General features: G+C 41.6%; 3 protein-coding genes and 1 long non-coding RNA gene across 4 annotated transcripts; all 4 read left to right on the top strand.

The window, feature by feature from the left end:
- Positions 1 to 9142: 9142 nt before the first annotated feature.
- Positions 9143 to 10927, top strand: LOC311054763 (leukocyte immunoglobulin-like receptor subfamily B member 4; the record flags this gene model as incomplete). The annotated part of the gene is made up of 3 exons (XM_084070768.1): positions 9143 to 9221; positions 10144 to 10437; positions 10582 to 10927. The coding sequence occupies 3 exons, from the start codon at positions 9143 to 9145 to the stop codon at positions 10899 to 10901; spliced, it is 693 nt and encodes a 230-aa protein (XP_083926894.1). The 3' UTR covers positions 10902 to 10927.
- Positions 10928 to 17359: 6432 nt separating this feature from the next.
- LOC311054764 (immunoglobulin superfamily member 1-like) lies at positions 17360 to 19292 on the top strand (the record flags this gene model as incomplete). The annotated part of the gene is made up of 4 exons (XM_084070769.1): positions 17360 to 17616; positions 17962 to 18252; positions 18777 to 19096; positions 19257 to 19292. The coding sequence occupies exons 1-4, from the start codon at positions 17610 to 17612 to the stop codon at positions 19290 to 19292; spliced, it is 654 nt and encodes a 217-aa protein (XP_083926895.1). The 5' UTR covers positions 17360 to 17609.
- A 4965-nt stretch (positions 19293 to 24257) lies between these two features.
- On the top strand, positions 24258 to 25113 carry LOC311054765 (scavenger receptor cysteine-rich domain-containing group B protein-like; the record flags this gene model as incomplete). Its single annotated transcript, XM_084070770.1, has 3 exons — positions 24258 to 24284; positions 24365 to 24676; positions 24770 to 25113. The coding sequence occupies exons 2-3, from the start codon at positions 24565 to 24567 to the stop codon at positions 25111 to 25113; spliced, it is 456 nt and encodes a 151-aa protein (XP_083926896.1). The 5' UTR covers positions 24258 to 24284; positions 24365 to 24564.
- A 252-nt stretch (positions 25114 to 25365) lies between these two features.
- On the top strand, positions 25366 to 28188 carry LOC311055207. Its single transcript, XR_014601772.1, has 3 exons — positions 25366 to 25469; positions 27711 to 27834; positions 28065 to 28188. It is a non-coding gene; the product is annotated as an uncharacterized lncRNA (long non-coding RNA).
- The last annotated feature ends 43901 nt before the right edge of the window (positions 28189 to 72089 follow it).

The raw sequence follows: 72089 nt of genomic DNA on the forward strand, positions 1-72089 counted from the left end.
CTTTTGAACCAGATGGGCTAGAAATGCAAACCTGGTGTCTATTTCATGGTTTCAGAGCATGAGAAACTCAATGGAATACTTATTTTTATGATTACGTGTGTCTGGACCTTTACTTTGCATATTTCCAAGATGGACGCCACCCGAAAATGTGTTTTACTATGACTTTTACAGTGACAGCTAACTGTTATGGCAAAAAGTCTGCTTTTTAAGCAATATGAACACATTTGGTCAGTTTGAGCTTTCATTTCTATGTTGCCAATATGGCTGCAGTCATAAATAATGTATGGTATTACATTTTTGCTCAGATTCTATCTATAGTTGTGGGGATGATTGCAGTGAAATATCTGAGAAAAAGCCCACAATGTATCTTATGTATCATTTTAATAAACTAACTACAATATAAACAGACACATGCACACTCCAAGACTTGCCAAAAACTTCAAGGCTATACAAATTAACATAGTGGTATGCATTCAAGTAACATAACAAAATATAGACTACTTAGTGACAAACAGAGTAAAAGCGGATTTGAGGTTGCCTACAAAAGGTTCATTTTGACCTCTATGGTGCTGTCTTGCCTGCTTCTAAAGCCAATGATACTATGGTACAATGCTATTCACTGTCACTGTTGTCACGTGTTGCACTGATCCTGCTGCATCGTGTCTCCAGTCCCTGGCAACGGCATCCTAAGTAGCATGGAATTTCCTTCTTTGCACAGGAACAGTTTTTCTGGCAGCCTTTGATAAAGCTGCATGATATTGCCTTGTTCATTGACACAGGCCAGGCTGGCTCGGTAGATGCAAGGGGGACTGCATTGCTATCCAGGCGAGGCGTCCAGAGATGGCAGTCCTAGGAGAGCAGCTGCTGCTTTTTCAGGAATCATTGAATGGGCAACCAACTGCAGTCCTCTGGGCAACCTTCCTGGAGATGTCAGATATTCTCCAAAGGTTTATCTACTACGATCGGGAAGGTGACTGGACAGGACATCTCTGTGAATCAGCAAGAATGCTACCCTACCTCACTGCAGCAGGCCACTACAAGTACGGGCAGCAATCTTTACCTCTGTATTTGGCTGAGATGAAGAAACTACCAGAAACAGCTTCAGAGGTACATGAAGCACTGATGGCAGGTGTATTTGTTGGCAGACGAGCAGATGGCAGCCACAACAGTGTTGCTCTTGACATGCTACTGGAGCAGACCTATAATGCTGATGCCAAGGAAGCAAGCGGTCTGGATGGCGTTACACTCAGCCCTGCTGCCCGGACAAAATGGGTCTACACAAAACCACTCACTGCAGCTGTCTCTGCAGAGCTCAAGTCTATGCTCCACCTCCACTCCTCCAACCCACACCATGAGTCTGGTCAGAGTCGTGTAACCCGGGATGCAGAGATGGTAGTCAAGGTCATGGCAGCAGTGGAGACTAACCCATTTACAGTGAGCACATCATCCATGATCAACATATCTACAGGACAGTGTGCTGATTCCACAGTCAAGGACGACTTGATGAGTGTGAAAGAACTGGGTCTGAAGGCACTGTGTGAATCACTGTCCAGTGATCAGAAGAAGACAATCATAATGAAGCTTAACACTTTCCACACTCAAAACACAAAATCCAAAAAATCGAAGGGGAAAACCTCAGCACCTGGCAAGAGCAATGAAATTACTGCCCTCCTGCGCATGACCCAAATCATAGCCAGTGGTGGAGAACTCAACCTTGTTGACTTTATAGGCAACCACGAGTGCAGTGACTTCCCCCCCTTCCTTCTTCCAGGAAGATGGCAGGATGAGAACAGGTTCCAAGGCTAGCCTTGTGAAGGTCCTGAAAGAGGAGACCAAAGTTGCATGCATCCCTGACCTGCCTACAGAAGACAGAAAAACAGCAGTAGTCATTGATGCCATGTATGCCATACGCCATTGGTCGTTCCTGAAAGGTGAAGCATTTGGAACAATCGCTGAACGATACCAACGTCTGCTGTTGAATGATGTGCCTGCTGGCACAGAGATCATTCACTTCTGTTGTGACCGGTACAGTGGACCTAGTCTTAAGACAGCTGAGCAAGAACACAGATATGCTCGACCAAAACCTTCCAAAGAATATGAAGTCAGTATGCATTACACAGCTCCAGATCCTCGGGAGTGTTTTGCTGTGTCAGCTAACAAGGCAAACCTATTGAGTTTCCTTTGTGACGAATGGTGTGAAAATGAGAAACTTAAGTCGGCCCTTGGTCCAACACATCTTTACCTGGGTGGCGGGTTTAAAGAAGAGACAATGAGTGTGGTGATCAAGAAGGGGTCTATTGAAGATGTCCCTGCACTAGAATCCACACAACAGGAGGCTGATACAAGAATAATACTCCACACCCTGTACAGGGTCCAGAATGACAAAGTTGACAGAGTTGTCATCCATGCCAATGACACAGACATCATCATCATGTGCCTTTACTATAAAGCAACCCATCTCAGATGCCTTCCAGAGCTGTGGGTGAGAACAGAGCAAAATTCATACCTTAATTCCTATCCATCAAATGGTATCAGCACTGGGGCTCGCATGGTGTCGTGCCCTGCCCTTTATCCATAGTTTAAGTGGCAGAGATACCACCAGCTATCCCTTCTTCACTGGGAAGAAGGCATGGTTCAAGGCCAGCATGTGTCTGGATCTCCCTGCACTTGAGGAGTTTGGTGATACTCTTCTGATTCCCTCTCAGATGACGTCATCAATCAGGCACAAGACCTCACAATTGCTGTATATACATCCAAAGCGGACCACCCGGAGGATTTTGACCTGAGTAAGCTTAGAGTGTACAAGTTCCTCAATAATAGATCAACCCTCTTAAAGCTGCTGCCCCCGACAGAGCATGCCTTTGACCTGCACCTGAGAAGAGCTGCTCTAGCAACCATAATAGATAAATGTGCACACATCGCCAAGCCGGATATTCCCTCTTTCGCAGAGTATGGATGGTCTCTCAGTGCTAGCAATGCAGTCCCCCTTGCATCTACCGAGCCAGCCTGGCCTGTGTCAATGAACAAGGCAATATCATGCAGCTGTATCAAAGGCTGCCAGAAAAACTGTTCCTGTGGAAAGAAGGCAATTCCATGCTACTTAGGATGCCGTTGCCAGGGACTGGAGACACGATGCAGCAGGATCAGTGCAACACGTGACAACAGTGACAGTGAATAGCATTGTACCATAGTATCATTGGCTTTAGAAGCAGGCAAGACAGCACCATAGACGTCAAAATGAACCTTTTGTAGGCAACCTCAAATCCGCTTTTACTCTGTTTGTCACTAAGTAGTCTATATTTTGTTATGTTACTTGAATGCATACCACTATGTTAATTTGTATAGCCCTAAAGTTGAAGTTTTTGGCAGGTCTTGGAGTGTGCATGTGTCTGTTTATATTGTAGTTAGTTTATTAAAATGATACATAAGATACATTGTGGGCTTTTTTTCAGATTTTTCACTGCAATCATCCCCACAACTATAGATAGAATCTGAAAAAATGTAATACCATACATTATTTGTGACTGCAGCCATATTAACATAGAAATGAAAGCTCAAACTGACCAAATGTGTTCATATTGCTTAAAAAGCAGACTTTTTGCCATAACAGTTAGCTGTCACTGTAAAAGTCATAGTAAAACTCATTTTCGGGTGGCGGCCATCTTGGAAATATGCAAAGTAAAGGTCCAGACACACCCAATCATAAAGATAAGTATTCCATTGAGTTTCTCATGCTCTGAAACCATGAAATAGACACCAAGTTTGCATTTCTAGCCCATCTGGTTCAAAAGTTATCGCCAAAGCTATTTTCTGATAGGGGCCAATATTGAAGCGGCCATATTGGATTTCCAGCAAAAAATTGACCGGGTTGTCCATATAGATTGTGATCCTAGAGGGTCATAGATATTATTTCTGGTGGCCAACCTTTTATGGCAGGGCAAATGCAGCACCCTAAAAAAAGGTGGGTTTTGCCCCCTGGGTATACACACTGTTTTTCTGTTCGACATAGAGCCTTGGAAACTTGTCTTTTTACGGATATACATCTGATATTCTTCAAGTAAAGTTCAGGAAAAGTTACGCCTTGTCCTCTTTTTTGGAGATGTGGATTTCTCGTTTGCTATCTGTGTAGTACTGTACAGATTCATGGTATAAGCGCAGAATAGCTATAAATATAAATGTTGTCAAAGTGTACGCAAACTATCTATCCACACCAATAAAAGTACATAAGGAATATACAATGCAGTATTTAGCTTAATACTGTACATACATACGCATGCACGAGCACGTGCACACACACACACACACACTTGTTTGAGATGATGCACAATCTATCCATGGTAAAATACATTTACAGCTTGCTTTAGCTGTTAGTAAGATGATATTCATTATGAAAAATCTACAATATCACTTTTACACGTGTAGATAGATGGATACAAACAAGGTACTGGAAGGCACTTTACAAAAATCACAAAAGGTTATGTTTTGCTTCATTGTCCCTTTGCGATCATAAGTAATTTTTCAGTATGTAGACAATGTGTTTCAAAGTGCCACTGGTGATATGATTATGTTTACACCATTTGAAAAACATAAAAGTCACTCAGCATGTTCTGTTTTTCCACCTACAGTATCTGTTTTCCTGTACATACCTTCACATACAGGTCAGCATATTACCTCAAAGAAATTCATATTTTGGGGGTGGGGAGGTTGGGGGTGGTTAATTAAATGAAATGTTTAATGTTTTTTTGTTTGTTTGTTTCTTTTTTACTGATAGAAAGTGTCCAGATCAGATTAGTTGGGTCTTCTCGGTGCTCTGGCAGGGTGGAGGTCTATCACAACAGCAGCTGGGGAACAGTCTGTGATGACTCCTGGGACCTGAAAGATGCTGAGGTGGTTTGCCGAGAGCTGAGCTGTGGGACGGCACAGAGTGCTCCTGGAAGTGCCCATTTTGGCCAAGGGAATGGTTCAATCTGGATGGATAATGTTGACTGTTCAGGAAGTGAAATGTCTCTAACTCAGTGCCCGCACAGTGGATTCGGTGTACATGATTGTGGTCATGGTGAGGATGTTGGTGTCGTCTGCTCAGGTAAGAGCGGATGTCATGTCACTCGTCATAAATGAATGAAAATCACAAAGCTGCAACACTGTTACGACCCCCTGTCTAGGGTAGGGGAGGTGACATAAAAATGGAGGACGACAGCTGAATTCAAACTGAATATATATTTATTTTCTTCAGCAGAAATATTTTCTTAGTTTTTCTCTTAAGTGACAAGTGACTTCAGGGTGCTGGTTTACATGATGTAAAACACCTAACTACAGAAAAGAAAACCCTAACATAAACCCCTGACCAAAACAAATAACAATACTAAACCTACTTACCTAACTAAATATTAAACAGGAGAAAAGAGGGGATGGGATGAGCCCAAACAAAAAGTACCAAACACCCCTACAGAAAATGAATGAATAATATTTACCAGGATTAAATCAAACAATGTGCAAACAATGATAACTGAAGCTAAAGGAAACGAAGTATCTGGAAAGAACTCTTAACTGAGATCAACTATTACTGAAGGCAAATGTTTAACGAAGGCAACTAAGCAAAATGAATCAAAATAAAGGTTATGAAGGTTTGGTTGGAGGATGAGAGGAATCGAGTCTCTGTTGCTGTTCAGCAGCCAATCCTCCGAGCAGTCAGAGCAAACTGAGGCTTTTGAATAGTTGGAGCCAGAGCCACAGCCAATCACGGCTAGGGTGTCGACAGGAGAGACGAATGAGAGCAGGGGACAGGGCCAGAGGCTGGACCTGTCAATCTGTAGCACAGCCTGCATACAATCAGCCACTTCACACTCACACCAGCACCACACCCATCCGCACAGCATTCACACCACCTTATATGGGATACAGAAAAGCAACAATATAACACAAGCCACAAATACTACAATAATCCAACTCATCATAAATATTCCAAATTATAACCAAATACAAATATAATAATAAATACAAAATACGGCTGGCCGTAACACCCCCCTCCTTAAAGAAAACTTCCCCCCCAAAAGTTATCTCCAGAAGGGGCTAAATGAGAGACACATATGCACAGCCGAAACTCACCATCCTGAATTTCAAAATGAGGTCCCTCAACCTCCAAAAGTGAATATGCTCAAATCAGTGATTGGAATTAACTGCAAGACACATGAAGTACACCTGGCTGTTTTCTGTAACAATGGAGGATGCATTACAAAGCCCGAGTGGCATAATATAGCATAAATCCCATCGGAATACTAAAACAGGACTACACATGCATGTGAGGGTTAAAAGGGATCTGCCAATACACCTTTAACAAATGACCCAAACAGGAAGACGTCACAAAAAAATGTCTGTTGTGCATGTTCCCCCAAAGAAGGCTGTCTTTTTCTCTTTGCTAAAAAAAAAACACAAATTTAAGCCATTGCTTTTTTAGGGAATAAAGTGCAAGTGCACCAGACAAAATAGAAACAACTGGCAGGTTTTTCTTCCAAATTCACGCTATTTTTTTCTTGCATATTTACACACGAACGAAGACACAATCAACCACACGAATGGGAGGAAAAGGGGTACGAACGAAGACTACGCGAATGGGAAAAATCGAATACACGATTACTGAGTGGGTAAAAAGGGACAAAAGAGAAAACGAGTGGGTATGGGGCACGAAGGTTCTTCTGTCATGTGAGCCCTCCCAAGCACACATGACAGAAGTGCTCAATAACACAGAACAAAATTACCGGTACTAAGACACAATCAAAATCAAGTCACCAGACGAAAACAGATGGCCATCCCGACACTGCGCAGAGGGCACGAACTGCCTCCCCGCGCACAGTGAGGGATGGTCATTCTGCTGGGGCGCATGCATCCCCAAATGTGACAGTGTGTGTTAAAACGAATTCCTCGGCGCACACTGCAGCCTTGGACACACAATCAACTTTTTGCTCATTCACATAAATGGCAACATTCTCAGGGAGACATAACTTAAACTCCTCTAGTAAAACTAACTGACGAAGCTGTTCAACAGTTGATACTTTGCTCGCGGTACTCCATTTATCAAACAACAGTTTCTTTTCTCTAGCAAACTCCACATAAGTCTGGTTAGGAGATTTTTCACAAGATCTGAACCTTTGGCGATATGCCTCAGGGACCAACTCGTAAGCACGAAGGACTGTGGCCTTAACCACCTCATACTCTTGGCTCTGTTCTGTAGATAAAGTCAGGCAGACCGCCTGAGCCTTGCCCACCAATTTACATTGCACAAGCAAACTCCACATATTTCTAGGCCAATTCATAGTTATTGCAATGCGTTCAAAAATAGTGAAAAATGAATCAACTTCTGTCTCGTTAAAAGGCGGGACCAAATCAATATGCTTACTTACTTTGAACGTTTCAGGAGTGGTGGATGCACGTCCACCTCTAGAAGTCTCAACTTCAGGCTGAGGGGCAGGTGACCTGTCAAGCTTTAAGGCCCTAATGCGGAGATGCATCAACTCAACCTCCTTGGTCTTTGTTTCGAGCTCCACCTCTCGGAGGCGGAGGGCCAGCTTTAGACTCTCTGAGTCCCCCTCAGCAATTTTACGATCCATCAGCTGCTCAGTACTCGACCCATGAGGCAAGACGATGCCCGCTCCCCCCTCATGGTCGCTGTGCGCCAGGGAGAATGTGTCAGCGGCCGCCTCCACATTCTCACCTGAGCGCACAGTAGTACTCACCGTTGGCTCGATATTTGCCAACTCCAGGATACCTTTATCAGTAAGCTGCCGTGACACACAAGTCTTCAATTCGGCTTTGTTGGTACCCGCTGAGACAGAAAGTTTAAACACTTTAGCAATTAATAGCAACTCTGCTTTTGTGCAATTGTCCAATTTCTCTAATGTGGGAGACTGCGCAACCTCATCTACAGAAGCCATTTCACAAGACACAGTAGAATAACCTACCAACCTGGAGCAAAGTATCAACCTCTAAGTAAAAACAGAGACCACCAAACCAACAGTAACCTTAAATCAAAACCAATGAAAACCAGAAAAAACAATACCTACAGTTAACTAACCTGCACACGTCAAGAGGATTTACGTAATAGGGTAATTTAGATTGAGACGGACGAGCCCCCAATTTATGTTACGACCCCCTGTCTAGGGTAGGGGAGGTGACATAAAAATGGAGGACGACAGCTGAATTCAAACTGAATATATATTTATTTTCTTCAGCAGAAATATTTTCTTAGTTTTTCTCTTAAGTGACAAGTGACTTCAGGGTGCTGGTTTACATGATGTAAAACACCTAACTACAGAAAAGAAAACCCTAACATAAACCCCTGACCAAAACAAATAACAATACTAAACCTACTTACCTAACTAAATATTAAACAGGAGAAAAGAGGGGATGGGATGAGCCCAAACAAAAAGTACCAAACACCCCTACAGAAAATGAATGAATAATATTTACCAGGATTAAATCAAACAATGTGCAAACAATGATAACTGAAGCTAAAGGAAACGAAGTATCTGGAAAGAACTCTTAACTGAGATCAACTATTACTGAAGGCAAATGTTTAACGAAGGCAACTAAGCAAAATGAATCAAAATAAAGGTTATGAAGGTTTGGTTGGAGGATGAGAGGAATCGAGTCTCTGTTGCTGTTCAGCTGCCAATCCTCCGAGCAGTCAGAGCAAACTGAGGCTTTTGAATAGTTGGAGCCAGAGCCACAGCCAATCACGGCTAGGGTGTCGACAGGAGAGACGAATGAGAGCAGGGGACAGGGCCAGAGGCTGGACCTGTCAATCTGTAGCACAGCCTGCATACAATCAGCCACTTCACACTCACACCAGCACCACACCCATCCGCACAGCATTCACACCACCTTATATGGGATACAGAAAAGCAACAATATAACACAAGCCACAAATACTACAATAATCCAACTCATCATAAATATTCCAAATTATAACCAAATACAAATATAATAATAAATACAAAATACGGCTGGCCGTAACAAACACTAATTATTTTTATTTTTTCTTCCTAACTTTACAGTGGTGAGGCTAGTAGGTGGTGGACGGTGCTCTGGCAGGGTGGAGGTCTATCATAGTGGTCAGTGGGGAACGGTGTGTGACGACAGCTGGGACATGAATGACACTGAGGTGGTTTGCAGAGAGCTAGGCTGTGGGGCGGCTTCAAGCATTGAAAAGTATGGGCAAGGCAGTGGTGAGATCTGGTTGGATGATGTTGCTTGTTCTGGTAGTGAATGCTCTGTGACTCAGTGCTCACATCCAGGATTTGGGAGAAATAACTGCGGCCATTTGGAAGATGTTGGTGTTGTTTGTTCAGGTGAGATTTGTAAAATGTATTAGAATCTTGTTAAGATACAATTACTTTAGATGGAAAGTTAGTTGATTCTGATTCACTGGAAATTTGCAACAAAAAGAGATGTTTTCTTCTGCAGGACTGACATCTCCTAGACTGTCTGCATCCCAGTCAACACTGTCACCAGGAGAGCAGTTGATCCTCACTTGCTTAGCCCCACTCTGTGGAATTGTGATATTTTACAAGGATGAATCTTCCATTAAACATCAGGCATTTCTAGAATCCCAACAGACCAGTGTTGGGAGGTTAACACTGTCCAATGTTAACTCCTCCCACGAAGGAAGTTATACCTGTCAATACTCTACTCACAGCACCACAAGCTCCTACAGCAGCCCAGTAAACGTCACAGTTGGTGAGTCTGGAGCTTATATGAAACTTTTATTGAAGCCAGAGATCATGGGGGTTCAGTAGACAAATCTACAATCCTTAACTTTTCTGTAGTCTCCCTTTCCTGATGGAGCCTCTCTCCATGTGCAACAATGTCCGAACTACAATAAAGATGGTGGTGCATCTAGTAGAAGTCTGATCATAGTAGAATAGAGAGACCACCTCCAAAGACTATTGTATTAATATTAATATGCTCTAGTCTACCTAACCAAAGATTGGTTATAAAAATGTCCCGGATTATAGTTTTAACCATGGTGCTGAGGGTCCCACTCCAAGTAGACTCCAAATAGGATTCGAACTAGATCTTATGAAATAATATACAATGCTAATAATTGAAATGGTTTATTCTTTCCCATTTATTTACTACAATTTTCAGTGAGTCTCCCAAAGCCCAGCATCTCAGTGAATCCTGTCAGTGAGGTTACCTGGGGTAACACAGTTGACATCACCTGTTCCGTTTCAACTCAGCATTTGGGAGGAACCTTCACTTTGCAGCAGACCTCTGGTTCATTTAGAAAGAAACAAACCACCAGTGGCTCGTCATATACCTTCAACATCCCTAATGTGGACTTTGTTCACGAGGGGTCGTACCGATGTCAGTATGAAACGACTGTTTCAAGTAGACACTTCAACTCTCCTCAAAGTGACCCTGTTATTTTCTCTGTTACAGGTGAGGAAATAACTATTGCATTAATTACGTTATTTTAGATAACAATGCAGTCGTTTTACTCACTTAATATTTTCAATTACATACTATGCAATGCTAATAATTGAAATGGTTTATTCTTTCCCATTCATATCCTACTATTTTCAGTGAGTCTCCCAAAACCCAGCATCTCAGTGAATCCTGTCAGTGCGGTTACCTGGGGTAACACAGTTGACATCACCTGTTCCATCTCAGCTCAGCATTTGGGAGGAACCTTCACTTTGCAGCAGACCTCTGGTTCATTTATAAATATCCAAACTACCAGTGGCAGGTCGTACACCTTCACAATCCCTAATGTGGACTTTGTCCATGAGGGTTCGTACCAATGTCAGTACGAAATAACTGTTTCAAGTAGACACTTCAAATCACCTCAAAGCGACCCTGTTAGGTTCTCTGTTACAGGTGAGGTAATAACTTGCTTTAATTGAATTATTCTAATTAACATTTCACTCCAAAGCAGGGGTTTCAAACTGTCTGGCCATGGGCCAAATGCGGCTCGTGAAGATGTCCAATCCGGGTGGGAGCTGTGCGCTATGCTGGGCGGTAGCCTACTCCTAATCTTCATAAATGAAATTAGGTGCAATTATGTAACCTGCATTTACAATTTGATTCGACCTTTGTACATTTGTGTCTGTTAATGTTATTATTAAATGATTTATTAATGGAAAGAGTGGGGCCAAACAGCCAAATAGCACCGTGTTGTATTCTCTCATCACAATTTACTAGCCCATGACTTTAAGTTGTTATTAAAAGTAATGCTTTATACGCAAAACATTTTAAAACTGTAAAACTGTAACTGATGAGAGAAAGTTGAAAAAGAACAAAGGTGACCCGTTCACACACAATTCTTCCCAATCCGGCCCGTGAGCCAATACTAATCAGACAAGTAAATCATCTTCCACAATCTGTGTAAAAAATATTTTTCTTCCTTCATTCCTTTCTTCACCCCCTTCTGTACTTCCAGCCCCTTTTACAGCCTCTCCAGTCCCTCTGCTAGTGGGATGGACCGTAGGTGTGGTCCTGCTCTTACTGCTGCTGCTGATTGGTCTTTGGCTGATGTGGAGGTGGAGACACAGAAAGTGTACGGCTATCACAGTCACAGATCACACAGTTTGTGAGTAATTCCAATCATACCCTCTTCATCTTGATTCATCTTACAATCTTACAATAAATGCACAGAATCTCTGTGTGTACGTACACGTATCTCGAGAACCGTTCGACCGACCGTCTTCAAATTAGGCACGCGCGTCGCTGATGACCCGGGCGAGTGCAGTTCCCGGTGTCGAGTCAGTTGGATAGGCGGTCGTCCAGCACCGCCGGAAAAGGCTTTGGCCGTGGCCAAATGAGTCAATTGATTGCCATGGCAACCCCAGCCTAAGCTTGATTTGGCAAATTCCCCACACCTGTCGAATTCCCCACACCTGCCATTTGATTAGTTAGTCAGTCCACTTTCCAGTCAGTTTGCACCCTCCACACATTCTCCACAGGTGTTTACCACTGCACAAGGACTTTTCCATATGGGCACAAAAGGGACACATAGACAAACAGACTATTATGATTAGTCAGGCGGTTCTTGAGATTCATAAACTACAGACACACTCACATGCACGCAGAGATTTCGCACATTTATCGTAGGATACAACACGTTCTGCGTATTCTGTGACTTTTTGTTGAAATTATAACTCATCTTTGGGTTGTGCACTACAGGAAAACTGATGAGAAGTGATACGAGAACTGAGTAAATAACTCAAAGATGAGTTATTATAATGTTGACAAGAAATCACAGAATATGCAGAATGTGTATCCTACTATAAATGTCCAAAATCTCTGTGTGCGTGTGAGTGTGTCTGTAGTTAGTTTATGAGTTGTGTGATATAAAAAAAAGCTTCTTTGTGGATGTGGTCTCCTCCAACGTCATTACCTTGCCCAACAGCAATGCCTGGCAGGGTATTGTGATCAGTCTTGTTTGTTTGTTTGTAATATAATATCATCAGAACCGATGTTAACTTGGAGGGAGTGATTATTAGGTTTCCCTAAACAGATGCTTACGAATAAATCCTACAGGATAAAGTTAACATCGTGTTCAGGTTGTTTTAGCTGTCACTGTGGCTGACATTGGACTTGGGCACCGCACTGTGGCATACCAGAAGGAAGAACACACTCACTGCATTTACTAATGTGCAATTGCATGAGATCTGATGAAACATACTGTATCGTCGCTGTCGCGCAGAAACCTCTTATCTCCATATTTTAACTTTTTGTGTTTTTTCCCCGTAAATTAGCACCCTACTTGATCATACTACAGCGTCACACTAAAGTATCAAAAGTAGCAGATCTACAAGCTCGAAACGCGCCGCGAATCGATGTGCTTTATTGAGCTTGTCGATCTGCTACTTTTGCTGTTTTTGAATTTGAATCCTGAAAAGTAACTGTTTTGGACACTGTGTTTCCACCCAACAGAGACGACATACTATGTGACACCAACACTGATATACATTATATGTATGCATTTCTTCCAAGGTGCGATGAACATCTACACCACGGTGGGCAGAGATGAGGATGACGAAGAAGACTACGGCAATGCAGAGGCCTTCACCTGTCACCAAGGCACCGATCACAGTGATGTCTGTGATGCTATCTATGCTAACCCAGACATGTACCCCGAGAGCAACACCAAAGAACACCTCAGCCCTGGTAGGAGAGCAGTGGAAGGCCAGAGTGATGTCGATGAAGAAGGACATTACATGGCCATGGAACCCTTGCCATGAACACGAGCAGGACAATATCATGCTAACTAGTTTATAAAGACTAAAGATTAGGCTAAGATCATCAACTTAATTTGATTCATTCAGTCAGTCAGTTATTGAAGTGAGAATTCAGTTTAATTCCATATAAAGCAGTTTTAGTTTGGAAAGAAGAAAGTAGTTGTTTAATTAAACATTTTTTAATGATTTATTTTTGGCAGTTTGGGCTTTATTTCAGACAGATCAGTGTTGAAAGACCAAGGGCAGAGACTGTGGTGAGACATGTGACACATGACAAGGTTGGATTGGAATCGAGGCCCTCACGCTCACTATAGGACCAAATACCATGAATTGAATATAAAGTAATCTACAGCATTTAATGTATTGAATGAAATAGAATACAACATACACAGCATGTTTGCTATTTGAGTTGTGATAGAAGCAGACTTTATTATTAAGTGTGTGATATTTTAAACACCTGTAAGTATATCAATTGAAAGATAAACACATTATGATGTCAGGAGATGGGTCTCAGGTTTGTAGATTTTGAAACTGACCTTACAATGAGCAAGAAAATGTGAATTATTTTAAAGCTGACTAAAATAGGATAATCTAATGTATTTTATGCTGTAAATAGACTGCTTCTTTGTTATTATTTTGCATGACCTTTATAATCTATTATAAACAATCAGCATTTTAAAACACACAAAGGAATTGGTTTTGGTTGAAATTTTGCTTTTTGTTTTGCGGTTGCCATTGCTATTTCAAATTTTAACATGGAGATCAATCTTGGTCCAAAAAACAAGTTATTGTTTTATTTTATGTAGGCTACATTATGTGACCCAGTGCAGCGCTTTGATCCTCATGTATGCCATGGTCATGTTTCAGCTTTTTACAGATAATGAAAATACAGTGTGCTGCATTTCACTGCCCTCTAAAAAGACAGTACAGGGGCCCCCTTGTGACCAAAAATCTATCTTAAAATCTCTCATGTTCGCTTTTGTTATTTTTATTTCTGCACACACCAAAGTTATTGTTAGGATGTAAAAATATTTTGTGTTATTTTGAATAAAGATATATAGGCCACTACTGCAGAGAACATTTTTATATATTTACTTTATGTTGTCCGTCCGTCCGTCTGTCCGTCCTTCCGTCCAATTTTATCCGCTTATCCAGAAGTCAGGTCGCAGAGGTAGTAAAAGTACAAAAGTATGGGCATCAAAAAGTCCTGTTTCACAAGTTTTCAAATGTATAAAATATATAAAGATCCTTTGAAAATAGCAGATCTACAATTGCAGATCTCACAATGCGTCGCGTCGCAATACTAATCAATACTAATAATTTCTATAGAGTCTTTGTTTAGTAACAGGGATTTCCCCACCTCTCACACAAAATACATTTTCAAGTGGGTTATAATTATATTTAATCCAATCAGGAGATAGAACCCCACAAAGATCATTTATCAGCTTGTGTTTCCAATTTTGTCTGCTCATTTATTAGTTTCATCACTTACAATTTAACTTCTTTATCCTGTATCCTGTATGAGTTCTCTCTCCTGAATGGATTAAATTGGTATCCTGACCGGAAATTGTATTTTCTGTTTACTGAAGAGCTGGAGAGATGGGGAGACGATGATTACTATGGGAATATACTGAAGCACTATTTAACTTTTATTTTAACAAAAATCACTTTCACTATACCTTTAAACACTGGCAGTTACTAGGCAGTTGGCAGTTGGCACAAGACGCATCCACACAAAATGATACAGGTTTTTAGGGTTCACATGTCATGTTACCTTGAGGATGTCTTTAAGGAGAGGGGCCTTCATGGAAGAAAGGTTGTGAGAAGTCAATGAAAAATGTCCAACAAAAAGGGAAGGAATTTACAGGATTTACAAATGAATCTTACATTTCAGCTCTCATTCTCTTCACTCATTCTTTGTATCAAGAATTGTCTTTTTAGTGGAATTGTATAGCTGTTTTAGTTTAAGAACCTGTTTGATAGTTATTGTCATGAGTAACTTTAAGGCTTTTCTTCTAGTTTAATCAACTGAAAAAAGGCAAGAAAATAATCTATATTCCAATTTTGTTTGGTCTGACTGCTGTATTTATTGACGTATAGTGTTGATTGCTTCTTATTGTCAGAAAGAAGGAAGTCACACTAGTGACCATGATGTCGACGTGCACACATTCTAGATGACCACAGCACTCATTACATCTTCCTAGTTCAGTCTTCAACTCGAGACTGGCAGAGAAGACCCTATCAGTCTCTCCACCATGGGACTCGTATTATGGAGAAAAATCCTATATTTGAACATGAGTGAGTGCCATGTTTTATTATTATTTTTTCCTATATATTAATATATTGAAAACATGTTTACCCCCATTTACAGATCCTTAAAGTTTCTGTTTGAATCTTCCTGAAGTGAGAGAGTTTCTAAGTAACATTCTAGCTCAATTTATGATAGTATAGTGGTATTGAGTTGAAGGCGTCACTGTATGTATGAATATTACTGGTCACAGCCCAGCTTTTCTTCACAGTGTCTGTAAGATTTATCCCAGAAATGTATTGTGACATTGACATGGTGAGTTGTTAAAGATGCTAGACTGTCAGCCTTTTGACATCCAGAAGTCAAATTCACAGCGTGTACATTTCTCCACATGACCGTACTGCTGTGGGCCTACAGCAATGCGGACTGACATGTTACAAAAATGCTTACAGTGAATACTCAGCCAACTAACACAATGCATGCTTACAACAATGACAACAGTGATACACATGTTTATGTCAACTCAATACTTTTTGCATTTTTCCATGAATACAAAATGTGTTTACAGCTCACCTTAAAATGAACACTGAACGCTGGGTAAAATGAATAGGTATTATTAACTTGGACATATATTGTCCCATATTACTATCTGTCATGTGTTTATCTTTCATACTATGTAATGTATTGCGCTGTCAATCAGTCCAGCACATGTTTGATATAGTTACTGTACAGTACAGTATAATAAATATTAAGTTTCAATATATGCTGTATTTTATCACAGCTTACTTTTCTATACATTATAGAATAAAATAACATGATAGAGCAATTTTATACTTGTTTGTTTGCTGTTTAGACAGACACATAGCTCATCTTCTTCCTTAGTTTAAAGTAAAGATAAATAGGGCTTTGCTGGCTTGACCATGCAAACCACAACCACATTTTTTTTTTTTTATATTTGTTTTTACGAAGATGGACACAAACAAGATACAGGAATACACATTACAAAAATTTCACACGGTTCTGTTTTACTTTATTGTCCCTTTGCAATCATGGTGAAAGTAATTTTTGAGTCTCTGTCTACAGTATGTTGTATCCATGTGTTTCAAAGTGTAATGCCACTGGTGATTATGTGACATGCTAACACCATTAGAAAAACATGGAAGTAACTCAGCTTGCTCTGTTTCCCCCCTGCAGTGTCTGTTCTCTTGTACGTACCTTCACATACAGGTAAGAATGTTCTCTGGAAAAAGGGAATAAAAAAGAAACGTCTATATTCAGAAAAAAAGGAAACGTTAATGACATTTTCATTTTAATGTGGATGTGCTTTTATGTCTTTTTTCTTCTTATTTTTTATTACTGATAGAAGGTGCTCAGATCAGATTAGTAGGGTCTCGATGCTCTGGAAAACTCGAGATCTATTACAACGGCCTCTGGGGTACAGTATGTGATGACAGCTGGGACATGAAAGACACTCAAGTGGTTTGCAGAGAGCTGGATTGTGGGACAGCTTCAAACTACAGCAAGTATGGGGGTGGCAGTGGTGACATCTGGTTGGATGATGTTGCTTGTTCTGGTAGTGAATGCACTCTGACTGAATGCTCACATCCAGGATTTGGGACACATAACTGTGACCATTCAGAAGATGTTGGTGTTGTATGCTCAGGTAATATTTGTAATCTCTTCCTTCAAAATTGATCTCGTTAAGATAGAATTACCATTGAAGGACCTTTCTGAATATTTGATTCCGAATCACTGAAGTAGTGGAGTCCAATGTTCACAAACGCAGTAAGACCTAGTTCATCATAATAATTAGATAATAATTAAGATGAACAAAATGTATGTTTTCTTCTGCAGCAGGACAACCATCTCTGTCGACATCCAGTTTAGCTCTTTCACCAGGAGAGAAGTTGATCCTCACTTGCTCAATTTCAACCCTGCTCTGTGCATCTCTTGATGTGAATTTTTACAAGGATGGATCTGACATTGGACGTAAGGCTTTAATATCCAAACAGACCAGTGGGATATTAACACTGTACAATGTTGACTCTTCCCGCCAGGGAAGTTATACTTGTCGATACTCAACTCGTAGCATCACAAGCTCCTACAGCAGCCCAGTAAACATCATGGTTGGTGAGTAAGGTCCTTTTATTAACTTAATCATGGTACTGAGGGTCAAACTATGAGTAGACTCCAAATTAAGTGGACTCCAGGATTAATGGGATAAGAAGAAATATGTTTGGCCTTGGAGATATGGTTGGAGATTTGAGGAAAATAAAAACGGCTGAAGCAAATAGTCCCACTCTAACCCCATGTCATGTTTTTTAGAACTTCTGTCAAAGTACGTTATCACTTGCATGTCAAAATCTGTCATTTTTTTATTTATTTGTCAGCTAGTTCTTTGCTTCCAACCCTAACCTTAAAATAATATACTGTACAATGCTAATGATTAAAACAGTTAATTCTTTCTATTTTCAGTGAGTCTCCCAAAGCCCAGCATCTCAGTGAATCCTGTCAGTGAGGTTACTTGGGGTAACACAGTTGCCATCACTTGTTCCGTCTCAACACAGCATTTGGGTGGAACCCTCACTTTGCGGCAGACCTCTGGTTCAAGAAATATCCAAACCACCAGTGGCACGTCATATACCTTCAAAATCCCTAATGTGGACTTTTTTCACGAGGGGTCATACCAATGTCAGTATGACACAACAGTTTCAAGTAGACGCTTCAACTCTCCTCAAAGTAACCCTGTTAGGTTCTCTGTTACAGGTGAGGAAATAACTATTGAATTAATACAAATATTTTAAATTACAAGGTAGTCATACATTTTAAACTAATATACAATGCCAGTAATTTAAACTTTTATTTTATTTCCCACTCATATCCTACTATTTTAGTGAGTCTCCCAAAGCCCAGCATCTCAGTGAATCCTGTCAGTGAGGTTACCTGGGGTAACACAGTTGCCATCACCTGTTCTGTCTCAACTCAGCATTTGGGAGGAACCTTCACTTTGCAGCAGACCTCTGGTTCATTTACCAAGAAACAAACCACCAGTCGCTCGTCATCTACCTTCAACATCCCTAATGTGGACTTTGTCCATGAAGGGTCGTACCAATGTCAGTACGAAAAAACGTTTCAAGTTTCAAGTAGACGCTTCAACTCTACTCAAAGTGACCCTGTTAGGTTCTCTGTTACAGGTGAGGAAATTAATGAAAGAATACATTCAATTGGATGACTAAGACATTTCTTAAAGTTCCAGTATAAAAGTATGAAATATATCTCTGTGTGATCAGTGAGGCTGCTGCAGGCCAACATCTCCCTGACGACTCCATACGCAGTGCTGGTATGGGGTCCTGGGCATTCAGAGGTCACCAGGGGTTACAGCTTCTCCATCACCTGCTCCATTCTCCCCCAGTATCCTGGAGGCTTCTTCTCCCTCATCTTCTCTGGCTCCAACAGCAATATCAAGCAGCAGTCAGCAGTCAACCTCTCTGCCTCTTTCCAGTTCCCTGCAGCAGAGTATGAACACCAGGGCAACTACAGCTGTGTCTATGAAGTCACCGTCTCCACACGCAATTTCACTTCTAAATGCTCAGAGCTGCTCAGCGTCTCAGTCAACCGTGAGAAGATTTATATAAAGGATCAGCAAATACACACACTTTCACAAACTAGATCTCTGTTACTTGTGTTGTTACTTATACTTTTTCTTTCTTTCTTGCTTTCTTTCTTTCTTTCTTTCTTTCTTTCTTTCTTTCTTTCTTTCTTTCTTTCAGCCTCTCCAATCCCTCTGCTTGTGGGTGGAATTATAGGAGGTGTGGTCCTACTCTTACTTCTGCTGCTGATTGGTCTCTGGCTGATGTGGAGGCGGAGACACAGAAAGACAGCGACCAAAAAGACTGATGACACAGGCCGTGAGTAATTGTAAATGGTGCATCTACATAGTGCCTTTACAATGGCAACAATGCAACCTGCTCATAGGGAGCAGTTATGGGTTCAGTGTCTTGCTCAAGGACACTTCAACACTAACCCAGGGAGAGCTGGCGGGGATCGAACTGGGAACATTCCGATTCCCAAGTGGCCACCCTACCTCCTGAATCACTGCCACTGTTACAGAGGTGTCCTCTATACCGGCACCACCTAGGCACCCATACTTGGGTGATAAACGAAACGGCTATGCTCTAGGGTCGTCCTTATATGGCGAACGCGTAGGATGACATCATGAGACATGATACCTGCCAACCATATAGGGTTGAGTTGAGGCAGGGAAGATCAGATCAGTAATATTCCAGTTCAGTAACTACCAAGTATAAACTAACTAAGAAAGAGTGAAGGCCTTACGAACCATTTGCTCTCCTACCTGATCTCATCTACCCAGCCCCAATCACTCGGGCTCCCGAGAGGTACCGTTCTGGCCGACGGCGCTCTGGGCAACCTGCTACCAGCAATCTCACTACAAGAACTATCCCCTTATTTAGTTCCCTCCAACAGCCACCCTAATACCAAACATACCTAATCTTCATTGTGATATATCAATATATTCCAATTGGTCAAGTCTCTGGTCAAAACTAGCAGCAGTCTTGGCCCCCAAACCTGGATGAAGACTCTAATTCCGGTACAAAATGGTTAATGAAAATGGCATTTGAGTATACCATAATAAAAATAAACGTGGACTTACAGTAGATGCGACTGAATATGAACCTGTTCATTGACCCTAAATGCTCACGGAAAAAGCCAATGAAAATAATTTCCCACACTATAAAAAAAAAGTTGTAGGATAACAAATTATTTTACTTCCACTGTTATTTGTTTTAAAGAGTAAATGATGTTGAGGAATGAGGAAGTTCGTCGTTCTCCCTCTTATAATTATACACTGCACATTCTGTGGCTTCCTGTCAACATTAGAACTTGTCTTTGGGTTGCGAACAACAGGAAAGAGGATGAAGTGATATGAGTGAGTACTATTTGTGTACTGATGTAGCTGTATTCTTTTTAAAAGAAGTGTAGCGGTTAGAGCATAATGCCTTCCATGCGGAAGGTCGTGGTTTCGAGCCTTGCCGGTCGACGTCAGCAAGGGCATGCGGTCGCAACAGGTTCCTGTAACAGTTACACTTACAGGAAGGGTTAGAATCAAGCCAGAAAACACCATTCAAAACCAAATTGAAGATGGTGGCCGCGTCCATTGAGTTCTATGGAGAAGTGGCACCATGTTATATTCGGTTCGTCATGTATCTGTGCATTTCTTCCAAGGTGTGACGAACCCCAACAACACTGTGGGAGGACATGATGACCCTGTCTACGTCAATGCTGCCTTCACATGTCACCAAGGCAATGATGATGACAGCGATGACCCTGTCTACGTCAATGCGGCCTTCACATGTCACCAAGGCAACGATGATGACAGCGATGACTATGTCAATGGGTCAGTACACTGATATAGTTTTAAATGAACCCCAATTGAATAATGTCTTAAGATAACTAACCTCAGTGGAAACAATTGATACTAGTGTAATACTACCACTGGTAATAATCATCATAGCCATCATCATCCTTGTGCATGAGGTCTCATGTTTAGTTCAAGTTGGTTTTAGTGGAGGCTAAATGTGTTCCCATCTCCTGCTGTTTGTATTAACTTATAGACATTATACTCAACTTATATCTTCTCTTGCCAGCAACATGCACAAACACGTTGACAACCCGGGTGAGGAAGAGGAAGAGGAAGAGGAGGAGGAGGACTGTGACGACCTCGTTGAAAAAGAAGAAGATAACTATGTCACTGTTATTGGATGAGTTTTAGTTTGGAAATAATGCATTCAACTGCTTCAACAACAACAAGTGACTGTGTGTCTGTATGGCTCCTTGGGCATGAACACCTGCAACTGATTGCAACAAATCAATTTCAGGTGCGAACGCACACGCGTGCAAGACACACGCAAGGCCCTACCCAGGGTGGAACTGTATGAGACTTGGCAGGTACTTTGTGCCAGTAGCTCTGAGGATTTACAACGAGACACACAATGGTCGCTCTGCCAGGTCAACCGCAACATACAGTAACTTGGAATCATAGATGTATCAAGGACTCTGACCTCTAATGACACTTTTAGGGTACGGTTACTGTACTGATTGCAGTGTGAACACTGTCGCTTTTCTTCCGCATTGCACTGATTGTAATGGACACTTAAATTGTTCTGGGGTGGGATACGGTGAGGACACTGTAACCTTGTGTCGTAGTTTGACGGTGCTTCTTTTTGTTTTTCTCGCCTTGTATTGCTGTATACAACAGTACTTTCCATCTCTGTATAGGCCTACCTGTAATAGAATAGAATAAAACATACACAGCATGTTTGCTTTTTTGAGTTGTGATAGAAGCAGACTTTATTATTAAGTGTGTGATATTTTAAATACCTGTAAGTATTTTATGTTTACTAAACCCTTCATACATGTTTTTGAGTGGTGCCAACCACTCCTACATTTGACTTTGTCCGTGTGTCCGTATGTCCGTCCGTCCGTCCGTATAGCACGGCTGATTGGTCAAGCTTCACGTGTCACGTGACAACATATTGTTGCTGATTGCAACACAAGGATGCAACCAGTTACACTTTCAAAGGCACCACTCTCTTCACACTGGGTGTGATTTTTTGAATAACAATTGAAAGATAAACACATTGTGATGTCAGGAGATGGGTCTCAGGTTTGTAGATTTTGAAACTGTCCTTACAATGGGCAAGAAAATGTAAATAATTTTAACGCTGAAAATAGGCTAATATAATTTATTTTATGCTGTAAATGGCCTGCTTCTTTGTTATTATTTTGCATGATGTATTTTTTCAGGAAACCATTATAATCTATTCTAAACAGTTAGAATAGATTACAACTCACAAAGGAATTGGTTTTGGTTGTAATATTGCTTTTAGTTTTGCTGTTGCCGTTGCTATTGCAAACTTTAACATGGAGATCAATCTTGGTCCAAAAATCAAGTTATTGTTTTATTTTATGTACATTCTATGTGACCCAGTGCAGTGCTTTGATCCTCATGTAGGCCCTGGTCATGTTTCATCTTACAGATTATGAAAATACAGAATGTGTGCTGCGTTTCACTGCCCTCTAAAAAGAAAGCACAGGGGGCCCCCTTGTGACCAATCTTAAAAGTGTCTCATTGTCTTTTGTTCTTTTTATTTCTGCACACACCAAAGTAATTGTTAGGAGGTTAAAATATGTTGTGTTATTTTGAATAAAGATATATACTGCAGAGAACATTTTTATTTACTTTATATTAGTTGTCAGTCCGTCCATCATTATCTGGTCAGAGTCTGGTCAGAGTCAGAGTCTGGTCACGGAGGCAGATCTAGCAGATCTACAAGCTCACAACGAGTCACACTGCAACTTGTTGTGAGCTTGTAGATCTGCTATTTTTTGTAAGTTACACAATGCGCGCAACTAACAGTGTAAATTAAGCTTTACTAGATGACTGGACCACCTCAGCTGACTCCTTTCCATGCAAAGCAGCAATGTCTCTACACCTTTTGTCTCACAGATGACTGAGCTTCTCACTCTATCCTGTAATCCTGCATACCACTCCACTGATCAGTGTGACATGTCTTGTGCACACTGAGAGCAGGCCAGTCACCACAATTCTCGATCATCGATTATCAGTTAATCGACAATTGTTACTTTGATTGGAAAAAAAGTTACACAGCATGACTTTAAGCTACATCCCTGCAGAGAATGTAAATGGCAGAGAACTGCGTGTCAGTAAAGAGGAAGTCTCAGTTTCTTAGATGAGCTTTCACATTATAAAGAACTCATCACATCTTCCTAGTTCAGTCTTCAACTCCACTGGAGACTGACAGAGAGAACCTTTTCAGTCTCTCCACCATGGGACTCGTAATATGGAGAAAATTCCTGTATTTGAACACGAGTGAGTGCCAGGTTTTATTATATTATCAATTGATGTTTTAAGATATTGAAAATAGGGTTGTGACTATAGGTGTAACTTTTCCACTTACAGATCCTTAAAGTTGTATTTGAATTGCACGCCTCCGTCCATATAGCACGAGAGAGTTTATAACATTCTAGCTCAATTTATAATAGTATAGTATCTGGTATTGACTTGAAGGCATGTGTGTATGAATATTTACTGGTCATTACCCAGCTTTTCTGCACAGTGTTGTCTCCTCTAAGAGATTGGGAGAAAGAAGGAGGAGGTCCGCACACTGTTTAAAGCTCCAAGAAACTCTTTTTATAATGCAACGTTTCGACCCTTAGGTCTTCATCAGGCAAAATGTATCAATCTCATCTTAAATTTTGCCTGATGAAGACCTAAGGGTCGAAACGTTGCATTATAAAAAGAGTTTCTTGGAGCTTTAAACAGTGTGCGGACCTCCTCCTTCTTTCTCTTGATTCCTCCTTGATGTCCAGCACCTGGCCTAAATACGGGCGTGGGATGTGCACACACAACCTTCTCTTTGAACTCCTCTAAGAGATTCCCAGACATGTATTGTGACATACAGTAACGTTGACATTGTGAATAGCTAAAATGATGGTTTGAGTTTTCTTATATATCCCAGGAGTCAAATTCACAGAGTGTACATGAGTGGGTGGGAGGGGATCGGAGACATTTGGGGTGCATTTTCTTAAGCTAATTGGAGTGTGCGTGCAAAGTTTCACCCCAATTGGACAATGAGTTCATGATTTGTGGCATATTGTGTAAAATGGGCCCCTCCTGCAAACTTTGAAAGTAACTTGACATGCTCTGTTTTTTCCACCTACAGTGTCTTTTTTCCTGTACATACCTTCACATGGAGGTAAGCAAAAGTTTGTTAAATCAAAATGTAAATGAGGAATTCTTATTTATGTATTTATTAATTATAATTATAATTTATAGAAGCTGCCAAGATCAGATTAGTTGGATCTTCTCGGTGCTCTGGAAGAGTGGAGATCTATCATGAATACCGCTGGGGAACAGTCTGTGATGACCACTGGGACCTGAAAGATGCTGAGGTGGTTTGCAGAGAGCTGAACTGTGGGACGGCACAGAGTGCTCCTGGAGGAGCCTATTTTGGCCAAGGGAACGATCCAATCTGGATGGATGATGTGGGTTGTTCAGGAAGTGAAACGTCTCTAACTGAGTGCCTACACGGAGGATTTGGTGAACAGAATTGTGAACACGATGAGGATGCTGGTGTGGTCTGTTCGGGTAAGAATGGAGGTTGTGTGTCACTCATCTCAAATAATTGTTTGTATTATATAAAACATCACAATGGTGCAAACCCTTTTCTTTCATGCTCAGATTTAGTGAGGCTGGTGGATGGTAGTGGACAGTGCTCTGGCAGGGTGGAGGTCTATCACAACAACAGCTGGGGAACAGTCTGTGATGACGACTGGGACCTGAAAGATGCTGAGGTGGTTTGCAGAGAGCTGAGCTGTGGGACGGCACAGAGTGCTCCTGGAGGTGCCTATTTTGGCCAAGGGTATGGTTCAACCTCGCTGGATGATGTGGGTTGTTCAGGAAGTGAAACGTCTCTAACTGAGTGCCAACACAGAGGATTTGGTGTACATGATTGTGGTCATGAAGAGGATGCTGGTGTTTTCTGTTCAGGTAAGAATGGATGTTATATCTCTCATCTCAAATAAAAAAAGCAAGTTTAAAACATAACATAACAAAAGTGAATGCTCCAAATAACTCAAACAACAAAATAAACCAAAGCAACAATCACAAAAACTTACCAAACACATGGTATAGGAAATTAATGACAACAAGATACAAACGAAATAACCTAAAGGACAAACTTTTTTTTTTTTTTACTGCAAAACTAAATACAAATAATAAAAAATATCTTTCTTTCTTCCTCTCCTCCTTCCAGGCTCTCCAATCCCTATGATAGTGGGTAGGACTGTAGGAGGTGTGCTGCTCTTACTGCTGCTGCTGATTGGTCTCTGGCTGATACACAGAAGGACAGCGACCAAAAAGACTGATGATGACACAGCCTGTGAGTAATTGTAAATGGTGCATCTACATAGTGCCTTTATCCAAAGCGCTTTACAATGGCAACAATGCAAGGCACCCACCTGCTCATCGGGAGCAGGTATGGGTTCAGTGTCTTGCTCAAGGACACTTCAACACTAGTCTCATGGGGCCAGACTGTTGGCTCCCACAATTTTCAAATGTTTCCGGTCATACAGTCTGGGACACGGAAGCTCTGATCATGATTAAAATATAAAGCGGATGTGAAGCCTCCTCCCCACTTCTGTTTTGTCTTTACAGTTGCGCAAATTTATGATGTAAAGATATTTTAAAATATATTTTGAACGGAAGTGCCAGCTTCCTCTCTCGGATTGCGGGAAGTGTAGTTCCAAACTCTATATAGCTTTCGGAGATTGTGGAATAGTTGTCTGGCTACGCGAGACTACTTCAACACTAACCCAGGTCCCAGGGAGAGCTGGGGATTGAACTGGGAACATTCTGGATAACAAATTATTTTACTTCCACTGTTGTTTGTTTTAAAGAGTAGATGATGTTGAGAAATGAAGAAGTTTGTCATTCTCCCTCTCTATAAAATGGTGCACTGCACATTCTGTGGCTTCCTTTCCTTTCATTACAACATGTCTTCTTTGGGTTGTGAACAACATGAAAGATGATGAAGTGAGACAAGAAGTGAGTAGCCTACTGCATCCGCTGAGTTCAATGGAGAAGTGGCGCCATGTTATATTCGGTTCCTCAAGCAAGCTATATAGAGAGGGAGAGAATAGAGAAGAAAGGAACACATAGCACAGAACTAGTCAAATATGAAGGCACAGACAAATGAACAATTATACACAGACCAATATACATGAGATGGTTTTAAAAATAGCAGTCGACAGGTGGCACTACGGAAGGCAGAAGTGCTCCTCAGAGCACAGGTGTCCACCAGCCAGGTCATGTACTGTAGGTTAAATGCATCTGCCTCCTGGTGACGCTAAAACAGGCGTGCATGAACTTTAACGGCACTAGAGCGCTGCGTTCATGATTTGAGGCATTTTGTTCAAAACTATCCACTCCTGCAAACTTTAGATGCCAATCTTAGCCAATCAGGATGGAATATGACAAATCTGACAGATCCGTCTGGATCACATGACTGTAGAGATAACGTGTACCGGTTTGCGTGATGTTTGGACAAAATGGAGAGTATAATATGAAAAGAAATGTTATGCAAAAATAGGCCTACTGGTGGCGCTATAACAGGACAATTGGAAAGGGTGGCATTTCTTCCTCGGCCTAGTGGGAATATGCGCGCAATGTTTCACCGCAATCGCACGCTGCGTATATGATTTCATTCAGTCCGATCTGAAAATTTGGGGCAGAGGTTCTGCTCTGGCATGCAGGGAGTTTCACGTCGATCGGGCCAACGGTGCCAGAGATTAGCTGTTCACAGACCTACGGACGGACACACACACGGGCGGACGTACGGATAGACGTACGGATGGACAGGGGGCAAAACATACTCTACGCCTTCGGCCTGGCAGAGACAAAAATAGCAGCAGGTACTACAGTATACAAATCAAAGTTTCATGTGCATCACCACAGAAGAGGAAAGCAAGATTGGGTTTTGCTGACCATTCTACTGGAGACTGTACAGCCCCTGGACAATAAGTTATGCTAATAGGAAACAAGGGGCAATTGCATAATTTGCCTCAGAGAAACATGGATTTCTGATAGGACGTTTTGTAGCTTTTGTCGCTGTAGTGTGAACGCAGCATAAGGCAGCTTTTATTGTGGCAGGAGACGTGAACAGGGCTAACCTGATTAGCAACACTTAAGGTGAATGGGTCCTAGACATAGAGTTAACTACCTAATTCTGGATGGCTACAAGGCCCTCCTCCGTCCACCATTTGCCACATGTGATACACCACTCTGTTCAGCTATACTCCTTGCCTAATCAAGCCCCCAGAACCGCGGTGGATTAGTGAAGCTGCCGTTGCCTGGTGGTAAAATCTGGGATTGCAAGACTTCTGCATTTAGAATACTACTGCGCATGCTTCTATGGTCTGAAACGCCAGTACACCTGCTCTATGCAATGCAGGAAGTAGAGTTATTTCTGGGTGCTTCATGCGCTGGTGAGCTACTTTCATTGAAGTGAATAGTTGGTGGCGGGCCGTCCGTTCTCTAGATATTATAATGTATTATATATGTATGTATGTACAGTATATGTATCATGTATCATGTTTGTATGTATGTATGCATTTCTTACAAGATGTGATGAACGCGAACAACACAGTCGGAAGAGGAAATGATGAGAAGGATGAAGTCTATGTCAATGCAGAGGCCTCCACATGTCACCAAGGCAACGATGACGACAGCGATGACTATGTCAATGGGTCAGTAGCTCACTGATAATTTTTTATTTGAATAACCAATTGAATAACCTCAGTGAAAAAATGTATACTGCAATACTAGCACTGATATATAACAATAATCATCATAGCCATCATCGTCAATCCGCATGAGGTCTCATCTTTTCTTTTTGAAGTTCAAGTTGGTTTTAGTGGAAGTTAAATGGATTTCCATCTCCTGCTGTTTAAATTCAACTTATATCTTCTCTTGCCAGCAACATGCATGCTGACAACCCGCGTGAGGAAGAGGAAGAGGACGAGTATGATGACATCGATGAAAAAAAAGAAGATAACTATGTCACAGTTATTTGATGAGTTTTTGTTTGGAAATAATGAATTATAATGAATTACTTTAAGCGGTGCCAGTCGCTACAACAAGTGGTGTTCACTCTCCATTCCGACATCTCACCACTCCGACTAGTGGCTTCCGCGTGCGGTTAGGGTTAGGGTTAGGGTTAGGTATAGGGTTCGTCAACGTCGGAAAGGCGACATGTCGGAAAGGAGAAATGCACCCACAACAAGTGTGTGCATTTATGTCTGTATGTCTCCATGGGCATGAACACCTGCAACTGATTGCAATAAATCAGTTGCAGGTGCGAACAAAGTGCGAACAAAGTGCGAACGCACACGCGTGCATGACGCACGCAAGACCCAGCAGGCACACAACACACACTATAGCAGCAGCATGCCATTTTGATCTTCAATTTGCAGTATTTGCTTTCTTCAACACCTAGGTGTGTGTTGGTTTGGCTTGGTAATTGGGGAGCATTTAGTCTCTCATTTGTGTACAATTACAATAGATATTCTCTATGAGTATAACAACCAGTCCACCACTCGAGGGGCGAGTGACTGACAACTCTGCCATTACCTACTGTAAGTCCAACTCAAGCAAGAGGGCTGTAGGGCCATTTCATTGTGGAATAGTCTTCCAGGTGATATTCGTATTATAAAAGGAAAGGCTTGTTTCAAAAAGAAACTTAGACTTTACATACACTCAGTACAGTCAAAAAACATGTTCGCTTACATGATGGTTTTATGGTTGGTGAACCTTATTATGTCTACTTGATTGTATTGTGTTATTTCTGTTTATGTTATTATTTTCATATGTGGTACATAGCTTGTGAAATGCTTTTCAAGATATATTTTTTAAGTCTGTGAAATGCTCATATCTGAATGAAAGATACATCCTAAGATGCACTGGGACACATCGTCAGTGATGTTCCTGAATCCTGACATCATCGGACGTTTCGGGTCTTTCAACATCATACGTCCTCCCTCAGGTGACCCAGCCAGGGTTGATCAGACCCTGGCTTGTGTCCCAGTAGCATTGGCCCACAGATCGCTCCTCCTGATCCAAAGCCATCTGGAGGCTCTCTCTGCCGCCTTCGTGGTGGACTTGATGGCTTTGTACGATGCTGCTGAAAAACTTTGCTGGGAGCTGTAAAGCTTAATCACTTGTTGGTTCTGGGCTCTGTGGGGTGTCTCCCAGCCGGGCTCCTCTGTCGTCTCACCAGGACTGGGTTCTGTGTGTGCTGTGATGCACTCTCCTGCACCAAATATTTCATTCTACCCAGATGGATTTTTAGGCCGCGCTCGTTCTTGCAGATCTTGCTGCACAATGTTTTGCTTATTGTCTAATGTATATTATTGTCAACCCCAGGAAGACTAGCTGCCGTTTGGGGATCATTTTAAGTTAACAAATAAACTGTCATTGGGACTGAGACAAAATGTGTATATTTCATTTATTTAAACTCATCTTATGTGTCTCTAAGCGTCATTTACATTGATGCATGCAAGGGCTAAGTGAAGTCAGGTGCAAGCACCAGTCTCCATGATTCAGTTCACCTGGAAGAATCCACTCTGAGTGCAGGTTCTTATAAGTCCACAACAGAGGGCTTGTGGCTGGCTGTGTTCAGAGTTGAGCTCTAGTGGCGTGCACAGACATTTTGAGGGGCAGGTGCTCAAGTAAATTATACTTTTTTTTGTTTACTTGGTCTGCTCTTTTTTTTTTTCCCTCTACACCTATACCTCTTTGCCAAAAATAGCCGATCTACAAGCCCACAACACCTCGCAGCACGAGGCGTTGTGGGCTTGTAGATCTGCTATTTTTGGCTAAAGTTTTCCTCAGAAAAGGGATGCTAGGTTTCGAGTGGTTATGGTAAAAAGAAAAATCATATCACATAAAGATTTGGCGGACCCCCTGTAGTAACTCTGAGGACCCCCTAGGGGTCCCGGACCCCCTGTTGAAGACCCCTGCTGTAAACTAAAAAAAAACAAAACTTTTTTCTTCTTTTTTTCAAAAGGGCACTTCTGGTCAAGAGGGCAAAGGGTAGGTGCTCTAGCACCACCTAGAGTCTATCTGTGCACGTCCCTGTTGAGCTCATCACACACTGACACTGCGTTGGCACGTTGTCCCTCCGGGACAAGAAGAGTGGGCACTAAGGAAACGTGGGCACCTCAATGTAAAATGTGCTATTTTGTGCAAAATGTAATATTTGAAAAATGGTCTTTAGTAATGTAAAGTATACATGATTTGAACATGCACAGTACATCATTATCAGACTTTATCAAATTTACCCTTCAACTTATTGTTTATGTCCAAAATCCTAATCAACAGCCTATCTCTGCCTTTGACCAAAGTGCTTCAGCACATTAAACACTGTACACACCTAGCTCTGGTTCATAGTGGAGAACTCCTAAAGCTATGGACCAGAGCTAGGACACACCCAATATGCCACATTCCCACAGTCTCATACACTACTACAGTATGAGACAGACACATTCCTTCCCACCCTGAGAGAGATCAGGCACATGGACCCCTTAAGAAGTGCAGAAATGCCCTGTACGATGGATGGGCATATAAAAGTAGCATCTCCCAGGCAGGCCGATGGATGTGAATCGACCTGGAAATCTCCTGGTTAACTGGATTCCAGAAGATGTTGTATTGTGAGTGTGTGGAAGCTTGTTTCCTGGTATAAATGGGCTAACTGGGCTTAGCCCTCCATATTTTTTTGATAAAGATGAAAAATTATTATTATTGTTATTATTAATTACCTTAGAATATATTTTATTTTTTAAATGCTGATGAACCAGAGCAGCAGCAACACCGAATAGTCACAAGAATTACACAAAATATTTATATCTAAATGGGCTTTCTACAGCCCATATTGCTTCCATTCACTTTCATTGTGGTAAGTGACAGGTGTCATGGCATGCTGCAGCCTACTTGATTTACTCATTATTTGGCTAAGCTCATTCTCAGCCCACAGGCCTGTGGGCCAATTACCAGCGTTGCCAAGTCTGCTTATTATAAGCGACTTTTGGCTTGTTTTACTGTAAAGTCGCTTGTTAAATATATAGTTGCGGGTTGCAAACCAGTGGTTGTCAAAAAAAATCTTATCAGTGACCCCTGGCCCATATGTATTTGTGTAGGCTACACGGACCACCATCTGAAAATATTTTGTGCCAGGGACCCCGTCACCCCCATACAAGATTTGTGTAGGCTATATTTAAAATGTTTCAAAGATATATTCCAAATATTACACTTTTGTCCCCAAGATTTTTTGAAAGTAGCAGATGTACAAGCTCACAGTGCGTCACATCATGACGCGTTGTGAGCTTGTAGATCTGCTATTTTCAAATAGCTGTTGTATAGGTTAAAAGTGGTTAAACTGATAGTCGCTTCTTTTGGGCTTGCTTCTCTCGCAACATCTGGCAACACTCCAAATTACAAGTCCTGTACACCTGCGTGTGTGTGCTTTAAACAATGGCTGCCTCCTGCCTGCGTGCAGATAAACAAGGAGGATTGTTTACTTTCTCATCCATTGTCTTTTATGTCTTTGGAGTAAAAACATAAAAGTGAAGAGACTCCAGTGGGGAACACATAGTCCGAATGATATTATATCACAAAATGGTAAATCTTGTGTAACTTGGTCTCAACAAAAGGAGTGCAGCTATAAAGTCACTTTTTTGTCTCCAATGCTTGCTTTTTGGAGGAGACACATTTTTGACCCAACAAAAGACAGACAACAATAGCAAACATGAAGGCAGCATATGTCCTTGGAAATAGCAGTGGTGTAAAATAACTAAGTGTACTCAAGTACTGTACTTTGGAGTTTCCAATTTTCTATACTTTATACTTCTACTCCACTACATCTCAGAGGCAAATATTATACTTTTACTCCACTATAATTATTTGAAAACTTTAGTTGCTAGTTGCTTACTGATTATTATTACAAAACATACATTAACCACTTCAGGCCATACATTTCGGCCATTTGAATATAGCAGATCTACAACCTCACAATGCTTGTGACGCATTGTGAGTGAGCTTGGAGATTGGCTATTTTCAAAAGATTTCTATACATTTTATACATTTGAAAAACCTTTGAAATGGGAAATTCTGCACAATGAGTACTTTCTACTTTTGTTGCCAATACGTTTGTACTTTTACTGAAGTACATTTTTTATTCTGGACTTTTACTTAACAGAGTATTTCTACATTGCAGCATTGATACTTTTATATTAAGTAAACAAATTGAGTACTTTTATCACCACTGCAGGCACACATGGGGCTTGTAAAGAGGAACAGGTTTTGGAGTTTGCATGGATGTGAGCTTCTCTTAAATAAGGTAGGCTCAAGCAAACACATCTCTTAAAATATCACACATTCCCTTTCCTTTTCTGTATACATAGCCAATTGAATGATACACCTTTCTCTCATGATGACTGTCTTTTTGCTGTGGTTAACAGAGCGTTTTAATTGTGACATGTTTTGACACAAAATGTGTTGCAAAACAATGTCGTGATTCATCAGTTGCAGTAGGCTATGTATTGGCAGTCGTTACAGTTAGAACACCGTTTGTAATGCATCATATTTGGACCCTTTTAGAGGGCACGGTGGCACAGTCGGTATCGCTGTCGCCTCACAGCTAGAAGGTCCTGGGGTGTGGGGTCGATTCCCGCCGGGGACGCTGTGGGTGCCGGGGGCGTGTTCTCTCCTCTGTGTCATCAGTGCGCATACCCTTGGTGGGGATGGCGAAAGGGCCTTTTTGTGTGGAGTTTGCATGTTCTCCCCGTGTCCCCTAGGGTAGGTACCCTCACAAAACACATGCAGTAATCCTGGTCTCTATACTGCTTGCCTCCCCTGGGGCACTTGATGGAGGGGAAAGGAACTGGTTGGAAATAACATGTTCCTTTCACGCGCTACGTCCTACCGGGGAAACTTTCCCCTGTCAGGTGATAAGAAGCGGCCTGCTCACTCCTCATGCGTTGAAGGAGCATGAGCTCAGTTCGGGGCTGAGTGAGTGAGATTCTGTTTTGCATCAGGCCATTCTAGTGAGTGAGTATAGGCACCAGAACATAATGAGAACCAGGGCAGAGTTTACCATTGTCTGAAGCCATTTTAGGAATATGCCTCCCTTTTTTTGATTGATTGCCTTGCCTATTATAATAATCACCATATCCTTATATCCTCAAGTCTCAACATGTGACAGGCTTGTCATCATCAGGACAGTTTGCCATTGGCTGAACATAATTCCTAATTGGCCATAATATTCCTAATATAATGACCATAACTCCTTTTCTTTATTTCCCACTTTATTTGCCAATTTTGTCATTATTATGCCAATCCCCCCATGTGTATACTCCCAGTCACACTGGAAATCCCTACTGTTGATCTGGGGAGAGTGTAGACCAGTGGTTCTCAATCTCCAGATGACAGTGAAGTGACAATCTAAGGATTTTAAGTTTTTTTTTAATCTCCCCCCCCCCCCCCCCAACAAACTATACTATAAAAACTGCACAAACATTGGCTCAATTGTCAAATAATATAACAAATAGGCTATCGCCTATTTTCACAATATGTATCTGTGGAACGAGTCAAACTAAATCGAATGCCTCAACTCCTACAATTCCAAGTGCTTATCAGGGTGGGGGGTCCGCTGATACAATGATACAAGCTCATAGCCCGGCACTCACTATGAGCTTGTAGATCTGCTATTGTTGAATAGCCCAAAGTATAAAATAATGTTTACAGTGGTTACACAGATGCGTTCCCGGTCTATATGGGTTAATATGGAACAGGGTGCCGGTGCAAGGCAAGAGAACGACAACGTTTTGATTTCAGATTGCATTTTAGTCAGGTCATCACCTGAGGTTATCACCTGAGGTCATCACCTGACGAACATCACCTGACGAGGGGGCACGGTGGCGCAGTCGGTAGCGCTGTCGCCTCACAGCTAGAAGGTCCTGGGTTCGATTCCCGCCAGGGACGCTGTGGGTGCTGGGGGCGTGTTCTCTCCTCCACGTCATCGGCGCCCATACCCTAGGTGGGGTTGGTGAAAGGGCCTACTCTGTGTGGAGTTTGCATGTTCTCCCCGTGTCTCCTAGGGTAGTTAATACCCTCACAAAAACATGTAGTAATCCTGGTCAGTCACTATACTGCCTCCCCCTGGTCAGCCGGGGCGCCTGATGGAGGAGAAGGGAACTGGTTGGAATAACGTGTTCCTTCCACGCGCTATGTCCAACCAGGGAAACTCCCCCCTGGTCGGGTGATAAGAAGCGGCCTGCTTGCTCCTCATGCATTGAAGGAGGCATGAGCTTCAGCTTGGGCTCTCCCTAGGCTGGCAGAGGGTAGGTAGTGCCCAGGATTACATAGGCAATTGGCACTGGGTGAAAAAATGTGGGTTACAAAATCGTGGGATAAAAATTATAAAAGTAAAAAAAAAAAAAAAAAAAAAATCACCTGACGAAGATGTAATCTGACATGGAAACGTTGTCGTTCTTGCCTTGCACCTTGTTCCATATTAAAGAAAAAGGCTCCAATCATCCGAGTTGCTCCAGTGCATTCTTTATTCATGGCAATTGTGTTCGTTGGGAACGCCCGGCCAAGCCAGAGGCGCCGTGGAGGAATGGAGCCCCAGTGTACCCGATGGTGGGCAGGTACTTTACCCCTCCCCCGCCCACCCGGATGCCCCCCATATCCTTGGCTCCTCAAGTCGATTGGCTGAATAAATTAATAATCCCTGCACCCTATTGACTATATTTATAATGCTTATAATTGGATGTACACTGCATGTCATGTATGACGGATTACCATAATGGCTTAATTTTTAGATTTGGCGTTTCTTAACATTTTCTCCATACTCAATGTTGGCACATTAAGCAAGATGGACATTTGAATGTTGTTTGTAAATCAATCTCCAGGGACTATTTTCTGTGAGACTTTTCTAATCAACCCATGCATTAATGCAACAATAGGCTATGAACTTTGAAAAAAAAGAAAGAAATAATAAATGTCCACCTACAGGACATGCCCAGTTGTAGATAGATGGGCATGGATTGAGATCCACTCAGTATTGGTCAGATGAATCTGCATATAAAAATGTCCAGACAGCTTATCAACACTGTAGACCCTGATGCTAGATAGGAAAGTGTGGAGGGCCGCGATTCAGGAGTCCCGAGTTGGTGTTGGCTAGACCGCACTCTCGCATTGCATGGCATGGGGAGTAGTTCTACTGAGGAGAAAGTCAAGCGTATACAGCAAGGGGTGATAACCTGCAATTGCAACTATTATAAAGCCACCCTGATCTTCTTAGGCAGCCATGACAGTCATCCTCCACTTGGGGGCATCCATAATCAACTGCTGACTTGACTCACACCCCTCCACTTACTGTAGCTGACTGGAGTGGATACATACAGGTCTGTATAGTTGTTTTGTGCACAACTTATCTCATTGGACCGCAAAGGCATTTTTTGAGTCAATGTTCATTTCTGGACTCTTGAAATATTTCTTACGTTAATTTGTCACCAATGCACGTGTAAGCTAATTCAGAGTTACACTTTTTGTAGCTACTTTTAGTTTTAGTTTTCTTTTTTCTATTTGCTCCGGATGGATGTTTTCCTTGTGTCTTTGATTGTGTATTGATTTTATGTCATCTCTACTGGATGGATGTTTTCCTCGTGTCTTTGATTGTGTATTGATTTTATCTCATCTCTTTTATTAAGGAAAGTTTCAGTAAGAAACAAAAAGGCACATTTTCACTTGTGGACAATTACATTTCTGGTCTATTCTGTAGGTAATGTTTGGTTTAATGCTAAATTAGATAATGCCAGTTCACAGTATACCCTACTGCTCAATTACAGCTATTGATACTGAGAACAGAAGTCATATAATCACATAGATGAAGATTTTATAAATGTTTAAACTCCTTTTTAACTCAAGTTCAACTTCATTGTCAAACCTCCATAGGCCTAGGCATATGGATCTGAAAAACATGTTATCCACAGTCACAGTGCATCAGAATGATCAGCAAACAGACAACACAAAGAGAACAATAGGATATAGCATAGCACAACATTACAATAGTAGCAAAGTATAAATGGAAGCAATCTATCGGATACTGTACTGAATGAAGCTTGGAATTCAGCTACAACAATGTGACTGCAGTATAAAATGTCTGTGACATAAATATTTCAAGTATTACAGTGTGAAATGTGTGGCATTGAAGTGACTGATGTGTGCTGCATTCAAATACATTGGATTAGATTTGTAAGCACAACACAGACCATATGATGCTGCACAGTGGAACCACTAAACCAGTGGTTCTCAAAGTAGTAGTAATAGTAATAAATGTTATTTGTAACGCACTTTATATTTGACACAAATCTCAAAGTGCTACATTGCATAAAAGTCAAGAAAAATATTGGGAAAAAAATAAAAGAAAGTGGGGTCCAGGGACCCTCTGAGGACCCTGGTACCTCTGAGAGTACTCTACAAATGGAACCAAATGGACCATTGCATTTACACTCTCAGAGTTATGGGGGTCCTTGAAAAAAAAAAAAGTTTGAGAACCACTGCACTAAACCACACACACTAGTGGTGTTGTGGTGGTGAGATTTTACACATACAATCCCCAGTGTTCATTTATCCATTTGTATCTCCAAAGTGCTCCATTCGGTTACATTTTGCACTCGCTCAGCGGCGTGACATTCTCACTGAGAATTTTATTGTGCATGCGTTTCAGCGTGTTCATTCAGAGGCCCCAAACAAAGGCCTTTCACCCCCGTCCCTGCCCTCTCCCCCTGCTCCCATTCCTTCTCTTTTCTCTCCCTCATGCCAGCTAAAAATACCTCTTTTTAGGCCTGCACATACAGGCCTTTGATGTAGCTGGCCACTCCAGGCCCACGTGCGTCATGTCTGACGTCAATGCAGCCGGATGGAGGGGTTTCTGTGTGGGGGAGGAGCCCTGGCTGGCGTGGGTGGGCTAGCCCACAGCCTATTAGCTAGTGCTTAGCGTATTCATTCAAACCTGTGGGTTAGCCAGCCTGCTCTGCTGCTACAGTAGCATAGTGGTAGCATGCATGTACATTGTGTGAGAGACGACAGACCGAATGTATGGCATGATGAAAGGATCATGTGAAGAGGGAGGGAAGGAGGGAGGGAGGGAAGGAGGGAGGCGAAGGGACTGAGGGTGGGAATCAAAGGGGGAGGGGGGGTAGATGAGAGAGAAGAGAGAGACACAGAGAGACTGAGAGAGAGAGAGAGAGAGAGAGACAGACAGACAGACAGACAGACAGACAGACAGACAGAAAGAGAGGGACACAGAAAGAGAGAGAGAGACACAGACAGACACACAGACAGAGAGAGAAACACAGACAGAGAGAGAAACACACAGAGACACAGACAGAGAGAGAAACACAGACAGAGAGAGAGACACAGACAGAGAGAGACACACAGACAGACACACATACAGAGAGAGAGACACAGACAGACACACAGACAGAGAGAGAAAGAGAGAGACACAGACAGAGAGAGAGAGAGAGAGAGAGAGAGAGAGAGAAAGGCGGTTTTATAGAGAGGACAACGATGTTCCTAAAGATTATTATTACAATTTTTGTATTGAATTTTTCAACATGTTTTGCATGCACGCACTAGCAAACAATCACAAAACACCACAGACACTAGTACTCAACACAACATAAAACAGGTAAACTGACAGAAAACTAAGTCAATGTATGTTCCTAAAGATGATCACAAATCACAACTCAAGCTTTATGCAGGAAGCTTCCAATTGACACACACACAATAGGGGCTGCAATATTTTAATCAACGAAGCGATGCAATTTTTATATAATCGACTAAAACGATTAGTCTGATTAACCACTTAAGCCCTATTTTATTGAGACCAGAGTTTGAATCCCAGCCAGGCAGGACGTAAACGTTACGCATTGCAGCTTTAATAGCACTTAATGTTACATCACATTTATATAAAACCCGCAGACATACTTAAAAATGTTCAATCACACTTACAAAATACCAAAAATAGCAGATCTACAAGCTTGTATCTGCTGTAGATCTGCTATTTCTGCCACTTTTGTGTGACACTGGTATGACAAAGTACAGGTGTTCATTTACGGAAAAAAACTATGTTGAAATAAAAAGGTGAAGTGTTAGTTACTCAATTTGTAACCCTGAGCATGTATAAATATAACTAAATGGAGTGCATGTGTACCCGCTCAGAGTTAAATGAACACTGAGGATTTTACTGTGTACGCTCACGTAACTTTTGTTAATATCCTCTACATAGATTTTGCATCCTACTGTATACCGTCTATAGCAGGGGTTCTCAAAGTGAGATCTGGATCCCCCGGGGGTCATTGGCCGTGCTTGTGTGTTCATTAATCGCTACGGAGCGTGTCACCAACAGTGACCATTGATATTCAAAACGAGTTCAAGGGGGTCCCTAGCAAAATGTGCAAATTAAAAAATGAGCGACACACAAGTAAGTTCTCAACATTGTGACCTTGTAGATCTGCTATTTTTGGAAGATTGTGGGAAAAGTGTGATTTTTTTTTATAATTTAGAAAACATTTTCTCTTCCCTGGCACAAAATATTTTTAGATGGGGGTCCGCGGCCAAATACATATTAATGTGGGGGGTCCTTGACATGAAAATGTTTGAGAACCACTGGTCTAATAGTGAATGACGGCAATATATGCAACATATTTTGAAAACAACAAGCACAGTTTGTCATATTGCTCATGACACAGGTTTATGCTTTTACTGACTTCATTTGTTCTTCTCTCTAGATTAATCTCATATCAGCAAGTGCTAAATGAAATGGTCAGTTGCTTCAATAGCCAAAGAAATCTAATGGCACACGCACGCCCGCGTGCACACACACACACACACACACACACACACACACACACACACACACACACACACACGCACACACGCACAAATACATGCACACGCACACGCACGTGCACACACACACACACACACACACACACACACACACGCACACATGCACAAATACATGCACACGCACACGCACGTGCACACACACACACACACACACACACACACACACACACACACACACACACACACACACACACACACACACACACACACACACACACACACACACACACACACACAGGTCCTTCCTTGGCAACCACACAGTTACTAAGAGACTGATTGCAAAAGAGGCAAGGTTTCCATGGTAACACTGGTGGCTGAGTCATCTGCACCGCAGTGCGTGTCCTTGTGTGTCAGTACACAACTGCAATTGTTTCTGTGTGTGTGTGTGTGTGTGTGTGTGTGTGTGCGTGCGAGCGCGCGCGTACGTACGTGCGTGCGTGCGTTCATTCATCGCTACGGTGCATGTGTCACCAACAGTGATTGTTCTTGTTGATATTCAAAGGGAGTGAATTGCAGTGTTTTGAATTTAGCTTTTTTGGGTTACACCAGTGAGTATTATCCACTATTATCCTAATCTGGGGGAGGGAACAATCACCAGAAATAACCGATCGACAAGCTCACAACGCGTCCCAATGCGAAGCTTGTAGATCGGCTAGAGATTAGATATAGAAGGAAACAAGAGCAGACCAAGTATAGTTGTAACTCAGGCCTGTTTCAATAAGAATAGAGGGTTAAAGTGTGATCCTATGAGCCCCTTCTTCAGTGTGTTCAACAGCTGAGATATACTGTAGCTTCACAGTGAAATAATCACCAGTGTTAATTTGACCAATTTCAACCGGGCGTCCCTATTTTGGGTGACATTTTTTCAAAGATTGCGGAACATTGCAGATCTACAAGCTCACAACGACACATTCTGACCTTGTTAACTGGATATTTTTGCTTTTTTCTGTTTTTTTATTTTTACAACGACGTATAAAAATAGGGCTTAAGTGCTAACTCCAGGAGTGCACAAAACATGTACAAAAGTATCCATTTGTACACTCTGTGTGAGGCTGAGCACTGTGTGTGGAAAGCAGTCATTATCTATCATAATAGTCCAAAATCTATTTCAAGCGTTGGCCAACACAGTGCATATGATGTAACTTGTGCTATCTGCGTGGAAACCCACTTTACAGTCCAGTTTAGACACTCAACCACTTAAACCCTCTATGCTTAGTAAAACTGACCTGAGTTGGCTCTGTACTTGTTCCGTTCTGTTCTTGCTGCCTTCTCTTTGTCACAAATAGCAGACTATCTGGCGACCATAGGCCTTTATTGTTTTTTTTTTAAATATGCCAGTAATTTAAGTTTAATTATTAAAGTTATTTGTCATATCCTTTTTATTACAATGCCTAGAAGGCAAACGGAAATAACAATCTTATTCCTATGTTCCGATGTTCTATGGCAAAAACAGAAATTAAATCGTTTAGCGCAATTATTTGTGTGACAATTCATCGTCAACCCAATGGTGACAGTCCTACGAACGTTCCCCCAGAATAGGGCTGCTAGGCTGCAAGTGGTTAATCTGTGTTATGCTAGCATTGTGCCTCCGCTTTTATAATACATGTATGTATAATATCTCAGTTTACGGCCTTGTCTAGTAATCTTCTGCTAATCTCTGGACAATCTCTTTCTAATGATCCAATTAGAAGTGCATTAATATTATATTATGGGTTATTATGTGCTTAATGGATACGATGTTTGAGAATGTCACTGCAAGGTGTGATAAGAATGTATGTCGACTATCAGGACAGTACATCGTCGCTGTCGGGTGGAAACCTTGTATGTCCAAAACTGCTACTTTTCAGAAGAAAAAAATAACTGTGTTCCAATTGATTCAGTGAAGTTATGATTTAGTCACAAGCTCTTGTTCATATTTTTTGTTGGTTCAGTATTTATAGAACCCACAGACACACCTAACCACTTTCATAATACATAATAAATAAATCACAAATAGCAAAAACAGCCACACGCTTGTGTGACACTGTAGTATGACGAAGTAAGCAGGGGTCATCAATATGTCCGTACGCGGACGTGTCCGTGGCAAAGACTTGGTCTTGTCCATGGCAAATTTTTGATTTTCTTTTTTACACACCATTATAATGTTCTTATTTTGATCATAAAGACCCAATTACTGAATGTCAAGTCTCCAGGTTATCTTCACAATATGTATGACACTGATGTACTCTGACACTATGGCACATTAGGAGTCCAACTAGTACTAGTGGTTCTCAAATGTTTTATTTGCAAGGAACCCCTTAACTCTAAGAGTGTACAAATGGAACCAAATGGACCCTTAAGGGTCCATTTGGTTCCATTTGTACACTCTCAGAGTTACAGACCTGTTATTGTCATTCAGGGCTATAGCTCTTTATGTGTTTCTGGTAATATTATTGTCCGCTCTTTTTGTATGTCCGTGGCAAAAAAAAACCTTTTACAAAAAACACCACAAGCCAGCATGGCAGTGAACCCTCGAAGTAAGGCATTAATTTATGAGGAAACATAAAAAGTTGAAATATGGAGAGGTTTCTCCCCGACAGCAACGATATGACCCACATTGTGGGAGTCTGACTGCATAGTTTTTTTTTTACATTTTAAAGAAGTTTTTGATGCAGACATCAACGCTGGACTAATGTGATTTCACAGCAATATGGGCGCGATAGTGATAGTTTGCCGGATTACGGAAACAATACAAATTGATGGCATGGACATACTGTAGGCCTATGTATTGTTTGTTTGTCTGTTTGTGCGTGTGTGGGTGTGTGTGTGTGTGTGTTTGTGTGTGAAGGCATGAATAATTCTGCTGACGTCACCGGGAGCTGCCTGACACAGAATGGCACAGAGAGGCCCCAACCGCCACCAGCACACACACACACACACACACACACACACACACGCGCACACGCACACGCACACACACACACACACACACACACACACACACACACACACACACACACACACACACACACACGCACACACAGAGTTGAATACACCACCATGCACACTGGGCGGGGGGGCTGGGGGGGGGTGTAGTGTCTGATCTATTCCTCATTGATCCTATACTGATACGAGGCTCTGCTTCCCAGAGGTGGAAGAAGTACTCAGATCTCTTCTTTTTTTACTTAAGTAATAGTAGCAATACCACAATGTAGAAATAATAAAAGTCCTGTATAAAAATGTACTTGAGTAAAAGAGTTTTTTCAAAAGTGAAAATTGACCGCTCACAAGCTCACAACGTGCAGCGTGAGCTTTTAGATCGACTATTTTTGAATACTTTATTGTAGATATAAAGTCTACAAAGTAACTGTGTAGTGTATCTAAAGCTGTCAAATAATTGCAGCGGAGTAAAAATTACAATGGAGTAGAAATATGGTAAGTATTGAAAAATGGAATCGTAGTACCATACTTTAGTTTCCACCACTGCTAATTCTATACTCATTATTGTCTTTCTTCTGTGAATGAGACCAGTTTCACAAATACACAGGGTTTCAGCCTTTTTACTGCTGTCGCTCTCTAGTGACCCACGGCCCCAGGAGAGACATAAAGTTGGATCTATTTATCTCTCAAGACCAGCTCAGTGGCCTTCTGTTGAGAGTGTCCGCCCTGAGATTGGGAGGTCGGGCGTTCAATCCCCGGCCGAGTCATTCCAAAGACTATATATAAAAATGGTACCCAATGCCTCCCTCCTCCTTGGCGCTCGGCTTCAAGGGTTTGGCTTGAGGGTATAAGTCCCTGTGACATACTAGTGTCACGCACAGGAGGCGAACATAGCTGAATGGTTAGAGAGCCCCCCGCCTGGGAAACCAAACGTCCACAGGTTTGATTCCAGGCCTCAGAAATGTGTCCCCGAGCAAGACACTTAACTGCTCCCTGGGGGGCGCTGCCCCCGTAGGGCCCACTGCTCCTGTTACTAAATGCAGATACCTCGTTTCACTGGATATGCAAGATAGGCTTGTGACATATGGGCCATATGGCTCGGGAGGCTACTTACTTATTTATCTCTTATTTAAATTTGTCTTATCCTATCTATCTTATCTTCAGAAACATCTTCTACTTTGACATCATGAACCCTATAGTATCCCTATTCCGGGCATACCATAATAAATGAACATTCTGCGAAAGTAGTAGATCTACAAATTCACGATGCGTTGCTGTTGTGATCGACTATTTTCGCCAAAGAGATTTGGTGTAGAGGGAAAAAGGTTTGTTCGAGCCCTGTTCAACTCAGTGTAGATAAAAATGCGCTCCTTCTAACTTAAAGGGCAAGACCACTTTAGTAGAGGTTTGGGTTGTGTAGTCACCTTACCATGATCTAACTCCAAAGGTGGACAAGAAATCAAATAATCAATTAATTGCTCCATTGGTTAGAAATTGATAATTCAAAATATGCTCCTCATTGACCTACATTGTACGGTGAAACAGCTCTCAAAAGTCACTCTTTTAGCACTTACGAAACACAAACAAAGTTGATTCAGACAATCTAGAACATCACCAAACCCAGTACTGTTTCTTTTTTTAATAAAAATGTCAACTTCCTGCTGATTTTACTATTTGAAGATCCGGATCCGGATCTGCGGATCGAGTCCGGGTTTTCTTCTTAATAAAAATAGCAAAATCAACAGGAAGTTGACGTTTTTTATTAAAAAAACAAACAGTACTGGGTTTGGTGATGTTCTATGTTCTATACAGTCAGAATCAACTTTGTTTATGTGCTAAAGTCAATTAGGAGCATATTTTGAATTATCAATTTCTAATCAATGGAGCAATTATTTTGTATTTCTTGTCCACCTTTGGAGTTACATCATGGCACACAACCCAAACCTCTACCAAAGTGGCCTTGCCCTTTAACACACAGTAAAGCAAAACATTTAATGCCCCCCCTTTTTTAAATAAACTACTTTTAATGCCCAGAAGGTTTGTCCCCCTATTTGTCAAAACTATATGTATGGCTTCAATCTTAGATCTTCTGAGGCTAAAGCTGAAAAGTTAATTCGCATTATTTTCAGCAGTTCATATGGTAATGTCCCACCTTTGCTAGAAAGAGATGGCAAAAAAAATTCTAATGCAAGAAATGGCTAAAGAGCGGGCCCCTTTTCCTGACAGGTTGATGCCCCTGATCTTAAGCCAGGATCCTGGCATGCATCAACTGAGGTAGATTGCCTGAATGTTCACATTTTAAACCATATTATTATCTTAGTTGTCTGAGACGAATTGCAAACACCCACACCTCTACTGCAGTGGTTCTCAAACGTTTTCATGTCAAGGACCCCCACATTGACTCTTATTAGCCCGCGGACCCCCATTTGAAAAGATAAGCCAGGGACCCTCATAAGAGAAGACTTTTACGGCTCTCTAGCAGTGATTCTCATCCATTTTAATTTCAAGGACCCCAGTTTGACATGCATTAGGCTACGGACCCCCATTTAATGGCATTTATATCTTTGGGACCCCAATTCATATTGTAAAATCTATGTTAATTTAACTCTGAGAGTGTACAAAATGGAACCAAATGAACCCGTTAGGGCCCATTTGGTTCCATTTGTACACTCTCAGAGTTACAGACCCATAACTGTCCATTTGGTTCCTATCCATCATTTAGCTGGGGACCCCCTGGAACCCCCTCAAGTACCCCTGGGGGTCCCCGGACCCCACTTTGAGAACCAATGCTCTACTGTACATACACCCAACACCAAGGCAACCTGTCTGCTTCCCTTTGACAGAGGAGCTTCTACTGTAAGTGTGTGTGTGTGTGTGTGTGTGTGTGTGTGTGTGTGTGTGTGTGTGTGTGTGTGTGTGTGTGTGTGTGTGTGTGTGTGTGTGTGTGTGAGTGAGAACCTCCCAAATCTTTTTTGTAAAGGGTGTGTGAACATAAACAGAATATTAGACAATGCAGTTCACAAAGATCATAGTATAAGTGGAATAAAATGATCCAATATTTTAATAGACAATAGGCAAGAAAGTCCATTAAAAAGAGGTTATTCTAAAACCTAATTTATACTGTACCGTACGACTGTGTCGATCGCTCACTGAAAATAACAGTTTTTCTGGGTCACATTTCCCCCTTAAAATCTGTTATTTTTGACGACGCCCAAATATAGACATGGCTTTTTACGGGGGTCTGTGTTGTGGATACTGTGTGTGTGTGTGTGTGTGTGTGTGTGTGTGTGTGTGTGTGTGTACTGTACGCCCCCTCCCCCCGCCATATCCATCACAGGGAACGCTCCTCCGCCTTCACTAAAACTATCTGAATTATTGATGAAGGGGGGTGTCTCCACTGCGCACGTGCACACACATACACACGCACACACACACACACACACACACACACACACACACACACACACACACACACACACACACACACACACACACACACACACACACACACACACACACACACACACACACTGTACCTCTGTATGGATAGGGTTTCTCCCTGTGCTCTGTGAAATACTGAGTTTTCATTTAACCACCCTATTCTGGGGTGCACATTCACCAAAAATAGCCTACCTACAAGCTCACAACAACGCACCTGCGATGTGGCGCGTTGTGAGCTTGTAAATCGACTGTTTCCGGTGAAAAGATTGGGTGTAGAGTCGGAAAAAAGGAGCGGACCAACAAGGGGGAACCCCGGGCAACTAGGGTTGTAGACTGCTTACCTCTCTGAGTGTGTACAGATGGAACCCAATGGACCTGTAACTAGGGCTGTCACCATTAAAACATTTTAATTGACGATAAAATGGTCACACAAATAATTGCGATTAGCGATTTAATTGTGTTCTTGGCTTGAACCGTGGAACATTATGAATACAAGTTTAATTTTGGTTTGCTTTTTAGGCTTCGTAATCAAAAATTGCACAGGGCAGATATGACAAATAACTTAAATATACAAAGAAATGATTGACATAATTCAATAATTGTATACTTTCAGAGAAAAGAGAAAAGAAATGTAAAAATGAAAGAGCAGAAATAGCTGATCTACAAGCTTACAACGCTGTGACGCGTTTAAATATTTGAAAATGTATTAAAATGTTCCAACATAGAAACGATTATGACGATTGTGCAAAATTATTGCGATTATTATTGCGACAAATAATTACAATTATACGATTATGTAATAATTGTGACAGGCCTACCTGTAACTCTTGAGATAAACTGACACTGAAGATTTGTGTGTGTGTGTGTGTGTGTGTGTGTGTGTGTGTGTGTGTGTGTGTGTGTATACAGTATGTGGCTTCATGAGAGTTATCCTCCATAAGGTCTTCCTTGCACTAGGCATTCTATGCATGTGTTTGCATGTATGTACAGTTTAGTGTGCCCATACTGTATATGCATACGTACATACGTGGGTTGTTTACAAGCGTTCCTTTGTGTGGGTCCTTCCTCCGTTGCACTTTAAATTTCTTGCATGTGTTTGTGTGAAAATGGATGAGTGCACACTGAAACCCAGAGTGTTCCTTTAATTCTCAGAGAGTCTAAAAATGGAACCCCCCCTTTTGGGTTCTTTTGTGTGGGTTCCTTCATCTGCACTTTTATCTCTCTCTCTCTCTCTCTCTCTCTCTCTCTCTCTCTCTCTCTCTGCGTGTGCGTGTGTGTGTGTGTGTGTGTGTACACGTGAATATTAATGTGTCTTTGTGTGTCTCTGTTCATGCACGCGATGCCTCACGCATGTGTTTTTGTGCCTCCATGTGGGCTGTTCGTGGATGCTTTGTGCGTCTGTGTATGTGTGCACATCCGGATACGCGTGTGTATGTGGGAGTATCTCTCTCTGTATGTATGTGTGTGTGTGTGTGTGTGTGTATGTGCGTGTCGAGAGGGGGTGGGAGTCTGAACAGGCGGCTAGGCCTCTATAAATAGAAAACTCGCTCCCTGGCTCTTTGGAGAGACACATTGAGATACAGAGAAACAGATGAGGAAAGAGTCAGAGGCGGCTTCTCTCTCTCTCTCTATCTGTGTGTGTGTGTGTGTGTGTGTGGGTGTGGGTGTGGGGGTGTGTGTGTGTGTGTGTGTGTGTGTGTGTGTGTGTGTGTGTGTGTGTGTGTGTGTGTGTGTGTGTGTGTGTGTGTGTGTGTGTGTGCGCGCGCGCGTGCGTGTGTGCATGCACGTGCCCTGGGCAGATGCATAACAAGTGCTGTAGAAGCAGGAGGTTCTGGCATCTGGGATGATGTCCGGAATAGAACCTCACACAGTAAACATCCTGAGTGTCAATTTAACTCTGTCCAAGGTACAGTACAGTACCATATCTGGCTCTCTAGACTTATGATAGCTGAGCCCTAATAAACAGGGAGAGAAAAGGTGGCTGCCAGAAGCCCAAATATATATATATACTGTATAAATAGATAGAAAGGTGAAACCACTTGAATGAACAAGTACAATGTTTAATAGCTCAAATAGTAATATAGAATTAACCACTTACAAACCCTATGTACTTCTTTGACTGGAGTACCCCAGGTCTCTATTCTTGTGGCCCCCTCCTTTTTTCCACCCCTACACCAAATCTGTTCGCCAAAAACAACCAATCTACAAGCTCACAGCACATCACGTTCACTAAATGTTCAGCCAGGGACACTATAAAGGGTTCATGTGTTTTTTTAAAGGCATAGAGCACGATACGGTGTACACAGCAAAATCCTCAGCGTTAATTTAACTCTTAAAGAGTGTACAAATGGAACCAAATGGCCTGTTACGGGGTCACTCTCTAGGTCAATGGTTCCCAAACTTTTCAGGCCGCGATCCCCGAAGACGATCACATTTGGACTGGCCCCCTACCCTGACAAACACTTCGAATTGTAGGAGTTGAGGCATTACATTTAGTTTGACTCGGTTCCACAGATAAATAAATAACTACAAGCTCACAACGCCTCGCACTGCGAGGCGTTGTGAGCTTGTAGATCGGCTATTTTCACAATGTTTGCCTCTTTCTTACGTGATATTTGACAATTTGGCCAATTTAGTATTCAAAATCTTAAAATAAAACAAATTGAAGATACCCTGTATACACTTATACATGTATGTTGGTTTGTTTACTGTTGAGTGAGAAAACAATGTTGGACATTAAGCTAATCATCTTGGGACCCCCTGGGGGTCCCGACCCCCAGTTTTGGAACCAGTGCTCTAGGTTACAAATTAGCTACAAACACTGAGCATTTTACAGTATAGTCAGACGACACGTTGTGAGCTATAAAAATCCCTCTTCCTCAGCCGACGTCAGGTACAGTAAAATCTATAAATTCAAAAAATGATCCGCAAACTGTGAAAATAATCAGTGCAAACAGACGCTGCAGCTTTCTCAACGGATTCAGCTCCTCTTCCTTCTGCATCATAAGCCTGCCTTTGGACGTATTCCCCTATCCCCTGACAGCGGGCGGACGCCTTTTGTTTTCCTGAACAAAGCTTCGCTTGGGACAGCCACTCAAGCTCTCTGCTGGACTTGCCATTCAAGTGAAGCCAAGTCGAGATTAATAATACTGTAGCATATTGCATACGCTGGCAAATTAGTATGCCTGACACGAAGTGTCAGGCATACTAAGAAAAAACCCCACAAAATACCAAGAATGTGCACATTTCAAAACAAACGTAAGAAAATATATCATAGAAGAAGCCACCTCACTACAAATGTAGGCCAATGTGCCTGTGTATTTGTGTGTGTGTGTGCGTGCGTGCATGCATGTGTGCGCATGTGCTTAGGCCACAACCTGCCTGCTCTCACAGTTATCACAAGAACCTCTCGTGCCTTCATCTCCGTGTCAGGAGGATCAGGAACATCTTTATTTCCAACGATACATTTTGCTTTTCGTAGGAGTTTTACTGACATGATCTGGCAGCAGACAGTAGCGAGAAGAAGAGCCCTGTTGAGGAGTGATTACATAACTGATGATGAGCTATAATGGGTAACAGTGGCACCGTGTGGCTCTGCAATCGCCCCGGGGCGGCCTTATAGGAAGCAACACATGAAGACACAGATGAACTGCCTGCCTACACACCACCAGCAGCACATTACGTGTAGACCAGCGGTTCCCAACCTTTTCTGGATCAGGGTAGCCTGACACTCTGAATTTTCAGCCTGAATTTTCATTTCGTTTCACTCCATTATTCAGTCCGAAAGCCCTCTCAGCGCAGCCGTTTTCTGCCGAGATGGGGGCGTGGCCAAAGTGGGACTCTTTGGCGATTGGTTCGTACTGTATTATCCCGATCTCGATTTGGCCGGGCCGCCGGTTAGATTTTCAACCGAGAAAACCCCGCCTTTCTACAGCGTCACCAGACCCTGAATGCGAGGCTAGCGATTCAAGGGCTGGAGCCTGGCTGGGATCAGGGCCCTGCATTTTCAAAGTATTTATTTTAATGTTCCGGCTTGGACCAATGGAGCTAACAAAGTGTACTTCAAGTTCTATTTAACTGTATCACAGTGAAAACATTTTTTTTAAAGAAGGTTTTAAAGAAAAAAATGTTAACATTATGTTTTTAATATTCATGTCATATTAAAATCCTAGCGTTTGGCCAATTATTTGGGGGCCCACTTGCAGTATCCTCACGGCCCACCAGCAGTGGCCCCGGGCTTCACAGGTTGGGAATAGCTGATGTAGACACACATTACCCATTCAAACTGGGAGGGAGCGTTTCTCCTTCGGTAACCGGAACGCTCGCCCCCAAAACAGTCGGACCCATTTTTTTCTTGTATTCGTTTTACTGAGGTTAAGGTTAGGAGTAGGTTTAGGTTTAGGCATAGTTTTGCTGAGGTTAAGTTTAGGAATAAGGTTATGTTTAACCTCTGGCGGAACCTCTAGTTGTAAATAGGCCCACTTACTGACATAATTGACAGATATTTTTTTAACTTATATTGAATGATATAGATGAAAAAACATCACATGGATGCACCTGGGACGTATCATCAGTGTTGTAGCCTGGGGTCATCGGGTGTTTCGGGTCTCTCAACATACACCCTCGCCCAGGTGACCCAGCCGGGGTTGATCAAGCCCCGACTTACGTCCCAGTAGCTACCCACGTCAGTCCTCTTATAGGGCAAGACAGGGCCCCTCAGTCCGCTTCTCCGGAACTCTGCCGGGACCGGGGGAGGCTCTGGCACGTGGAGGGACTAGGCTCTGTGGATGGCCCTCCTTCGTCTCACCGCAGGTCCAGGACCTGAGCGTTGGACCAGACTCCCCCGCTCCAAACATTTCACTCCGGCGTGATGGCGTCTTGGGCCGTGGTGGTACTACAGGCTCCACTTGCGGCTTGCCTGAAAGGCCCTCCTTAAAGGCCTCACCGTGGGTTTGTTGGGCTTCTTCCTCACGGAAGACACAGGCTGGGGCGCCAACCCATACTGCTACGTATAGGCTCATGCGTTGAAGCAAAACATTTTGTGAGACATGCCAATTTGTGTTGAATGATGAATCTTAAATTAAAGCTATTTCATTCAATTAATAAGATTAACCATACCCATGGTAGGGCATATCAATCCATTATTCGTATTTGATCATACAGCACACAGGATTTATACCACTAACAATGAAATCAATCTGATAATTATACATGTGCAGCAGTTAGTTTTGCACTGATTCCAAATCAGTGTCTATTCTATATGGCTGACATGCAGTGAAGAGCTCAGCCAGCTGTAGGCCTGGCCTATACCACCCAGTGCCATGCAGGTTACATAAGAACACAGAGCCCACAGTTCCGATCGCACTGCGGACTTCAAGCTCCCTTTTAAAATAGACGCCCAATTCAATGCTCAACAGCCCACAGCGATGGATGCGTTGTTACTGATATTCCAGCAAGCTCGCCTATCTCTTTAAGTGGGACTGGTCTGCGTGTGCGTGTGCGTGTGTGCGTGTACGTGAGTGTGTGTGTGTGTGTGTGTGTGTGTGTGTGTGTGTGTGTGTGTGTGTGTGTGTGTGTGTGTGTGTGTGTGTGTGTGTGTGTGTGTGTGTGTGTGTGTGTGTGTGTGAGAGAGAGAAGGGGGGGGTGAAATTACGAGAGAGAGAGAGAGAGAGAGAGAGAGAGAGAGAGAGAGAGAGAGAGCGAGCTGCTCTTTCGTAGAGAAGGAATCAGGACTCAGCATCATCACACAGAGCAGAATATTTAGCAGGTTTTTTTTTTGTAACACAGAATCTGGGGAAGGTTGTTTATGCTTTGCTTCCCCCCATAATCTAAACGCGTTATCGTTCGCCTCGCCCTGAAGCTTTTATTGGATTGTACGATTATTGCCCCGGTATCCATGGAATCGGCAGCAGATGCGTCTGTCTGCCGCCTCCCGTTGAAGAAGAGAATATAACGGTCGAACCGTTATTATTATCTGGGCGCTGCTGCTCCGTTTTATAAAGAGAATATAACGGTTGTGGGGCGCTGCTGCTAGCTGCTCCCTTTTATAATTATTTATTTATTCTCATATACGCGCTGCCTGCCCGTAACAACGTTGTGGAGAAGAAACGTGATACCGGACGGAACACCGGGGCCGAAAAAACACAAAACATCCAACTGATCATGGATTAATGGCTCGCGTGAACATCTTCTGAAAAGGTAATAACGGGATGATATGCATATAATAGTGTATCATATATAATGGTGTATAATAATGGGATATCATATGCATATGATATAGGCTATGCCACAAAAAAAAGGCCGACAGTGACTGATGATGATTATTGTTATCCGTTGGTTGCTGTAACGGCTAACGGGGCATCTGCGGTAACGGTTACAGTTGGTGTAGCTTGCGATCGAGGTATTAGCGGTGAAAATAGCCGATCTACAAGCTCACTGTGAGCTTAGATCTGCTATTTTCGGTGCGCGTATAGCGATGGCTGGAAGAACCCCGTTGCGCACTGGATCGTTCTGTCATCATAATAGTCTTTAAAGCACGTTAAACGAGTCAACCCGATGCAAGTCTAATGTGGAAAACGTATCAAATGTGAGATGGCTTACATGATCCCCTCGTGTGTTTATATGTGGGGTTTTGGGGGGGGGGGGGGGTCATTCAGTGAGATCTAATAGATTCTAGATGGATCACCGCATCGCTATTATAGCAGCCTCTACGAGGAGGAGTGCATTTTTGCAAATAGAATGACGTGAACCTTGTTTCGATGACGTAATCCCCGCTCTGGTTCTCATGCATTTGTGCAGCATCACTAGTAACAGCGTCCAAATGATCTGAGATGCAGACATTATTATGTCCTGCAAGACAAGACAACAACCAGGAGATTATGACTATTTACTTACAATCTGTCATTGTGTAGTTCCTCTTTTATGGTTATTATCCTTATGGTTGTCTATTGTAACAGTGGCAGTGTATGTGTGGTCTAATTGCAATACATTCTCTGTCTGTCTGTCTGTCTGTCTGTCTGTCTGTCTGTCTGTCTGTCTTACGTATCTGTCTGTCTGTCTGTCTGTCTGTCTTACATATCTATCTATCTATCTATCTATCTATCTATCTATCTATCTATCTATCTATCTATAGATACTCTATATATAGATATATACTGCACAGTACATATAACATTAATTATTTAAACAAAAAGCCTATTGAAAGTGTACCACAGCAAATGTATGGGGTACGTACAGCATGTGATTAAATACAACTATACACCTACACATTGTACACAAGAGAAGTAGTACACTCCAAAACTATGCTGATGAGCAATGTAAACCTTTGTGGGGTAATACGTGTATGTATGGTGCAAGACGTCTCAGTCATATGTGTTTAAAGCAGACTGACAATACGTTTATCCAATGTAATTTACAATTCAGGTATTTAGCAGATACTCTTAACCAGAGCGACTTACACGTACAAGTGTGAAATCGGAATAAGTAGAATAAGCATGAGCTTTTAGTCAATAAACAACAAGGTAAATAACAGATGAATCTTTATCTTTTTAAATATATTTTTGGGGCTTTTTTGCCTTTATTGATAGGAAAGTAGGCGGTCAGGAAATGGGGAGAGAGATGGGGGGGTGACATACAGCAAAGTCGTTGGGATCGGGAGTGGAACCCACGACACGCTGTCAAGCTGGATTACCAGCGTATGTGGTATGTGCCTGGACCGCTAGGCCAGTGGGCGCCCCAATAATAATAGAGGAATCTTGGATACCGGGTAAACGGTGAACGAGCATCAGTCTAAATGATCTAAATCACAATCGTAACATTTGTGGTCGAGAGAAAAAACATTAGAAAGAGAGGCCAAGCTACATCTACACAGTAAGCTAGCATCAAGAAGGGATACGAGGGGATTGGGTGCTATAGGGGGTGAGGTGGAGTCTGAAGAGGTGAGTCTTCAGATACCGGTTTAATAATAATTCTGGCTGGTTGAAGACCAGGCGTGCTGCGGGGTTCTGGAGTGGCTTAAGTGAGCATGCCGTGAGGCCAGTATAGGATGGAGATACAGTAGTCAAGCTTGGATATGACTGGGGCCTGGATAAGGAGCTGGGAAGACTCCTGGGTGAGGAAGGGTCTGATCCTTCAGATGTTATAAAGTGTAAACCAACAATGTAGACATTTAGCAGACGCTCTTCATCCAGAGCGACTTACAGTAAGCAAGGTAAACACAACATCAAATGCATAGAGACGGGGTAGTGCAGTAAAGTAATCTGGGATCATAGGTAAACCAAGGACCCAGCATCAGTCTAAGCAGTATAATATAAAAAACAAATAATCTGTACATTGAAACTATACAAACTATAGGATGTCAGGTCAACCAATTAACCTGGCATCTGTCTCTAAATAGCATGCTATATAAATTTCATTTTTACCTTTGCAAACTGCAATGTGTGCCACTGTGCCTTGAAGGACAGCAGACTGTCCGGGACAACGAACACCCCAGGGTCTTCTTGGCAGTTGGAACACAAGCAACCAGGGAGTTGTCAATGGAAATATCCTGCATGGGTCAGGATTTACCTGGGAAGAAGAGAAGCTCAGTCTGATCTCAGTTGAGCTTGAGGAAGACATTCGCTGTGAGATGTCAGCCAGTATATTAGGGGTCTTCAATGTTTTTCAAGCCAAGGACCCTTTAGCGGAGAGAGAGATGAAGCAGGGACCTCCACTTCATATTGGATTCATGTTAAATGTGTGTTTTCAGACTTAAACCCTCAATACTTTGTAAACTTGGCTCTGTACTTAGTCTTCTCTTTTCTCCCTATACACCAAACCTCTTCGAAACCTCCGAAAATAGCCGATCTACAACCTCATAACACGTCTGCTTGTAGATCTGCTATTTTTGGCTAATGTTCCACCCAGAATAGGGATACGAGGGTTCAAGCGTAAAAATGCAAAAAAATAGTCCCTATCACACAAAGATTTGGCGGCCCCCCCTGCAGTATCTCTGAGGACCCCCTATGGGTCACGGACCCCTCGCTGAAGACCTCTGCAGTATAGTATTCTAGTGGGAGGAGCAGGTTTAGTATTCTAGTATAGGATCACATTGATGGCTTTGCTCAGAGTGGCTGAATAGACGGACAGTATACTGTATGACCTGCTCTATTCTCAGTTGGTTATTGCTCAGGCAGAAGTATATTCTCATACTGTACTTCTGAGGCTTGTAAACATGGAGCTAGCAAGTTTGTCAGCAGTGATTTATTTCCCCCCGTCTCTCTTCCCTTTTCTGGGGTGGACTTGCAATAATCTTATAAGGTTAAAGTCATTGAGATAGATTCCCACTGCTGCCGCTGAAGCACGTTTCTTAATGTCACTGCCGGAAACTTTGCACCAATTTTCCCTCGACAACGAGAGTATGTTGGAAGTCACCATGTAACGTGACACATCTCGTTCAATATCTGGTTTACAAAAATAATATATGGGGATCATTAGAGGCTAATAATATCTACATTCCCTGCAGTGCATAGCAATGCAGTTCATCCAACTGAAAATGGCAGAGCAGGTTACAAATTACTCACTTAGAGATGGAAAATGAAATGCAAACATTGGCCAACAAAGTCAAAGGAATGGGGTATTATCAAGTGCCTATTTATTTTTCTCTCTCTTGCATTTTAGCCATAACATCCAGTCTGTAGTGTGCATTGTATTTTGCATATTGTATAGTTTCTAGCTATTTTTGCTTAACCTTATATGTAGAGTAAATATATTATAAATATAGTATACTTGTAAATTATTTCAATGTTTCTTTGTTGCTGGAAGCTATTGTGTATGCTACAAATGCCAGCAATATTACTATTGATTATGATGTATATATTTGGGCTTAAATACTTACTCAAATCACTAGATGACATGTGTATATATTAAACCAATAGTGGCATAATGGATGTGAAGGGGATACGGTTAACCAAGATGCAACAGGACACTCAGGTAAACTCATTACTATGGTTTTGCACTCACCGCGTCACATTGACTCAACAAAAAAAAGAGAAGAAAATAGAAAACGTGCACTGCTGATAATCAATCATTACATGAGATTGTAGAAGTTGGCCCTAATATGCTTGGCTGTCAGTTTGGCATGAAAGGGCCCTACATGATCTGAGTCACTGCTGTTAAATAGGGGTGAAAGTTGTCTTGTATTGTAGTTTAATACATATTTGGAGTGCCGGGTGAGACATTATGAGTCATTATTCCGCTGAGCACCACCAACAAGTGGGATATGCCAGATGGGCTCAGTCTGATAGCACTAATCACCCTTCCTAATCCCCCGTCCTGTCTGTCTGTCAGAGACACAGAACTAAATGAAGAACAATCATTCTATCTCTCTGTCCCTCAGGTGTAATATTTGTCTGGTAACCCTGAGAAGAGTGAGTGTGTGTGTGTGTGTGTGTGTGTGTGTGTGTGTGTGTGTGTGTGTGTGTGTGTGTGTGTGTGTGTGTGTGTGTGTGTGTGTGTGTGTGTGTGTGTGTGTGTGTGTGTGTGTGTGTGTGTGTGTGTGTGTGTGTGTGTGTGTGTGTGTGTGGTGCTTGTCTCAGACTTCATATGGCCAGTCCATACACAGTCATCTGTGACATCAGTACTATGACCTCAGTCATAAAAAAAATAATAGGCAAGCATATAGTGAAAATAGCAGATCTCAAAGCAGACAGCGCACAACATGGCGCGACATGTTGTGTTGTGTACTTGCAGATCGGCTATTGTCGGAGATGTAGAGTGTAAAAAGGTATAGAACCCTGAGGAACCCCGGTCAAAAAGTCTGTCTGTCTGTCTGTCTGTCTGTCTCTCTGTCTGTGTGTCTGTCTGTGTCTGTGTGTACCTTTTGACCATGGAGATCTCTAATCTCTCCCAAGACAGGCCTCCAAGTAGGCTACTCTGATAACTGCACTATTTATTTAAGTTTATGACTGACTTTATGGCTGACTGGAGGAGGCTGACAGATAATGAACTCTTCAAAGTGGTCAACACAACCCAGTATAAAGTGTCCTAATCATCATTTCCCTTATTAAGCACTTTCACCAACTCCTCTGTGTCTGAATCCGGTACGTACTGGCATTATTACTGTGCTATTGTTGACCCGATTTACCCAACTGCAGTGGCAACATTTTGCAAACACCCTTACCGTTTCACCTGTGACTCCTATTATTCTGGCTAGGTAACATTTGCTCATCAAAAAAATATATTAAATAAATAGATAAACAAATAAACAGTTTTGACTCAGCACCCCCTCTACCTGATTTCTGAATCCAAGTACCCCCATTACCCGACTTGAAATTCGTTTTTGTGCAATCTCCATCATTCGTTCGTTGTCTTCAGGAAAAAGTCGGGGGGGGGAGCCATCAGAAAAACAGAAAAGATATCTACACATAACATAAAAATGCAGCAGATATGTACATGAGGTTAGATATACAGTAAGGGGCAAAAACGGAGGTTAAATATCGTTGCTGCCGGGCAGAAACCTCGTATCTCCATATTCCAACTTTTGGTGTTTTTTCGTAAATTAACGCCCTACTCGATCATACTACAGCGCCACACAAAAGCATCAAAAATAGCAGATCCGCAAGCTCAAAACGCACCGCGAAGCGCCGCGTTTTGAGCTTGTAGATCTGCAACTTTTGTTGTTTTTGAATTTTAATCCTGAAAAGTAACAATTTTGGACATATGACGAGGTTTCCACCTGACAGAGACGATATACCGTAAGGTGCAAAAATGTGACCACACATCGGTACGTCCACATAGCAGCAGTTATGTACATGAGGTTAGATATAAGGTGCAAAAATAGCATCATATGTGTGTAAAAGTAATGTGTATGCTGCAGTAGTCAATTGTTTGAATAGTACTTCAACCACTGTTAAAGCCTCACTATGTATCTATTTAATGAATACATTTTAATTTTGTTTAATCTGTATGCTAGAGTATGTTAATACAATATAACTTTATTACCAATTGGGGTGGTTGTATTTGGTCTCCCTGCTCTTCTATTGAGACATTTAGATCGTCTCAAAGGTCATGTCTCACCTATAGACACAGGATCTGACCTGATTGTCAAGATTCAATGTATCCCCCGAGCAAACAGGCCGGCTCTATTAGCTCAATGGTAAACATTTCTGCACTTAAGCAGGAAACCAAGTTCAAATCCGGGGTAGAAGAGGAAAGTTACATAGTGTTGCTTTAATGCAGCTACCTGTAGCCGGGGACACCTGACAAAAGGACGAACATAATGATAAGGAGTGTCATTCAGTAGAACAGATGTGAGGTGATTATTGAGGCATCAACGCAGCATCACGTCCTTTATTTACTTTGCCTCGGTGAGCAAAGTTAATAAAAAGGCAGCTGGATGCCACCGTTATGTTGTAGTTTTGTGATTAAGGAGAGACTGATTAATTTTTGATTCCTCCTTATTTGCTCAGACGTAGCCCTACCCTACTCCTTTATTAAAAAATGCAAGGTTTGGAGACCATGAGGGATGGAACACAGGAACATGAAGGCCATCTGTCATTGGCCTAGTGACAGTCTTTTTCAATTTGAAAATGTTCTCCCAATTTAGTTATGTCAAGTCCCCCCCCATGTTAGTCTCTGTCACTGCTGACCCCTACTGGTCGGTCTGGGGGAGGGCGTTTACAACCACTTGTGTCCTTTGATAAACATGACGTTGCTACAGTAGCTGCCTCTGTTCAGTGGGGGTGTAATTATTATTAATTCATTGACAGCAGTGGTTGCCAAACTTTTTAATTTCAAGGATCCCCCATAACTCTTGACAGTTACAGATCTGTAAGTGTCCATTTAGAATCCCCGACCTCAAGGGTCCCTGGACCCCACTTTGTGACTGGTGTATAGGCAGCCTCTTATCCCTCACAGTTCCTCTTGCTGCTGCTGAACGGGCGGGAAGAAACGATCAACCTATCGGAGTCGCTATGGTGCCGCTGCAGAGATCACCCTCCCTGACCCCTGCCACGGCTTCCCTCCCGTGTGAACGATAGGCTCTATGCGCAGCAGCCATATTGGAAAGAATTTGGCCTCTTCCTTACTTCCTCATAGGTGTTACCAGTGATACTAATGAAGGCTCTGTTCCATTCTGGTCAGACAGAGTCAGGGTGCTGATATTGTGCATGTTGGCTCAATGGAAACACTCTGCTACACCAGTGGGTTCCAAATTGGCGTCCAGGGACCCTCGTGGATCCTTGAGGGGGTTCCAAATGGCCCCTTACAGGTGTGTAACTTTGAGAGTGTACGACTCTCAACTCTGAGAGTGTACGAATGCAACCAAAACACCTGTGAAGGAAGTAAGGAAGAGGCCCAATTTCTTTCCAATATGGCTGCTGTGCATAGAGCCTATTGTGTTCGATGGAACGCTCAGTTTGACCGTTACCATTTCAGGGTTTTTGCTGTCCAGAATAACATAATAAGTGTCACCTTAGTACCTACAGTATATCACAGTAAAATCCTGAGCATTCATTTACCCGTATCTCAAGGTTAAATTAACACTCTGGATTTTGCTGTTTACCACATATTACAAGCAAACAATATTATGGCGTATGAGTGTAAGCTCCATAATCCATAATGTTAAGACTATTCACTCTCTCTCTCTCTCTCTCTCTCTCTCTCTCTCTCTCTCTGTTGGTTGCACAATAAACCTCTCGCTTTTACCCTAGTAGCTTCCGCCAACCCCCCCTCCCTTCCTCTACCTCTCCTTTCACACCTGCGCCTCCTCCTTTCCTCCTGGATGTTTTCAATGAGATTTTTCCGTGTCTCCTGAGAGCCATGCACGCAATTAGACGGAGGTGATTAGACAGTATTGTTTGTCGAGGAGCTCGCGCTCTGCATGGGCCTTTCACTTTGCCATCTTGAAACAGGAACTTGTGAATGAAAGAGGCAAGAGACCTTGGCCTATACAGTACACACACAAACAGCCTCAGCATCTGTTGCGTACGGAAAGCCTTCAAATAAACAAAGGCGAGGCCATACTTGCTTCTTTTAGTTAGGCTACTATGAATCATGTTTTCTCTGGGATGTTGTTGTGGAATAAATGAGTATGTCTTGTCGTTGTATTTATAGGACGTAACTTAATTCAGTCGGTTGGTACTATTATACTTGGTGAATTAATTTGTGGCAGGATTTGATCCTGGAACAGCAGTTACTGTGTGGTTTTAAAGCCCGGGATCGCGCTTCCTTTTCATTTACAGTATTTTTCAAAGTCTGCTATTAGCTATAGAACAGATGTAGATAGAGCCTTGTTGTCAGTGCAGAGTGACCTCCCTGATGGTGAGAAGTAAACATACATTGCTACGTAACGTAGCATGTATGTAATGTACTGTACGTATGAATATTCAGAGGATATACTTAATAGTCTACTTTTAATTACCTCTTTGTAACCTAAAAATCGAAATGTGACTTGTAGATCGGCTACTTTCTATGTTTTTGTATAAAATAGGGCTTAAGTGGTCAATCAGAATAATCAATTCAGTTGATTAGAAATAATATATATAAAAACAACAATCCAAATAATTGCCTCTTGATTATTTGATTAATCGTAAAAGTAATTGATCAAATAATCGCTAAGAAAATAATCAATAGTTAATCATAATAATCGATAGTTTGCCCTTAACCCTAAAGTAAGGTTGGAGTTATAGCATTAACTAATGCATTGAGACCTTCATCTTGGCACCAGTGAGCTCACTTGGAACAAAGCAACATCCGTAGAAAAGAGGAAATTAGTGGAGGAGCTTAGAGTGTTGGCAGAGGAAAGAAGCAGTGCTTGTGGAAGCAGTTTTTCAAGCTGAGTACTGGATAAACGGGGAGTGAAAACTGTGGAGAAGAAGAGTCATAGCTGGACAGAATTTAACATGAATGCAGCATCTATGATTACGGCCATTCTTCTTCCTCGTGTCGGGCCATCTTCTGAGTGCATCGGCATTTGGCTTGGCCAGGTCATCTCCAGTACATTGTGGAATTGTACAACCATTATTTTTGTTGCTGTCGGGCAGAAACTTCTCATCTCCATATTTTAACTAGTTGTGTTTTTTTGTAAATCAACGCCCTACTTGATTATACTACAGTGTCAGACAAAAGTATCAAAAGTAGCATATCGGCAAGCTCGAAGCGACGCATTTTGAGCTTGTAGATCTGCTACTTTTGCTGTTTTCTGAAAAGTTACAGTTTTGGACATATGAGGTTTCCACCCGACAGAGGTGATTTACTTTTTCATGTCAAGGAGCCTCAAATGAATGAGTATATGAATGAGATATATGAATAAGAGATTTGTGTTGTTAGAACGTTTCAGAAATATTTATAATAATATAAGACGACCAATGCCTATGATAATCTATAATGTATTTCTTAGCACAATTAAGGGCAACAATTGTGGGAATTGTGGGATTGAGAGACGTACTGTATGCAAGCCACTAACATCTGTCTTGGAATCATGGGCCAAAACCAGTGGACAGTTTATTTTGTTGAGCTTGCTATTCCTTGGGTTGAGTACAGTACAAAGGAAGAGGCTTCACACTGAGCTAGAGGCTAAGGCACAACGGTGAGCCTGGAAAGCAGACTGCTGTAGGGCTGTCACGGTTATGACATTTTACTTAACGATTAATTGTCATACAAATAATTGTTATTGAACTATTTAATTGTGCTGGTTTTAGGCTTCGTAAACAAAAATCGCATGGCTGTTTAAACCCCAGCCAATAGGAACACAGAGGGGGGCAGGTCATCAGCAAATTACAGCCTGTCCCTATTAGACGGCTAAGAGCACCTACTGGTATACCAAGTTTGGGGCGTTAAGCATGCTGGGAACTGGATTTATGGCTGTTTAAAGCTAAGCCAATAGGAGGAACACAGTGGGGTTGAGGCTATTCTGATGGCAGACCCCTGACCAGTGTTGGTGCAGATCAGAGCAACGGTGCGCCTCGCGGGTCTCGCATGTTTGTGACGTCCACCGTCCGTGTGACGTCCACCGTCCGCCCGGCTGCCCACCGTCCGTCGGTTGACCCTCTAGGCAATTTTAATATAGGATAAATGCGATTAAGCAATTATACAATAATTGTGCCAGGCCTACTGCTGCGTGCAGATGTTGGATTTGAAGTAACTATCTATGATCAGTTTCCTCAGTTGCCTCAAGGCAGTGCTGTAGCTCAGTAAGGTTCTTGGTTCAATCCCCGGCTCACGCTGGGTGTTGAAGTGTCTTTGAGCAAGACACTGAGCCCCTAATCTCGCGTGGCCAGACTGTTGCCTCCCACAATTTTCAAATGTTTCCGGTCATACAGTCTGGGACTCGGAAGCTCTGATCATGATTAAAATATAAACCGGATGTGAAGCCTCCTCTCCACTTCCGTTTCGTCTGTACATCTGTCGCGCAAATGTATCCTAATATAAATCAAAATCATCTAAGTATATTTAGCTTGCTGCTTAACAGAAATGGAAACTAAGAAATAAAATGTAAAGATATTTTAGAATATATTTTCATGAACGGAAGTGCCAGTTTCCTCTCTCGGATTTCGGGAGGTGTAGTTCCAGACTCTATATAGCATTCGGAGATTGTGTCTGGCTACGCGAGCCTACTGAGCCCCTAACTGCCCCCGATGAGCAGGTTGGTGCCTCGCCCTGGTTTCCTCCGCCGCCGGTGTGTGAAAAGGTGAATGAACGCCAGTGGTGGAAAGTAACTAAGTACATTCACTTAAGTACTGTACTTAAGTACAATTTTGAAGTATTTGTACTTTACTTGAGTATTTCAAATTTTCAGTACTTTTACTTCTACTCCACTACATCTCAGAGGCAAATATTGTACTTTCGCTCCACTACAATTATTTGAAAACTTTAGTTACTAGTTACTTTTCAGATATAAATTATGATATTATGAAACATACATTTACCACTTTAGCCCTATTTTATACATAGGCTATTTGAAAATAGCCGATCTACAAGCTCACAAGGCGTCGCGATGCGACGCGTTGTGAGCTTGTAGATCTGCTATTTTCAAACATTTTAGTACTTTTACTTTTGGTACTTTAAGTATATTTTAATGCCAATATTTGGTACTTTTACTCAGTACATTTTTTATTCCGTACTTTTATTTGTAACAGAGTACTTCTACATTGCAGTATTGATACTTTTACTTAAGTAAAACCTTTGAGTACTTTTTCCACCACTGATGAACGCTCAACATAAATCGCTTTGGATGAAGGCGCTATATGAATGCACCATTTACCTCATGGAGTTCAGGATTCGTCACACAACAAAGGCAGGTCCTGAAACGGACTAAAGTAGCATAATACCATGGCTCTTGCTACAAAGAAATATAACACCAGCTTTGATGGAAGGTATGGAAATCCATCCTCTAAGTGAGAGAGAAGATGATATGATGGCTTCAGCTTGACTAGCAGAAATGGGCAGATATATACATTTCCCTTAGTTTCTTGTATTGCTTGTTTTTATTACATTTTGAGCTGCTCTCAACAAATCCTCTGGTTATTGCTGATTATTTGAAGAAAAACAGATAGATTTTAGGGCTTTTAGGGTTTAGTCACATTACGATAAAACAAGGTTTTGGTTGTATTACAAATACTTTGACCCTTAAAGTGGCACTATGTAACTTATTTTTAATTAATACATTTTGTCCAATCTGTATGGTAGAGTATGTTAATACAATATAACTTATACAATTGGGGTGGTTGTATTCTGTCTCCCTGCTCTTCTATTCAGACATTTAGATTGTGTCAAAGTTCAGGGGCGCCGATTTATGTCTGTGCTGTTGGGTGCGCAGCGCGGGTGCAAGCGCGGCCAGTGCGTGCGAGTGCGCAGCGTGCGCAAAAATTTGCAGTTATTTTCCGGGTTTGTTACCTTTTGGGGGCGTTTTTGTTACTTTAATGCGGTTATTTCGGTTGATTTGGTACAAAAAATGTAGTCCATGAAGTGAAGATGCCGAAGGTTTTTTTTTTTTGTGATGAGTTTGTGATGGGTGCTTGTCATTTCCCCTGGGTGCTTTAGCCCCGAGGCACCCACAGTATCGGCCCCCTTGTCGAAGTTCATGTCTCACCTATAGACACAGGATCTGACCTGAATTTTGACCTGATGGTCAAGATTATATTTATCCCCTGAGCAAGCAGTCAGGCTCTATTAGCTCAATGGTAAAAAATAGGCAAAAAACAGCACTTGCGCAGGAAACCGGGTTCAAATCCAGGGTAGAAGATGAAAGTTACATAGTGCAGCTTTAACAAGAGGAATAAAGTTTTGAATCTTGTAGGGTGACATACTGCTACTGGAGATAGCGACACAAAATCCTTGTAACGAGTCTGGCTGGCTGGCTGGCTGGCTGTCTGTCTGTCTGGTTGTCTGGTTGTCTGGTTGTCTGGCTAGCTGTCTGTCTCTGTGTATAGCCTATTATCTATGACAGGGCATTGTGGCATTCCTCCGTCTACTGAAGAATCAACCTGGGGACCACTGGATGGGGATATGAGCTAATGTTTTAGGTTTTTTCTTGAGTTGCACAGTCTGTCTGTTCTTGGCTATAGCAGTGGCCAGGGACAGAGTCTCATATCTAGAGCTGTCACGATTACAACATTTAAGATTATTTGTCACACAAATAATTGTAATTAACGATTTATTTGTGTTTTTGGCATTGGACATTGGAACATATGAATACAAATTACATTTGTGTTTGGTCTTTTAGGCTAGTTCAATTGCACAGGTCAGATATGACAATTATCACTGAAATATACAAAGAAATGACTGAGATATTTAATAATTTTATACAAAAGAAAAGTTGAAATAGCAGATCTACAAGTTTGCAAAACCTTCACAGACCATCAGTGGTCCATGAACCACCACTTGAAAACCTGCTGCACATCTGTCCACTAGAGGGGGTTGAAAACACTAAAACATACTTAGTAATGCAAACTAAATTTGTCAATAGCACTTACAGTACAGATGATTTGGGCGTTGTTTTTCATCTTCATTCTTTCCAACTTGAACACAGGACTTGCAGGAAAATATAGGCTTTTAAGCTTATATCATGATGAAAACGGAAAGATTCCTAGTCATAGAATAATACATAAATGCAGATTATTCTCTTCTCCGTGGACATATTCAGCCACTGCAGAAAGATGTATTTTAACCCATTCAAACGGGAAACTATATTTTATACTTGGCTATTAGAAAATAGCAGCTATACAAGCTCGTAGCGCGGAGCTTGTAGATCTGCTATTTTTTTATCTGCTTCTTGGGGTCCCTGGAACAAAATATGTTCTGGTCGGTGTCCAAATACATACATACAATTTTGGGAGTCCTTGACATGATTTTCTTTTAGCAGCACTGATATAGCAACATAGCTGTTTCAGAAAACTGTTTCAGATTAATAGAAGACATTTGTAGAATCTGCCTCAGGTCTTAACGGTATAAAGGTCAGAAAATGATCGATCATTTTAAAGCAAGTCTGCTTCATTAGATTGCAAAGCGAGGGGAGACCGTGCATCACGGTTCTTGATTGTAATTGAAACCCTGCCTGGACATCATAGTTATGACTCATAGTGACAAATTAATAACAAAACAAATGGTTTAACTTCTGCACCGGCACAAGTTAGGTAGCCTCCGATGGGTACTAAAATGTAATGCTATGCCTTTGGCCTCTACAGCACATCCAGCAAGCACCCACTTGACAAAAATGATTAATCCCAGCAGCTACAAATGATTGTAGTTGCTGGGATTTCAATTTTACTCTAAATTCAACTGTCAAAAAACTGAGAGAGGACCGCAACGTTTTTGGAAGATGAGTAAAAATCCAACAAGGTGCTCTTTGGTACAAATGTGAACGAAGCTAGCTGAAAAAACGTAGCGACCAAGGCACTCTTGCTGTGGAAATATAAAAAGCCTTTATGTTATATAATAGTGTATATACTGTGTATATTATGTCCCTCACTAATGTTAGGTGCATTTTAACCCTGGCAATGGCATGCATTGATTAGCCACACAAATAAGGGATCTTCCACAACAACAGTGCCTTGATCGTTATCTTTTATTTTATTTTAGTTCAACTGTCTTTGATGTTGCCCGTCTATCAGATATTACTGTACTAGGATTATAGAGGTCCTCGTACCGTCTTTATTCGTGGCAGAGAACCGCAACTGCTGTGGGTGTTCTCACCACCCTCAAATCAATGACAAACAACAAAACTAAGATCAAACTAAAAACACTTATTTTCTATATATAACCAGTAAATACAACAAAGGTCTCTTAACCCATTAAGACCTGAGGCTTTCGTGCCAACTTTCAAGATTTTTTGAAAAAAATAACAGATGTACAAGCTTGAAGAGTTTTTTTTTTAAATACTTATGTTGCTACTATAGTATATATATATATATATATATATATATATATATATATATATATACATATATATATATATATATATATATATATATATATATATATATATATATATATATATATATATATATATATATATATATATATATATATAAATAAAATGACACAGATGCTTTCCCAGCTTTAATGGGTTTTTAAAAGAAGGTAGGACAGCTCTATAGGGACATTAACACAGTATTATAAAATGTGAATTATATAAACATAACGTTGTACATTATGCACCGTAAGTTCTCACTTCTGCCAACTATAAACACATTTGTGGAAAGCGGACCCTTGAGACAACAACAACAACACTCTGATCAACACTTATCGAGTAAACAACACTTAATCGCACTGTGAAAAACGGCTGTGTTCTCATACTGGGGGAAGAAGACGTACTGTATAAAGATGAAAGAGAGTCATCAAAGAGAGTCCATAATATAGCCCGGTTGTCTAGTGCTAAAATGAATCATTCATGTTCGGAAGAGCAGACGCGTGGCCTTCTCTTCCACTGCCGGGGCTTATTGTCAACAAAGTAGCAATGCATCATCATACACTGGAATTAACCCATTAAGACCTGAGGCGATTCTTAAAAATGTTTTCTAAATCCTAACATTTTTTTGAAAAGAATCTAAAAAAATGTTTTTTTCTCAAGATTTTTTTTCCAAGATTTAAAAAAAAATAGCAGATCTACAAGCTCATTGCGCGGCACTCGGTGCCGCGCTATGAGCTTGTATCTGCTATTTTTGAATAGCAAAAGAAATCTAAAGCGACACAGATGCGTTCCAGGTCTTAATGAATTAAATGAATAAGGATGAAGCTTTCTGAGAGATGCAGTGCTTTCTTTGTTCCACGTAAAGCACTTAAGCCCCCCTATGTACTTCATCATATCGTTGCTGTCGGGCAGAAACCTCGTATCTCCATATATATATTTTTTTTTTCATAAATTAATAACGCCCTACTTGATCATACTATAGCGGCACACAAAAGTATCAAAAGTAGCAGATCTGTAAGACGTTGTGAGCTTGTAGATCAAATTTTTGTAGATCAACATTTACTTTTTTTTCTTGTTTTTTTATGACTTTTTATTTTTGCCTATAACAACATGCTCAAAATAGGGACAGCAGGTTTAGAAAGGTAAAGAAAACCCAAAACAAACAAATCAATTTGACTAAATGTAGACAACCTTAAATAACCCTCAGCCTTTAATCACTTTATTGCTTCAGCCTGCACACTAACTCACACATTTTCCCTCCAGTTACATAAACATAAACCATCGTCAGATGAAAATTAGTCTTACAGAAACATTATGGACTTTACGGTGCTTAGAAATACTGTAGTGATGGTGTAAGGAGTAGTTCACCGAAAAAATGACCTGTTTTCTATCAAATACACACAGATCTTTTTCTGTTTTTGTCATTCCTAAGCCAATAATCAGGCAGTAGGAGACTCAGTAGGAGAATCTTTGAGTCTCCTACTCTCCTACTATTTCAGTCTCCTACCGGAGACTCCGCCGGTCATCAAATTATTGGCTTAGGAATGCAACAAAAACAAAATAAATCTCCACAAATTCAAGGCTTCATGGGGTGTGTAATTGATAGAAAGTAAGTCATTTTTGGGGTGAACTACTCCTTTAAGTCCCTTTAGGCTTCCTGGCCTAAAGTCAAATCCTACTCAAGTTATTTATATAGTTATTTAAATAGATCTTCAATCTCACAAGCTGTGAGATTGTAGTTCTGCTACTTTTGCTATTTTTGGACAGTTTCTTTCTTGTATTATTATTTTTATTTTTATCAATTTCGGACAAATTGACATTGTGACATTATGACCCCCCCCCCCAAAAAAAAGAAAAGAAAATCATTTGGGGTCCCACCTGAGGGTCCTTACCCACAGGTTGAGAACCATTGTACAAGTCTACGGTGCATCAGCATCGTGCGTATGATGTCAGAAGATCATTGACAATATGGTATGTTTATACTTTGTGACAAAATGGATGACAAAGCCGGTGAGGCATATGGACGGCTGACTGGGCTGACAACCACCACCTTGTCTTCTGGCACGCTGCCGAGGACAGCCAGTTCCCACAGTCAGTCTCCAGCCAAACTATGGATAATTACAAGTTTGTGCATGTGTGTAATCTATTTATGTGCGTGTGCGTGTGCGTGCGTGCGTGATGAGATAAAGACAAAATTAATGCACTTCTTTTAGGTTTTACGTAATACAATATTTAGGTTGTACGAGATATTATATCTAATTGTTTGCAAATATTACGAACACAACATTATTATTGCGGCCCAAAAAAAACAACTCCTTTTTTAACCACTTAAGCCTGATTTATATTTCGTTGTATGTCGAAAATAGCCGATCTGCAAGCTCATACAACTTGCCCCCCCCCCCACATGATTTTGGGGCGGTCCCCAGGGGACAGTGAAGTGTCAATTTAAGGACCTTTAAGACCTTTTTAATACCTCAAAAAAAGAAAGAAAATAAAAAGACCATTACTCCATCAAAAGTAATCTACATACTACAGTATACTATAAAAACTGGTCAAACATTGGCCAAATTGCCAAATAATATAAGAAAGAGACAAACATTGTGAAAATAGCCGAGCTAGATTCCAGGTGCTTATCAGGATGGGGGGTCCCCAGTTCAAATATGATTATTTTGGGGGGTTGCGGCCTGAAAGGTTGAAAACCACGAGTTAAACCACTATAAATGCATTGTTGCATTAAACCACCAGCATTGTGGTGAGTCTCTCCCGTGGAAAATAACCGACGCTTCCTAACATTTTGTGAACTCTGTGTATCTATTATTCTCTATGGCCAGAGAGCATAGAAAGCCCCAGACTCTGGGCTTTGTGTTTTATTCACAGATATTGTGCTACACGATGCCTCTGAAAGCTGTGTGGCTGCATGTGCACACTGGCCAACTCATGTGCACACACCAAGGTTATTATAGTTAACGAAAACCAAACAACGAAAACTAAAATTGAAAAAACATTTTTGTTAACTGAAATAAATAAAAACACTAGAATAATAGATAACAAACTGAAACTGTATTGTGTGTTTACCAAACTAACTAAAACAAACTGAAATGATAGACAAAATGCCCTTAGTCTTCGTTTTTGTCAATTTATTTTTAAGCTTGATCTGTAACTCAATTTCTTTTTTTTTTAAATGCTATCTTTTCTTGAGTTTTTATTACACAGTACTTTCTCTGGCCCTTTTCAATCCTGCACCTGACTTATTTGTTTATTTGGTGCAGGATTGTAAAGGGCTGAAAGTATAAAAAAAAAATAGTATCAACAATAAATAAATGATAAAAACTAGCAAATCCGCTCTAGAAACTAATTAAAACTAGCTGAATTAGAAAGAAGAAAATCTAAACGAACTAAACTAAAATGAAAAATCCTAAACTATTATAACCTTGATGCACATTGGCCAACTCATGTGCACACTGGCCAACTCTGCAGCATGGCAGAGAGGGATCCACCAGGCCTTTCTTTCTGCTTGCGCGGGCAAATCTGGAGTGTCACATTAAAGCTGCAACCCGGAACATTATTTAAACGTCATTTTAACCCATTAAGACCTGAGGCCGATTCTAAAATTGCCTTCTATATCAGTAAGTTATTTTTCGTGCCAGGGACCCGTATTTGTATTTGGCCACGGCGCGGCACGAAGTGACGCGCTGTGAGCTTGTATATCTGCTATTTTTTTAATCTAAAATGACACATATGCTTTCCCGGTTTTAATGGGTTAAAACTGCAATCTGGAACATTATTTAAAACGTCGTTTTAACCCATCTGTGTGGAAGAGCAGTGATTCATAAGCTTTTGAACACTTCAAAGACCACCAGCTTGATAGGCCATGGACACCCTTTTGATCATCTATTTTTTCTTCTTTTTATATCTCTGGAACCCTAATCTACACCTTAAAAGCCTCAGGGTGTTAATTTAACTTGAGAGTTACAGACCTGTAAGGGTCTATTTGTAACCCTTGGTGGGCCCCGGAACCCCACGTTGAGAACCAGTGTGGTAGAGTATGTTAATACAATATGACTAGTACATTGTCTCTGTTGGGTGGAAGTATTAGCCTGGTTCCTGACCATAGACCCCGCCCACTCTCTGAGTGAGCTCCTCTTGGTCTGGCATTATAATGTCAGCCTATGGCTTTTCGCGATCGAACAGATACCTGACAAATCAGAGTCGGAGGTGGGAGTGGTCTAACGACAAGCCAATCAGTGAATATCTGCTAAAACAAGCTGTACGATGACGTCAGATGTAGGCGGATCCGTGAATCTCTTGTGATTGGTTTAGGGAAATTCGAATCCCTTCCCTCTGGTAATCGCGGACACTGCAGCCAATGTCAGACTGAAGCTCCACGCAGCTTCTGTCTGATAATCAGGCTATGGAAGTATGTCATTATGTCCAAAACTGTCAAATCCAAAAATAGCTAAACTAGCAGATCTACAAGCTCAAAACGTGTCGCTTCGCGCTGTGTTTCGAGCTTGTGGATCTGCTACTTTTGATGCTTTTGTGTGACGCAGTAATGATCAAGTAGGGCGAAACACAAAAAGTTAGAATATGGAGATAAGAGGTTTCTGCCCCGGCAGCAATGATAACTTGTACATGTGCAGGAGTTGGTAATTTAGACCCTTGTGTCCAGTACTGGTTGACAAGTCGTACTGCCTGAAGCTCACAAGTACAATATTCTGTCTCGGAAGAGCGGTTTGGTCCCTTACCTCGTGGCTGACTGGGGTTTGAATCCCGGGTAGGATAGCAAAGTTGCGTGTGTGTGTGTGTGTGTGTGTGTGTGTGTGTGTGTGTGTGTGTGTGTGTGTGCGTGCGTGTGTGTGTGAGAGAGTTTGTGAGTTTGTTTGAAAATATATGAAAACCTTTTCAACATGGAAATGATTACGACAGATTGTGCAAAAGCTAACTGAGATTATCTCTATTATTATCTTATTATAATTGCGATTAGGCGATGTAATAATCGTGACAGGCCTACTCCACCCCTCACTCTTCAGTCTTTACCTTAAGACTGCAAGTCTGCACTCCATCCCACACTGTCAATCATCCACCCACATTCTGTACTCTACTCTCTGTACTGCACAATATAGGCACACACACACACACACACACACACACACACACACACACACACACACACACACACACACACACACACACACACACACAAATGATGTCTGTGCTGCTATGGATTCCTTGACTTCTACAGAAAGTTGAACTATTTTATATTCATTCTTTTCCTCTCTGAATTATACCGAATGTCCTCGATGCAAGAATATGCTACAGTATAAAGAAAACACGTGGCCGGTGGTCACTGTCTTGACTGCAGTGCTGTGCTGCTATCCTTGGTGCTGAAGTTAAAGTGAGAATAGCATTGTTGTAAGGAACCTTATACTAAGACCTGGATCCCCTGGAACAGCAGGGCGCTTCAGTGCTTTGCTTTACGGCACGATCAACCGAATTGATTTAACACATTCAGTGCCAGACTTATTTCTGCCTGTGTTTGCCCAGTGCCAGAGATTTTTTGATTTTTCTTAGATTTTCAAGTAGTCACAGAATATTTATCTCCAGTATGATCGATCCCCTAATGGTTGCTAATCACAGAGGGTTTCACTGTGCTTCCGCAAAAAAAAAAAATGTCATTGCGAACTCCTGTTCCCTTTATTCCACCTTTGAAAATAGCATGTCTCTGCCAAAAATACATAGTAAAAAAAAAAGCAGAGATACAGGATTTTTAAGTAATAAGTTAACCAAGAAGCGAATGGAGCAGCAAATCTTCGGATCACGTTATCTTGGGTTCTGGAGGTTTTTCAAAAACGGACGTCGGCGACGTCAATGGCGCTCTGGGCTTATGATAATATGGACGTCGGTGACATCAATGGCACAGAATGAGTTAATAGATTATGACAAATAATCAATAAATTGATAATAATAGGGATGCACAAATACAACATCGGTCAACACAACATAATTGCCTCCTATCTCCTGTAACTCTTTTTGCCGATACCGATGTTGACCGATATATCGGTGCATCCCTAAAAATAATCAATTAATAATCAGTCCCTATTTTGGGGATGTCGCATAGGCAAAACGTTTCCAAATGTTTCAGAAACAGAGGAAATAGACGATTTACAAGCTTTACGAGTCGTGATGTGCCTGTAGCGCGGTGAAATATAAAATAGTCATTTGAAACGTTCCTGCTACCACACCTCTTCCATAAACCCATTCCCTCTCATCACCTTAAGCCTA

Source organism: Gymnoscopelus microlampas, assembly GCF_963454915.1.
Source record: "Gymnoscopelus microlampas genome assembly, chromosome: 11".
Lineage (NCBI taxonomy): Eukaryota > Metazoa > Chordata > Actinopteri > Myctophiformes > Myctophidae > Gymnoscopelus > Gymnoscopelus microlampas.